We start from the raw sequence: 72089 nt of genomic DNA, 5'->3' as shown, positions 1-72089 counted from the left end.
GTATAAGTACGAGGTGACATCACCTATCGATCTTGGATGTATCTCGAGATCGAGGCGTGACACTACTAATGAAAACCCTTGGCCACAAGAAAAGCTTTATATCTTTTGACCGAGCCATCAAGATCACACTTAATATGGAAGACCTATTTATAGCTAATGGTGTTCTGCCCTGGATAAGAATGAATAAGGAACCATGTCTGATTACGCAAGAGAGCATTAATTTCTTTCCTTATGGCAAGCCGCTAGTGATGATGTTTGGAAGCCTGTGAAAAACACGTAGGTACATCAGTTTTAAGAAATGCTAAAAGAGTATGCGGAAGAAGATGCCACACAGTGCCCTCATTGTGGGTTTTAGGTTTGGTGATCCCGTTATGTAAATGAGTGATCATGGAATGGGTAAAAGTGGCAGCTAAGGAAGCAGCTACAAGTAGTTCATAGACAACTGGTGCACAGACTGAGGTAACATTTTGTGGAGGAAAGGGCACGAGCTCAGAAGGTCTGTTTGATGGCGAAGGCACAAGTATAGAGGAATATGCTAAAGGAGATAGCACGGGCCAAAAGGATAGGCTGAAAAGTGACAGGGTGCGACCCTGAAGTTGAAAATGGGATGCTAAGCACGAGATTTAAAGTAGAGGGGGTAGGCTGACGTGGGCAATTACTAACTTGGGCTTTGGAGCTGTGGAAGTAATCCTGAGCCTTGATGCTAGGCTTGTAAAGAGGGATGCCTAATGGCAGATAGAAAAACGCAAGCAATAAGGCAAACAGAAAAAAGGGCCTGGCCTAAAGGTGGAAACGCAGAGAGAGGGTAGTACACATATGTAGTAACCGGGGTGATGGTAAATTTGTATACTCCGAAATATGCGATAACTGCGAAATACTGTAAAATAAAGTATGATTCGTTAAAAATAATGTGACACGACATAGATAAACACAAAGGCGCCCAAATACCCAGAAATGAGAATATGTGGGAGGATGACCTGAAATAATTTAGTAAGGAGTGAACCAACTTAAGTTGAGTGGGGAAGGAGATTAATAAAACAAATGGCAGTAAGAGCGGCTTCAATGTATGAGGTAAGTCAACAGTGTGGAGAATAGAACAAATAAGAGTGGGAATGTGACGATGTTTCTAATCTACGAGGCCATTTTGTTGGGGTATGGGGGTAAGAATAGCATTGGTTGATGTCATTGGCATGACATAATAGAGAGAATGATTGATTGACATATTCAATACCATTGTTACTTTGGAGAACCATAATAGTGGCTTGAAACATGTTACGAATCATGGCAATAAAGTGTTTAAAGTGACGAAAATACCCCATATTTTTGTTTCATAGGAAAAATCCAAGAGTACTGAGATAAATCATCCCTAGAGAGTATATAATAACAAAAACCACTGGTAGATGTAACTAGAGACATCCGCACATCAGAATGACTAATAGAGAATAAGGAAGAAGCACAAATATTATTAGTATTAGAATTAAAGAGTGATTGAGTGGACAGTGCGTACAAAAAAAATTATTGACTTTGACAGTAGGACCTAAACTAGAATAAATACGAAACATGACCAAACATAATAGATGACAACCGTTGATGCTAAGTGGTGGAGGAGATGGTAACATTAGCTTAAGAAACTGAAGATACAGTGGAAAACAGAGAAGGGATAAAGCCCATCTTTACAGGGCCCTGAAAAAGTAGCACACTGGTAAGTAAATCACAGATTTGATCAAAGTGAGGAGCAAAGATAAAAGAAGACTAAATTATCTTGCGTAAAACGAGCAATATTATGAAGGGCAGGAAGAAAATTAGAGGAACCGAGAGAAAGAGGGATGTAACCAGTGTGAGTAATGATTAGAGTATCACCATTACCCAAATAGACGATAGGACTGGCATAGGGCTGCGTATGAAGAACCAAGGAAGATTGGCCGGTCATGTGGTGAGTAGCAGCCGGGAGAGTGGGCTGGGTCTTGCTGATGCCGCGGTGGGAAGGAAGGCCACATGGTTTTGTGGCTCGTAGGAGTGAACTGGGCCAGCAGCACAATTGGGCTGATAGGGGCAAAAGGCTGCTGCGCGTTGGGTTGATTGAAAGGGGTAGATTGCTGCCTATATGTGCAACCAGGGAGGGAAGATAAAGATGGTGCCATGAGATATTTAAGGAGGACGGGAAAGTTGGGTATTGTTTTTTTTTTTTTTTTTAAGGTCAAATGATAAATTTGTTAGATTAAATATTAAATTAGGAAGTCAACCAAATCCACGTCTTGGTGCAAAAGCAACACTCTATAGTAGAGGGCCACTTGCTAGGTTTTGGGTTTCAGTCTGTTTTTTTTTTTTTCTTTCTTTTTTTGGCTTGAAAATTATAGGCAGAGGACAAAAAGGAAGACTAAAGGAAAGATGATGGTGACCGTGAAAAAGAAAAGAACCCTAAACCTGGTATGAATGATAACAAGCTGTGATTTGTTGTGTGGTCTTGGTCTTCGTTGAATAGTGGTTCAACGAAAGAGAGAGAACAAGAAAAATTCTAGGACCTAAACGAAACTTAGACAAATGATATCATGCAGAATTATGGCTTCTTATATTGATGTGTGGAAAATATTACAATATATCTAGGGTTTGATTAATCCCTATTTAGGTAGAAATTCTACATTAACCACAATTGGAAATTACATTCCTATAATATATGCTACAATCACGAAAATGATTATGGATTAATCAAGTCTAGTCTAACAATATTATCGAGTCAAAAATTACAATATTGTTGAGTCAAGAGTTGAAAAATTGTGTTTGAGTGAACACAAGGTTGATTCCCCTGACCAAGAGATGTATTCGGATTATGCAATCATCGCTGAGAGGCTACCTTTAGACCCAAGTAATGAGGAGGTTTTTTATCTACATATGAACAACAGCAATGTTATCATATGCAACTTTCGTACAAGAAAGTGATCAAAGATAGCTGGAAGGTGTCTAGTTAGTAGTTTTTACTTCTTCTCATTTGTGCGCCCATGGTGACCAACGCCAGTTCCCAGCCTTCTACAAGATACCCATCATGAGTAGCGGAGCTACAGTGGGGGCATTAAGTACCCATGACCCCAACAACTCAATGTAATCGTCTTTGTTAATTTGCCTTGACCTCTATAACGAGTTAAATAAAAGCAATGTTTCGTAGGCGATTTTTAGCGTTTTGGTTAGTCTACTCCACTCCAAGCTCATCTTATCTCAGTAGTTCTCCCCTTCATAGCAGAACAACTATTTTCTCCTATATTTTCTTCTTTCTCTTCTCTCTTCTTCTCGAACGTAAATTATATCTCAATTGAACACAATACCTGAGTTAAATTCTTATGATTGATCTTAGCATGAACTCAATCTCCTTCTAAACTTTGTAAAATCTAAGAAAGAACACTCAACTTGTTACACTTTTATTAAGGCATATGTTAAAATCACTCTCCACATTTGATGACAAAAGATTTTTTCCGTTCTTCTTTATTGTTTGAACTCTTCGTTTTTCCTCATTAGTCTCTTGTGTAATATGATGTTCTAAAATAAGAGAACACATCATCGACGGTATAAATAAAAGTATGATCACTTTTTGGGAGTTTATATTATGACCTCATTATTATAAAATTCTGACTCCACCACTGCCCGTCAGCAAGCCCAATGTGAAGGACCTAGAAGCTAGCTAGCTAACATATCTATATGAAATATGTAGTACTAAACTTTTATTTGTTAAAGTTGGATTAGTACTTATATTTGATCATATGTGTTAGCTAGTTGTACATCACTTTTGTAATGATTTTCTGCAGAATGCTTGTTTCATTTTGTTGTGTTTTCTGTTAACTGTTTCTTCCATATTATTATGACGATATGTGCTTGCAAAAATGTGGTTTTAATTGTTCTGGATTTAGAAGTGAAGTATTTTATTTCTAATGTCGTTGCTTTCGAATACGAGCATGTTAAAACTGCCTTCCTACAAGCCATGGGCAGTGCTCAGTGGTTCATCTATGTGTTTGCTCATGGCCATATAGGAATGTGTGAATGCATCTACATTTTCATGATTCATGAACCAAATAATTGATCTTCAATTGCTACTCAAGGTTATTATAAAAGAAAAAATTTCATTGTTTTTTAAGAAAGTTGAGACTATATTGTAAAATTAATTGTTAATATGGGAAATATGTGAATTCTTCTTTTTTCGATGTGGATTCATACAATCATCACGTTCTTACGTGTGGCGAATTTTCGAGCCTAACAAGTGGACAACACAAATTGGGTGAAATAGAGTACGCGTGGTCGTTGGGTTTTACACATAGGACAATATGCTCTGATACCATGAATGAAGTTGAGATCACATCATAAATCAATTAGCAATATAGAGAATTGTCAAATTATTTGTAAGCACATGCAAGGTTCTTTTTTTTCCAATGTGAAATTCATACTCTCAACATTTTTAGTTAAAGAGCTCTATGTGGTGCAAACATCTACACGCAATTTTTCTGATCAATTCGACTGAAAACATGCTCTATTTAAATGTCAAGTAAATTCTAAACCTGCTGAACCTTAAGTTGTACATCATAGCTAACAAGTTACATAAGAAGAATCTCTTGAGCAGGCCAGTACAGTAGCAGAACTTGCTCAACGGTGTTTACTGCTGCAGCTTTGTCCTTACAAATATTACACAGATCTAGTATGGCAGGCCGCCAGTCTGTAGTCGGATCGGAGCAACAAGTAGTTCAACTCGAAACAAAATTGTGTCACATGCATTGAAGTTACTCCTCTCCTCCTTACACTTGGTTTGGTTTCGGCTTTTAGCTTTCGGCTTTCGGCTTTCGGCTTTTGGTTGGCCCACCGTTTTGACCCTTGTTCTACTTTTGTTTTGTTTCAGTCCTTACTTTTAACGAGGAAGCAGCGGGCCGACGCGGTTTGCATCCCTCCACTAAAGTCTTCTCACACACAATATTAAAGGTTTTTAAGTCAAAACCAACCAAATAATATTTACCCAAACTTCAAGTACCTAGCCATCCATATATGACTTCTTAAATTTTGTGGCACGCCCATTAGTGCTTTTGGTTATTATAAAAAAGAAAATGCTTTTGTATAAAAAATTTAAACGCGTTTTCTCGTTTCTGAGAACATTATATATTTACTCAACGACGCTCATTAATTATGATAACTACACACTTTTTCTCGATGCATCATTGTTTAATTATGTGTATATGGTTGCCCAAAAAAAAAATTAGTACTGCATGTTTTTCTTTCATAGGGATTCCATGACGCAGCTTGGAGAAATTTTTTAGTGTATCGGGAACATCATCCGATACATCAAGTGTCATAATAATATTGATTGAAATTTGTTTTCAAGTTTCAAATGTGCCTAAGTTATAAACAAGTTAATACAGGATTCCATTGCTCATCTCTCTTCAATATTACTTCATGGGCCACTGGATTTTAGCTGCCCAGACTCCAGAGAGCCGAACCAACTTGTGGCACAGGTGGGAACAGCTTGAACTCTAGAATTCATCCTTTTTTCCTAGTTAATAATTACGCACGTGTACTAGTTTTCTTATAGTGTTATCTTCCTCAATTTTTTTAATCAAATATTATAAATCAAATGATGAATTGGAAATAGGAAATGATATTATGTATAAAATAGTGTTATAGGTATCACATTTGGATAAGATTAGCTCTCACTTATACATGTGAGTCTGTAGTAGAGAGGCGATACAATGTGATATGTAAATGTGATATCTCCGACATATTAAAAAATTCTTACAGTTGCGGACCCAAGTCATTAGCATTGGAATTAGTGACAATCCTTCTTGGTGCCAATTTATGTGCAAACCAAACATGAGAAAATAAAATAAAATTAGTTTTAGTAACTTTTTTAGCATTACTAACCATGAAAATGAATATATCATCCCTAACTTCTATATGCACGAACTTTTCACAATTACGTAACGTTTTCTTGATTAAAGGAAACGTTTGCTTTGAAAATTGATGTACAACATCAATTTCTCTTATATGATAGTACTACTGAGTGATTTAGAAAATCAACTATTTAGATATTGCATAGAAACTAATAAATTTTACAACTGTTAAATTTTGCATAAAATTTGTACCATTGAGTATAGTGGAACGTAATATTATAACCAATCCGTACAACACAAAATGTATAGGTATTATAATTATATGGATTATATACATGCAAAGAAACAGTTGAAAATGGATGATTTAGACTTAAATAAAAAGCTACACCTTCGTGGAAAAATATCAATTGGTTGTGGTGGGTTGGACCGTGGTGTCAACATTCAACTTTTGAAGGAGACTAGTGCACAGAAATGCAATTGCAATTTTCTCTAATTAAACGGAAAGGCCTCCACCAGATGAACCCACGACCACACGATATCCATTTTCAAGAATTGTGTAGCGTGAGAATCAAAGATATAATTTAAAAATGGGTGTGTTATTTTCGGTCTTCGAATCGAATAAGTTGAAGAAAATTAAAAGATATAAATTAATAAGAGGTGTATGATAAGTAAAAATAATATGTGTGAATAGCATATCCTTCTAAAAATTCAAAATTTTTATACTCTAAAACACCGTAATTTTTTTATATTAAAAAGTAACCATGACACGATATTTTTAAAGGAATATTGGAAATAAATAATACAAATATGGACCCAAAGATTCAAAAAAATTGTCAACGTTCACCATTCGACCTTAATCAAATAATAGATGGTCATTTAGCTTTTTTGTTGTACTTTTTCTTTACCATTGAATTAAAATTGAACTGTAAGTGATTATAATTTTTTAAATCATAAATCGAAAAATAGGATTTTATATATATATATATATGTACACATACACTATATATTAAGAAAATCGTCGTTGTCAAAAAAATCTCCCACTTTTTCTAATTTTGCCCTCACTTTTAAGACACTCTTGACAAAAAAAGGAGGGCAAAATAGTAATTTTGTACCTTTTCACAAAATCACAATCATATCCTCATTTTTCCTATTTTACCCTCATTTTCGATACACAATATTTACATAAAGAGGGCAAAATGATAATTATGTAATATTAAGAAAAATATGCTCTTATTAAAAAATCTCATCATCATTGTCTCATACTCTTTTTTAAAAAAAATTAAAAACTAATCACACTCCTTAATCAAAAAAAAAAAAATTGTTCACACGCAAAATATATGCTCAATTTCTAATATATTATTAAGAATACTCTCTTTTTTATATACAAAGGGATCATCATATCATTTATAGTGTGTCATTGCCAACTCGGCCGACCCTTGATCTGTATATCTCACAATGGGGATAGGGATTTATTAATTTACTTTGTTTTGACCGTCAGCCCTCCAACTTTTGCAGCAAATTTATGGGCGGTCTATTTGAAACAACATGCTAGTTGCTGGCAAGCCTTGAATAACACGATAGTGACAGGTGGCTAATGAACACCTTCATCTTTAATCACCGCAAGCTTAACATAATGGGGTATGATCTTACACGTCATTTTATTTCTCAAACATACGTTTAATTTTCGACTGTCGAATCAGATAAATTAAAGAAGACCAACGAATAGAAATTATCAAGGAGTGTGTGGATAACACACACACCCCCTAACATAATTTGTACCACTTGTTATCTGCTACATTAGATTCAACAAATGTAAATGACGAGTTATCTTATCTTACAAAGAAAAAGAAAACTTAGATGCTTCAAACTCTGATATTGGTGTATGGTGTAAATATAGAAATGTTATTAGACCATCTCTAACCGAGGGCTGGCTAGATGGCTCGTTTTAGCCTTCTGGCCCTCCAAGAAATTAATATTTTAATGAACAATACAGAGCCATATTTGCTTCCATCTCCAACCAATGGCCAAATGGTCATAGGGCTCGTTTTAGCCCTGTCACAAAAAACTATCTCTAACCGAGAGTCGAAGGGTTATAGGGTCAAACATAATTTATTATTTAAAAACTACTACTTAAATTCAAATTCAACTTAAATTTAATGTTATTTAATGTTGTTTCATGTTACTTAATTTAATTTAATGTTGTCTAATGGCTTAGGAAGTTATAGAAAAAAAATAGAATTAAAAAAAATTAAAAATTTTGTAAAAATAAAATTGTAAAAAATAAAATTAAAAAACAACGGCTAGCTGACATCAGCTAGTTGTTGTACTCAAAATTTTTCATGCTATTTGTGTTGGTTATAACTGACAGCATTAAAAAAACTTCAACCAACCTTTTAGCCTTTTTAGATTATGTAGGACTCATGAGCCCTCTGGTCTAGCCCTCAGTTAGAGACGGTTTTCGGGCTATTTTCGGCCCTCTTGACCCTTCGATTGGAGATGGCCTTACATTTGAGCTTAATGCCTATTGATTAAAGATAGATACATTGTAGAGGAATTCTTATACAAAAATAGTTCGTGGTCAATTCATAGAATTTTCTACTTATAATTGAAATTTATTGTTTGTATTATTAATAACTAGCATAGGCACACACAAAGTGTGCGAGAAATTTTTTTATTTTTGTTTTCGAAATAGAAGGAGAGAGGAAGAGAGTGATAGAGAATGTGAGAGTAAGAAGTTTTATTTTTGATTTTTGATTTTTGATTTTTAATTAGAGATATGTTAGGATTACATGTAGGTGAGGCTTTGAAAAAAATAGCAAAATTTGGTTGTGTGAAATTACATTTTTGCCCCATATTTCTTATTCATGTTCTGTTTTAATTAGAGGGTTAAACTAGTAATTTAATAGAATTTTGGTTGACAATGAGTGTTTTATTAATTAGTAGAGATTATAATTATTATTAATAATTATTTCAGCAAAAGTACTCAATAAGATATGAGATCGTTTAGTTATCGAACTGTATAAAAAATATGATTTGAGTCCATGAAAGTATTACAAACAGTCTTTTTATTTGCTTCAATTGACTAACTAAACGACCTTAATTTTAATTGATTTTTTGTAAATATTACATTTACAGGTTGTTTTATAATATTAACAATTCTGATAATAAGCGCAAATCGGTCACGAACTGTTTTTGAGGAGGACTTCCTTCATAATTTTGTGAAGCCAAAGTACACTTTTGATATTGCATTTATGATGGGTTCACGAAAATGTATTCGAAAACCCATCTCATGGTGGAACTTGGTACACTGTTGATTAAATGGTATCGCATTTTTAATGGATTGAAAGGTTCACGAAAATGTATCGGAAAAAACCATGCAAATATTGGAACCTGGTACACCTTCTCATATTGGAAAAATGTGATTTTGATTTTGGTACAACATTGGTTGGAAAACCTACAAAACTATATTTAAATCATTTGAATTTTCCTTTTCCTTTCTGTTTTCAAAAAAAAAAATGATCAGCATGTGGCTTCGAAATGACAGTTCATTTTTCTAGGTCGGAAAAACTCACAGAAGCATTTCAGGCTCTTCCTAGACACCATCGTGTAATTCACCAGTGCTAGAAATCGAACTCAGGACGTGCCGTATAAAATATAGGTTTGATATCCTCTCACAACCCCTAAAACCATCCCATAATAGTTGGAAAGTTCTTTAGTTTCCATACAAATGGAAGCTTTTGGATCATTAATAATTTAAACAAAGTTGAGCAAGCCTTTAGCCAAGAAAATAAAGTCACAAAATTTGAGGCAATGCACATAAAAAATCTAGATAAAGACAAATGGAAACAAAGGTAGGATTATCCCAACAATCTTGAGAAAGTTCAACTTTCTCGAGAGATTTTTCAGTGTGATCAGAATATGGGGTGATACATCACGTGTTACTATACAAATAATAAAATATGTGTGTTAAAAAATTAATAACTTAAAAATAAAATTTCACATTATTTATATAAAAACACGTCGTGTACCATCCATATTATGATGAGATGAGAAATTTCTCAATTTTCTGGTTGTTGAAAGAGAAGGCCAGGGCATTGCCTCTGCATTTCAGCCGTGAAATCACATGATTGAGAGTCCTTATGTCAAGTTTACGTTCAAGACAAACCCTAATGCACCTCTCAACGGAAAAAATAAAACCCCGCCTACGTTTATGTCAATGTCCCATGTACAAACACCCCATGGTATCCCTCGTCACATCATACATCCATTCTTCATCTTCCCTTTTACTGGCTCCACCTCTTTTCAAATAATCTTGCCCTTGGATTGCCACATGCCTCGTCAATATCAAATAATCGAATCTCAACCACAAATAAATTTTCGGGGTGGCTGGACCTTACGTGAATTTCCATTCGAGCTGATTGTCACACATTTCACATTTTTTTTTGTTATAGTAAACTGCCGATTTTTCCCTTAAATTTTCACGTAGCTTTTTTTTTTAATTTTTAATTGAAAAAATTAATGACTTAAACTGATTTTTTGGCCAATTTTTCCTTCTTGTTAGTTTTTCAATCATTTCATCCAAATTTCTGTTAAATGAAAACATGTGCACAACATGTAAGGATAGTTTGGTCAATTTGTTCTTTAAAATAATTGAAAAGCTTAGATTTCAAAAATATCGACCTGTACAAATTTGTGTGATTCAATAGCTTTTGTGTATATAGTTCTAGCGAAGTGACGTTTTTGTTCTCAAATAAGAGTTATGCATTGTTCTAAAAATCCCCGTCTAGCGCCGCCTAGGCGCTAGGCGGCTGGTCACCATCCCGATTAATGCTTAAGCGTTTAAAAATTAAGAAATGGTACTAAGGCGCCTAGACCGCCTAGGCACCTGCCCAGGTTGCTATTCACTTGAACAGAAAATAGATAACTTTCATTTTGCATTTTATTTTTTAATAAATTGTAAGAGACTTGTTGAATACTTAAATGAACACACATGATGTAACATCCTACATCGCCCAGGGAAGTGGATCCTCTAAGCCTTATATGTACATGCCCACCTCTTCCTAGCACAAGGCTTTTTGGGAGCTCATTGGCTTCGGGTTTCATCAGAATTTCGAAGTTAAGTGAGTTTAGGCGAGAGCAATCCCATGATAGGTGACCTACTGGGAAGTTATCGTGTGAATTCCCAAAAACAAAACCATGAGAGGGTGGTCAGGACCCAAAGCAGACAATATTGTGTTACAGCAGAGTCGAGCCCAGGATGTGGTGGGGGCCTGGGCGGGGATGTGACAATTTGGTATCAGAGCCAATCCCTGGGCGAAAGTGTGACGACGAGGACGTCGAGCCCCTAATGGGGTGGATTGTAACATTCCACATCGCCCAGAGAAGTGGATCCTCTAAGCTTTATATGTACATGCTTACCTTTTCCTAGCACGAGGCCTTTTGGGAGCTCACTGGCTTCGGCTTTTATCGAAACTACGAAGTTAAGCGAGAGCAATCCCATGATGGGTGACCCACTGGGAAGTTCTCATGTGAGTTCCCAGAAACAAAATGATGAGAGGCGTGGTCGGAGCCCAAATCAGACAATATCATGCAACGGTGGAGTTAAGCCCGGGATGTGGTGGGTGCCCGAGCCAGATGTGACACATGATATGCATGTTCCTCACGTTTTCATTATGTTCCAATAACTCATAATATATATATATATATATATATATATATATATATGTCATTCTATTTTGTAGTTTATAGTGAAATCATATATATTTGAAGCATAAACGTACACATATTTACATGAAATATAATAAATTTAATTAAATCCACCTAATTTGTCTAGGCGCCCGCCTAGCCCCCTAGGCTCTAAGCCCTAACCAGCCACCCGATAAGCGCCTAGTATCTTTTAAAACCTTGCAGTCACGTTGTGTGTACGTGATAAAAATTAATGTTAATTTGTATGGAATCTATGGAAAAATAACAGCAAAGGGGAAATTGGCCAAACATATTATGTGCCTTCTACTTAATTACAACACATGCATTTTTATTTATATTTAAATAAAATTGGAGTGCTATAGATGAATAACTTGGGCTAGTTATATATAACAATATACTCAACATTTTAATAAACTATAATTTTCTTACATTTTTTTGGAGTTGATGTGAAGTATTTGAGTTTGCGAGTATGTAATAACTCATCAACATAGAGTCCTTATTGTTAAAACCAAAATGTTTCTTGCTTCTTCGGCATGTTTATAATTTATTGGCATGTGACTTTTAACATTAAGGAAAGCACTACAAACATACATGCATTAGCCAGCCATTAGAGATAAGATGTCTATTTTCCTAATGTCATCTTAAAAATTGACATGCTCCACTATTAATGTAGTGTTTTGTGTCCATACAATTTTTATTAAGGATCATTGTAAAAAAATAATCTTGTTAGATACACTTCTATTAAGTAATAACTTTTTTTTTAATAATAAGAGTAAACTTGATATAAGTCCAATTTTGTGAGTCGTTATTGGGTTTAATCCACTTTGTTAGGTTAGGTCCATTAAATGATTATCCACATCATTTTTTTTTCATTATCTTTTTGTCAAACTGTGATAAATATCATCCCTTACCATAAGTTTATATTTTAAGAAAAACTAACAAAAAATCCAAAAAAACTTCTCTTTGAACGAAAAGTTCTTTTTAAAGGTATAGTGAATAGTGCTAGTTAAAGGTAAAAATGTGGTTTTTCGTTAAAAGTAAACAGTACCAGAAATGTTTTGTTAAAACTCCCTATATTTTACTCAATTTGATGATTAAATATAAGAATTAAATATTGTTTCTCATTTTTCCTACTCCTAATTCGTATCTCAATTTTTTTTTCTACCTCCATCAAGTTTAATTAGGTTAACTAATCTATGTTGCAGGTACTATATATATATATATGTTAGCATATATGCTAGTATGGATTTATAAATGTATCGAAGATGAAATTTCTTTGAATTATTTTAAAGAGTGATAGATAGATTAAATTTTATTTACTTTCGTAGATAAATCTACCACAGGTTAAATGTGTTTTATCAACCTATATGATATATGATGACATATAAATCGTCTAGTAGCCATCTTTCATGGAAGTGATTAAATTTTCATATTTTAGTATTTAAATTAAATATTTGAGTAAAGATGAATAAATTAAAATTTTAATTAAAGTTAAAAAAAAAGGACTAAATCCAACAGCAGCTCAAACTTTTGGAACTGGATCCAAGTATCCCTAAAATTAGTTTAGTCCAAACGTTATGACTGTATAGAGGTTTTAGTCTAATATGCAAATAATTACCCTTCTCGAGTAATACTAAGTAGATTGAAATTGTAAACCACATTTACAAACTAAATGATATGTCACTAATAAAAAATAAGTACGTTAATGAATACTAAAGTAATAATTTAATCTTCAACTTCCATGTCATTTCGTTTTTTGCCTATAAATTTAGTATCAACATTACCCCAGGGCTGGCCCTGAGATTTTGGGGGTTTTGTGCGAGACTCCAAAGGAGGCCCTTAATAAGTATAGAATTTTGGTTGATATGTTTTCTTTTACATTTTAATTTTTATGATTATTTATAGATTGAGTTAAAGAAAAAATTTAGTGCTGTGGTTAGATATCTATTTGCTGTGTAAAAGAAAAAAAATTCGGTACTGTGTTTTTGGGTTCGAAACTCTTTATTTTAACATACCCTATAAAAAGCCCTTAGAGGGTCTAACATTTTGTTGCTATGTTTTCTTTTACATTTAATTATAATCACATATAATTGAGATGATGTAAGGAAAAAAAAATCTTAGTGTGGCGGTTAGGTTCCTATTTACATCCCCTATGTTTTTGGGTTTGAAACACCATGCTTTAAATTAAACAAAATTAAAACAGAATTCATTCTTTTAAATACCAAAACAATTAAAATAAAACACAAAAGAAATTAAAATAAAACATAAAATAAACACCATGCTTTTAAATACCCAAAAAATTAAAATAAAACATTAAATAAACACCATGCTTTTAAATACCCAAAAAATTAAAATAAAACACAAAAAAAGGCACCAGGTAGAGTCGAACCAAATTTTATGGACATGGATTATGGATAAGAAGCGAAAGACAATTGGGATATGAGAAGACTTTGGTATATCATTGCTAATTTAAAAACTTAGACTATATCTACAAGTAAAATAAAATTGTAATCGGAGACCTTGTGCAATGGTACCACTTGCACACTCTTAGGACCGTCTCTGCATTACCCTTCTATATCATACACCCAAGTGAAATTAATGAATAAATACAGATATATAAATGCAAGGGTGTTTTAGTAATCTGGGAGAAAAATCAGTGGGCCATGCAAATTAATTTTGCAAGAGAAGGGAAGGACTCACATTTTTAAAGCTGCTTAATTTCCCATTTCTTGATCTCTCTCTCTCCTTTTTGGTTTCACAAATTTCAGGTATAAGAGAGAGAGAGACAGAGAGAAGGAGTCAAGCAAGGAGAGCTCATCGATCCTAAAGACTCTCTCCTCTCTCGCTGCACTCTCTCTCTCTCCCCCCCTCTCTCTCTCTCTCTGTGCTTCTGCAGTAGTGAATACAAAAGCCACCGAAAGACTCTCCCCTTCACAAATCCGTCGCCATGATGTCCTTGAATAGAAGCTGTTTTCTGGTAATATAAAGCAAACCCATTTCTCAGATCACAATTTCATGCGTACCCACTTCACAAGATTCAATGACAAAAAGATAAAATCCATTCAAAATTCAGTTTATGGGTCTTCCTTTTTCTTCTTTCCCGCATTGAAATTTCAAATCTTTCTAACTTTCTGATTGCCAATTTCTTGGTGAATGAAATTTCCATGTCTGGGTTTTTTTTTTCTTGCAATTTTTCGTTTAATTTTTTATTTATAATTAATTAATTAATTTTATTGCTTTTGCAGGGGAAACCGGGCATTGCTGGGTCTTCAAGCCCGTTCTCTCAGAGCCAGAAGAGGCGGTCAGCGTCGCTAAAAGTGGTGGCTGTGGTCCCAAAAGTCCGGACAAGCGACCGAAACGGTAGCGTTGTGATGGAGAACCCTTTGCAGGAGGTGAAGGCCGAATCCGAGGTGGTTGAGCTGAAATCTACCGTCCATGGTGGGGTACAAGACGTGTACGGTGAGGATACTGCCACCGAGGACCAACTCGTCACGCCCTGGAGTGTCTCGGTTGCTAGGTGGGTGAGAGCAAAAATCGATTATGCTTACGATTGTTGTTGATATTATCGTTGTTTAATGTTATAGTGGTGTGGTTGTTTAAAATTATTTTAGTTTCGATGAAATCTATGTTCTTTTTATATTTGTGGAAGTCTATGTTATTTTAAGTGATATCTCTACATGATGTGTGTTGCTTGCTGAATTGTTTGAGCAGCTGCTTGATTGGTTAATTTGTGCCACTTAGTACAACAGTCCAATGGTGATCTTGTACTTGTAAGTTGGACAACCGTGGATAACGAGTTTGATACCAAATTAATATGGTTGTCCATTGTGTTGCTTAGCCTAAATCGCCCACCTCTTTGTGTAAATATGTCGTTGAAAAAAAAAAACAAATTAGTTAATGTGTGTGTGTATTTATATTGACTATGAATGAAGTTTCATAACTACCCGAACTGAGACCTCCATGAGAATCACTTCATAGTTGTATCTCTAACTAATAATGAATTTATATATGTGAGATATCACATATTTTGTAAATTGTTTTATTGGAACCTTTATGTTTATTATTTTTAATATATCGAATGAATTGCTGATTTGGTTCCTTTCATAATTAATGCATTCTGGGATTTTTGTGAATCCGTGTTGGATGTTACAAATGCGATTTTTCTGTGAGGAAAGTAATGGATAAATTAATTAAGCAATAATTTATTTTTTGGGTTCTTTTAGATTGTTGTTGATGGCTTTTTTATGTACTTGATAAATTTTTTGATTTAGTTCTTTTACTAGGTAACTGAATTCTGGGTATCAGATTAGCCATGTACGAAAAAGTAGTAGTGACACATAGAAACAAAATGTTATGAAGAATCTTTATCAAGCTGCCAGAAAGAAAGTCTAATGCAACCTTCTATGGTTGTGCTTCACTTGCCATATTGGGGGTGGGGCCGTGATTTACATGCAGCATGATAAAAAAGCTCCACTTCCACCTCATTCAGGCGGAATGTGTTGAATAATTTTCTGGTGAAAAGGACTTGTTTTGTTTGCTCATGATGTTTTCGTTCCTTAGTTTACGTTGCACGAATTTTCCCTTTGGGGTTTGTTTCAAAGAAATGAAAGGAATTAATTTTTTGTAATATGCAATTTTGTTCCCAACCTCTCAATGTAGTTCTGTGGTAAACTTTATATAGGTTAAACAGAAATTCTCTTTGCTATTTGTATTTTTGGTACCTTTGTATAAATCACTCTCTTGGCTTTCCTTGCAGTGGATATACATTGATACGATCTCCACACCACAACAAAGGTCTTGCTTTCACAGAGAAAGAGAGAGATGCCCACTACTTGCGTGGTCTTCTTCCCCCAGTTGTTATTTCTCAAGAACTTCAGGTCTTCTAATCAGCTTGTACAAGCTTTCAGAGTTTCACTGCTTTTTGTATACTTGTTTTATATGAAAATGATAATCATTTACACTTTACCACTAATCTACTTGACAGGTTAAGAAAATGATCAACAGTATCCGTCAGTATCAAGTTCCACTGCAGAAGTATATCGCTATGATGGATCTTCAGGTACCAATAATCATTTCAGTGAAATTTTGGTTTGAGACCCCAACCTTTTGCTGCTGAAATGGCGAGATTTAAACTTTCAATTACATATGCTTCCAGGGGAGAAATGAAAAGCTATTCTACAAGCTTCTTATTGAACATGTTGAGGAATTACTTCCGGTTGTCTATACTCCTACTGTCGGTGAAGCTTGCCAGAAATATGGAAGCATCTTTACGCAACCACAGGGTCTTTTCATAAGTTTGAAAGAAAAGTATGTTTCATTGCTATTTAATTTTTTCTCTACTTTGATGGCCACTTCCAAATTGGGTTGAAGCTTATTGCTATTCTTTTTTTCCTTGCAATCTTTAAGGGGCAAGATTCTTGAAGTATTGAGGAACTGGCCTGAGAAGAATATTCAAGTCATTGTTGTCACTGATGGAGAGCGGATCCTAGGGCTTGGGGATCTTGGCTGTCATGTAAACACCATTAAATTTGTGTTTTCTAGTTGTGGTGATAAAAGACAATATGAGATACCTTGCCTTCAAAGAGAATATTGCATGTTCTTGCTGTACTCCCTGTCCCTGTACGTAGTCAACTGATAACAATATGTGATATTTTCTCAGGGAATGGGTATTCCTGTGGGTAAACTTGCTCTATACACGGCACTTGGAGGAGTTCGTCCTTCTGCTGTAAGTATCTGTGATGACCAATGCTATTCTTTCTGGTGGCGCTGAGTTAAAAATCCATTGTATCTCAAAGTTACTGTAATGCATTTCTTTTGTTCAGAAATATGTTTAGAAGTTCTCGACATATGACCCATTTATCTTTAATATTGATTCTAATATGATTTCTTTGTCATGTTTTTCAGTGCTTGCCTGTAACCATTGATGTTGGTACAAACAATGAGAAGCTGTTGAATGACGAGTTCTACATAGGGCTGAGGCAAAAGAGGGCTACTGGGCAGGTTTATGATATGTTTGCTTTACATGTTTAGCGTTCGAATCATTTGAGATGAGTTCTGCCTTATCAATGTTGGGTTTTCTCTTCTCTCTTTAGGAATATGCCGAACTCCTACAAGAGTTCATGACTGCAGTCAAGCAGAATTACGGGGAGAAAGTTCTCGTTCAGGTATTTGGCAGACAAAGTCAGTTTTCAATTATTTGGTTATTGCGCTGAACTTAGTCATATATTTCGTTTTTACTCAAGTGTTCCTAAGTCCATTTATCTTGCTCTGTAGTTTGAAGACTTTGCAAACCACAATGCTTTTGAACTACTTGCAAAGTATGCCTCAACTCATCTTGTTTTTAATGACGACATTCAGGTAAGTTGCAAGAGATTTTTAATAATTGTATTTTTAGTAATTATTATGAGTAATTGAGGGAAGAACATCTCTAATGCTTGTGTAAGTAATTCATTCCAGGGGACAGCATCCGTGGTTCTGGCTGGGCTTCTTGCGGCTTTGAAGTTAGTAAAGGGATCTTTATCTGAACACAGATTTTTATTCCTTGGTGCTGGAGAGGTGAGTACTATCCTTAGTCGAGGGATCCTTTTCATTAATGTTAAAGAGTAGTAGAAAGGGCATCCCTCAACCAACACTCACATCTTTTTTATTTTTTTTTCATATATAGTTTCTTTCGTCCTTGTTCTCGAACCCTTACTGATATCCCATGTGCTAGGACTTTATGGTCTTGTCTCACTCACTTGTTTAATGGTTTCAGGCCGGCACTGGCATAGCAGAACTCATTGCCCTTGAAGTTTCCAAGCAGGTTATAAGCTACTTTTTGTTTCTTTTACTTTGTACTAAGAAAGATGCTCAGTATTAATTGTAAAGAGATGTATTAGAATAGTTTTTGATACATAGCACCTGAATTATTGCAGACAAATACCCCAGTGGAAGAGGCCCGCAAGAACATTTGGCTTGTGGACTCAAAGGTATGGGGAGCTGATCTAAATTCTTTCTGTCTGCAATGGAACTTTGTTTTCTTTCCATGAGTTTTCATTTGGTAAGAAATTCATTTGCAGGGATTGATTGTCAGTTCTCGGCTGGATTCACTCCAACACTTTAAAAAGCCCTGGGCTCATGAACATGAACCAGTCAGGGAACTTGTAAATGCTGTTAAGGTGTGAAATCTCTCTGTCTCTCTCTCTGTCCACTCTCTCTGTCCACTTTCTCTTTCCCTTTCCAAACACACAGAGATGCACATATGTTGACATTACACAAACAACATAATAGGGCATATAAAGCAGAAGTTTTTTTAGCGACTAAACTACTTTTTCCTATTTAATCAGTCAATCAAGCCAACGGTGTTGATTGGAACGTCAGGAGTAGGAAGAACATTCACTAAAGAAGTGGTTGAGGCTATGGCCTCCCTGAATGAGGTAACTCTTTTCCATAAATTGTTCTTTAGATTTTTATTGTGTTTGCCAGCATCCATACAAGGACTTCTTCTGTTCTTGTTGGTATGGATTTGAGAAATCGGTTTGTTTAATTGCCATGTTGAGAAATTGCATGTTACTTAATGGCCTTTGTGAAAAATTGCATTTCTTCTCTCTAGAAGATAAGGGCTGACCGTTTCTTTTTGTAAACTTGCAATAGAGACCTATTATTCTTGCTCTTTCCAACCCAACATCACAATCTGAATGTACTGCAGAAGAAGCATATACATGGACTGAGGTAATTCAACCTTTGCATGTTTTGCTTAATATTGTGTAATTCAGGGTACACGTGATGGTTAGAGACTGACATTTTGTTTCCTTTCTTGTATTTCAGGGTCGTGCCATGTATTGTAGTGGAAGCCCATTCCCACCGGTTGAATATAATGGGAAGGTTTACTATCCTGGCCAGGTATTAATTCTAGAGAAATCCGATTATGTCCAGAAATAGCATATATAACACCTTTTGGAGTGACTTTGGCATTTATTTTGTTGTCATTCAGTCAAACAATGCATACATCTTCCCTGGATTCGGTCTGGGTTTAATAATGTCTGGTACTATCCGTGTTCACGACGACATGCTTCTGGCAGCCTGTAAGTGCACAAAAGACAATAATGTAAAGGGTTTTAAATTTATTTAAGCTTTTAGACCTTATGCTATGTTTGTTCCTTGGAACAGCGGAAGCGTTGGCTTCAATGGTGACCCAGGAAGATTTTGACAAGGGACTCATATACCCTCCATTCACAAACATCAGAAAGATTTCGGCGCATATTGCTGCTAAAGTAGCTGCGAAATCATATGAACTTGGTTAGACTTTTTTCCTGGGATTTTTTGTGGTCAGGTTTTTATGCGACTTAACTGCCTGATATTGCTGCTAGTGCTACTAGGCCTAAATGTCTGGTATTTTTCATTTGGCTTTTCCAGGTTTGGCTACTCGCCTCCCCGAGCCAAGAGATCTGGAGAGGTATGCTGAAAGCTGTATGTACAGCCCTTCCTATCGAAGTTTCCGGTGAAGTGTTTGAAGTTATCTCGGCTGGTTGTACCGGGTTCAAGAACTAGAGTTGAAAAGGATCTCGATTATTTTGCGTGTTTGATTGTTTATTTGTTTCTGGTTTTTGCCTTCTCATTGGTTCTAATATTATGTAATCTATATGGTAGATGAGAAGAAGCATGGGTGCAGTGCAGGTAGTTGGGTTGGGTTAGGAGTCAAATTATAGTTTGAAAAATGTTGCAACTCTCAAATTTCACATGAAATAAACCTCAAGTTGCTCTTCAAACACACAACCAACAAAAAATGGTTTTGCACACTTTTGTTCATTTCTGCCCCTTTATTTTCTTTAGCTATGACCATTTTCAATTCATGGAATAAAATTTAAAATATAAGCTTTAAACCTCTCTAAACCATCTAGAACCATTGGGCTAAAATAAGCATTGAGGAGAAAATATGTCTTAAGGCTAAACTCCTTTTAGAAATTATGTCTGGTTTAAATTATTTTCGAGCCATCAAATTGTCATATTTCAAATCGATTTTTGTTTTTTTTACTTATAATTCAACAGCTGTGATCAAAATGAGATCAAATTTAACGATAAAAAAAGGATTTGACGGCCAAAAATTAAATCTAACGTCTGAAATAATTTTAAAAAATTTGTTAACTCAAATTTCACTTAAAACTTTATAAATACCTATGATTTTGTATGATTTTTAATTATTTATTAAAATGTTCATAAAAATAAATTAAGATAATCTACATAAATTTTATTTTCAAAAAGGTCACCGAAAAAAATAAGGTTAAATTAATTTAATAATCTTGGGCTAAAATTTTAAACCATAACTATTGGAGGAGAAAAGCAATTTGTGGGTTATGACTTAAATTTGTAAGTTTTATTCCCAAGAATTGGAGATGGTCTAAAGTCTATAAATAGGGAACTTTAACAAAAAGCTTCCAGTACAGTTCACTTTAACGAAAAACCACATTTTTACACTAAAAAGTCAATCATGATACTATGTGTTTTTTAAAAGAAATTAGTTTCCGTGTTTTTTTTTTTGAAGAAATTATTTTCTACCTTTTGCACCTAAGTTTGAATTCTTTTCCTTATAATTGAGAGTAGCTTAGTATATAATTGGTTTTGTCAAAATGAAAATGATAAGAGGGAGGATAAATAATTTCCGGAAGAGAGGATAATTACCAAAGAAATAATGCAAATTTCTGAGCCAGAGCCCACAAATTATTTAAGTGTAAGATTGTCAATGCACTTAGTATTTACTTGGAAAAGGCTCAAGTTATTCACACTTATTTTTACTTCTTACACATCCTTTAATTTTTGTTCATTGATCAATTCTTTTGATCCAACGGTAAAAAATTGAGAGCGTGTGTGAAAGATAAAAATAAATGTGGATAGCACCACACCTTAGAAAAACAATAAAAAATGTACAAAGATACTTTCTCGATTAGATATCATGCTCGCACTACAATAAATATAACCAAATGACTAATCGATATTAGATTTGTATATGTGTGAGTCGAAACTGAAACCCTTCTTTTTCAGCACGACCTCAAAAGTGAGCTGGTTTAATTTGTGATTTTTTTTTTCCCAAACAGACACCACCTGCAGATTGTCACAAGAAGAAAAGAAGGCATATATCCAAATCCCCGTTCACACAAAAAAGTTTCTTAATTCTCATTTTCTCTCCGTTTGTGAGAGCCTCTCTCTCCATCTGTGAGAGTCCTTCTCACCTTTGTGTGAATGCATCCCGTCTTTGAAGATTCACATCGCCGCCAGCTTTAGCTGTGGCTAGGGTCAGTGGCAATCTCATGGTTCTCCTCAGTTTTTTTTCTTTTTCTTTTCTTGTTGTTGTTTGCTTGCTTATCTTCCTTGTTTCCATCCGGTTCTTTTCCTCCTGCCATCATCACTATGCTGCCCTATTTTCCTTTTGATCCTACCCATCTTTAACCCCAATTCCACATCACCTGTTTCCTCCATATCCCACTCTATCATTTTCATCAATGGGTTCGATCATCTTTCCAACCATCTACAATTTCAATTGATTGCCGTCTATTTTTGTAGAATTTTTTAGGCCAACGGGCCGAGGGTCCACTTCAACAACAACGATATTGTCCCCACTTTACCACCTGCCCAATTCGTCATGTGTGGAGTTTTATTACTAAAGGTCTCGGTGTTAGTTAGAGTAGGGTAATTCTATTTAAATTGCTTTTCTCCTTTCCCTCTCACCGATGTGGGATAATGGGATTCCTACACGCCCCCGCATGTGAGACCCTATTTTATGGGTCACACGTGGAGATCCACACATCGGCAACCACATGGAGCAAAGTCGAGGCTCACCCAACATGCAGGACCAAATGGGGACCCACCCAATCACATGGCAGTACAAGCTCGTCCCCTGGCCGAGGGCCCAACAACACCGATACTGCCCCCACTTTACCACTTGCTCAATCCGTCAGGTGTGAGGTTTTATCACAAAAGTCCTCAATGTTAATTAGAGTAGGGTAATTATATTTAAATTGCTTTTCTTCTTTCCCTCTTACCGATGTGGGATAATAGGATTCCAACAATTTTCTTTGCAATTCGTCATGCAATCTTTGGAGGATGTGTAGAGCTTCAACTCTTGTGTTCGCACCACCACCTTTGTTGGCCCGTGTTGGTCTTTCGCCCTATTCGCCTTTGTTGGTGATGTTGGCCGTGGGATTTGTCTTTCCGCGATCTTCCTTTAGCTACAGAGTATGTAGCTTCTTTAATATGCGACGACGATCGTTGTTGTGGTAGTGTCGGAAGGATTCTACAACCTTTCTCTTAATCAGATTTGGGGTTTGTGTTGGTGTGTGATTGCAGGACATCGAATGGGGCGACTGATCGGGTTGCTCGTGGCGTGGAGCGAGAAGTATGCGGTGTCAATGATGGCTACAAGTACTGTAGCTGTGTTAGGGTTTTTCTATTTGGTTTTTTTTTGTTTTGGTATGCTGGGCTCCAAAACTGTCTTTGGGCTATTTTTATGGTCCATCTTCTTTTTGTACTTCTCTTCTATCTGCACCTTTTGTTTTGTAATTAATGGTGTTGGTAATAAATTTATTCTTTGACCAAAAAATAAAAAAAAATCCACGTTCACGCACACACACCCAAAAGCCACCTTCAGGGATTCCTGGAAGTTCATCTCTCCATCCAAATATACACCAACATAACTTACTTTATTTACTCTCTCTCTCTCTCTCTCTCTCTTCAAAGTCTTGCACAAAATTCGAAAACAATTAGTCTGCAAAGCTTGACTTTGCTTTCTTCCTTTCTTCCCTTCTTCCTTCCTCGTTCACCTCTCATCTCCGTGTCCGTACAAATCAACTTTAACTTCTTTGTCCTCGTATGATAATGTTACTGATTTCTAATTCGAAGCCGACCAATTAAATCTAGGATAAATTAATAAAATTATTTGAAAACTTTGAAATTTTAATTAAAAAGATAAAAATATGTTGTAAATGAATAATACTATGAGTGATTTTTTAGAGTAAAAATATGTTGAAATTTTTTTATTGTCTTCAATTCATTTGATCTGACATCCATAAATTGAGAATGATATGTCTAACACCATCTAAAAATATATGCATATTGTGGATGCAAATTTCTTCCTCCTTAATCTTGGACAAAATCGCACCTATAAAACAAAAACACATTTGGTCAAGGCTAAGAGCCTCACGTGCCCACCATGAATGGGGGGGCTTTGGGCGAAGAACCTTTTATGTCAAAGTTAGAATTTTGAGAGAAAAGTGTTTGGGGAATTTTTAAGTGTTTAGCAAGAGTCAAGAATTAGGTTTTTATAGGAAATGAGGTTGAATATATAGTGCATGGCCAGTCCTTTTGGGAGAGAAGGTGACTGGCCTTTTGTGTATTTTTTGGGTGTAATTGGTGGTTTAACTGACCATTAATAGATTAATTAGGTAATAAATCCATTAATTAGCCTATTAACATAATTTAAAAGAAATGTTTTGGAGATTACCTTGTGGAGATGATTTGATGAGGATGGATGAAATAGGTTTAAAAATAAATACCTATTTGGGCATTTTTAACTTGATTGTGAGATGTTTGTCCACTGCTCGTGCGTATGAGTTTTCAAGGGTAATTTTGTCATTTTTACTAAAAATCCACGTATCGCCTCTTAATTATATTTGGCTCCACACATATGTTTTAATATGAGTAACCACATGTGATTTTCTTTGAGTCACCTTCATCGACATGCCCACTTATATACTCTATCGACGATTAATATGTCGCATTGAAATCTTGTTTGTATTTAATAATAAAAAAAATCATGTAGTAGTATTTTGGGTATATACCTAAAAAAACGTTCTTTAAGTGTATAAGCATGACCGTATTAAAACTTTGTCAGAGCTCCAACTCGATCTAAAGAAAAAGAGTACAAACAATTCTAGGTGTATCCACAAAGAATTGTAGATCTACAAACCTTAATTAGCATATATTCTCTTTGTGGATTATAAAATTTAACATTGGTGTAGCCTTTACGGTAGGATAATGATTCAACCATTCAACTTTTATCCACGTGGCATATTTTGCATGGCCAAAGAATATTTACGTGGCCATTTCGTGTCCAAATTAATTTCCAAATCCTTGAAAGCAATGCTACATATAATTTGACCATGACACTAAATTCCTAAGCAATTGACTAAATAAGATAGAATTACACCAAAATAGCTCATCTTCTTCAATTCCATCGTTTTGGCAATTTGGTCAGATGGAAAACGTGTTGTTTTTTTTATCTTAAGTCAAGTAGCACCAAAATGTTTAATTAATTTAGGATTTAAGATTAACCTTTGTTTTTGTGGTTTATATCCAAAATGTTTAATAAATTTAGCAATAATGTGGTTTATATCCAAAATGTTTGATGGACCACTTAGTACTATGGTCTAATGATATTCATCTTCATTTGTAAGTGAGAGGTCTTATGTTCGATTCTCAACAAAGACAAATTTGAACCACACTTGTTATGAGACTAAGTCTACCCCCAGTCTCTTAGTGTAAATGATATTGTTTGTTAAAATAATAACAATCAAACATGAAAGATGTTATCCAAGTTGACCCTAAATATCTTAAGATGACATTATTGTCCCTTCTCCCTATCTATTTGGTAAGTTCAAAGCAAAATTTGTATTCCACTTTGTTTTATTCTACCCTAATTTCTTTTTTTATTTCTACACAAAATTTTGACAATCAAATTGAATAATTCGGATGAAAACAATAGACAAATCAAATAAGAATATGTAGGGTGAAAAATGGTAATTTGATTATCATTTTCGCTTATTCTAATGATAAAAAATTAACAACGAAAAATCGATTTTTTAGAATTCATAAGATTAGTAAATTTAATACAACGCGTTCTTATTTTGCGAGTAATATTTGTAACGTTCATTCTTATTTTGCAAATAATATATATGTTAGATTAAATTTAAAATTTAAAATTGAATACAATGCACCACTAGATCGCATTCTAAAATAATTTTGTGATTTTTATTTAATATCCAAAATGATACATGATTACCTTTATCTCTTCAAGGATATTCTAAGAACATATCAAAATCCGATTTTTTCTCACCAACAAAAAGTAAATAAAAAAGAACAAAAAATAAAACCAAAAAATACAATAAAAAGTAGAACATTATCCTGGACAGGGACAGAACCGTAGTTCAGAATCAATTATCCCGCACATTATAGGAGTAATTTTTCAGTTTGTCGGAAATAGATTCGATTCATAAAAAAAAATTATAATACAAATAATTAGATACTTAAAAGAAAATTTTCAACTATTTATTATAATACGTGTACAGATCTATGTTCTCGACGGTCTAAAAATCCCTCCAATTATAGAACCACCGCGTCCTTCTAATCCACCATTTTATTCAAATTCCCCAAAGTACCCCTATAATTTTCCCAAATAAATTCGTCTCTCCTCTCTTTTAACACACACAAACACAATATCTTCTTCCTCTATCTGCAGCTCGCTCCCTCGCTCGCTGATCCTTGGCCCGGCCCGACCCGACCTGAATCGCCATCGCCGAACCGGCCGAGTCGGGCACAATGACTCGGCGGTGCTCTCACTGTAGCAACAACGGGCACAACTCGCGCACATGCCCGACACGTGTAGGATCCTCCTCCTCGTCCCCCTCCTTATGCGGCGGCGGAGGCGTGAAGCTGTTCGGCGTGAGGCTCACCGATGGCTCGATCATTAAGAAGAGCGCCAGCATGGGGAATTTATCCTGTGCGGTGGCGCACTACCACTCCTCGTCGCCGAACCCGGACTCTCCGAGCTCCGACCCGCTCCATGACCCGGTTCACGTTCCCGACGGTTACTTATCCGACGACCCCGCCCACGCCTCCTCCTCCGTCAATCGCCGCGGCGATCGTAAAAAAGGTAATTTCCGTTTTCCGAACTTACTTCAATTTTTTGAAGCAAAAGGCGTTATATTTGATTGATGTTGTTGAATTTGTTTGTTATATTCGCATGCATGAAGTTGATTCTATTGTTTTTTTCGGAGTTAAGTCAAAATTTTGATGGAATATTTGAAATATTGAATGCAAATTGAAATTAATCTGACGGAATTAAATTATTTTATACGTATTTGTTTTGTGTTTATTATGTATAGCTTTACTCTAAATTATGCAAAAAATCTGTTCGTTTCTTGAGGAAGATGAGCCGTTCGTTTCATTGTTTCATCTATGTCGACTTGGTCTTTGTTTTTCTGGGTTTTGTTTTTTTATCCTTTTGCTTTTCATTGGTGTGGATTGTTTTCAAATAATGGGTTAATTTCAAGTCGTAATCTTGCTGGAACTCGTCGGTTCGTGGTTTCGCGGTTTCATTTGAAGTAATTTACATCGTTAGTGCACTATGCGTGTTTTTGTGCATGTATTGTTTAGAGTTTGTGTTTGTGTTTGTGTTTGTAATGCTTTCGAGCTTGGAGTTTGGTGGTCCTTCAACAACAGGAGCACATGCTTGCACTTTTACCATCCTCTTGGAGTTTGGTGGTCCTTCAATTTTAGGGTTTTGGATCATTCATAAATTCTGCCAAAGGCTGCGTTATAGTGCCTCGAATAATGCTCTGACAACAGTTAACATCCTCTTGGAATCTAGTAATTCTTGCCTGCCACCGGTAGTGTACAACTGGTGGTAGGGAAAGGATCCCAAAACACTGCCAAAGTCTTTATCTAATAAGAGCATAAGTTGTACTGGGAGTTCATGGGTGCAGTATGTGAATGTTGATGTCCTGTTTAGATAATAGTTGAAATATTTGGCCTTGAATGGAATTTAGATGAGGTAATGTTTATGGTCCTTGGTATGCATTTCGTGTTTGGTGATGGTATCGTGCTAAGACAGTTACTTTCGATGCCACATCAAAATATCCAAATGTTTGACTTTCATTACAGATTGCTCGTTTTTTTCCTTCTGCTGACTCATTTTCGCTAACACAGTTTCAAATGATTGGTAATACAATGCATGGTTGAAAAAATAATCAAAAGATTACAAGTACAGGGCCCTGTAAGCGGAGGAAGGCAGGGTATTTATTAATGTTTTCCTATGACTTATGCATGCTTAAAAACCTCAACTGTAAGAAACCGTATTGTTTTCACTCTTGTTGTTTCCAAAGCCTGCAAATGCCCATCTAATGTTTGTTACTGTTTCTGTTATCACATCAGGTCTTGAATTGACATGTTGTTGCTTGCATAAAATCATTGTAAAATGTACTATAATTGTCTCCAAGTCCACCATGTTTTGCAACCCAATCTTACTTTTTGATCAATTCTTGGGGTTTATAATCAATTTTTACTGGCTTTGGTTCTCAGGAACGCCTTGGACAGAAGAGGAGCATCGAATGTTTTTGATTGGTCTCCAGAAATTGGGAAAGGGAGACTGGCGTGGGATAGCACGGAGTTATGTGACCACTAGGACTCCCACCCAGGTGGCAAGCCATGCCCAGAAGTATTTTATTCGACAGAGTAATGCTACACGAAGAAAGAGGCGCTCCAGCCTTTTCGACATGGTTCCTGATATGGTATGTCTTACTCCATGATTTATTTTTCTTTTAAAATATTCTACTCACAAATGTGACCATGCTATCAGACACAGAATATGGTTTTCTATATTAGGCATCTTATGGTAAAGACGCGCTTCTCTTTCATTTAAAAGATGAATGTATTGCCAAAAGTTGATCGATCGCATGGGTTTAGCTTGTGTTTATCAATTCTAACTTCTGAGCTATCTGACCTATCACTATGTAATTTGGTCAAATAAATTGGTGTTAGGTTCTGTGATAAAGGTTTGATAATGATACAAAAACTTGCGATTGAATTGTTTGTTTGTTATTTGTTTACCAGGCTATGGATCCACCTCCCGTGCCAGAAGAACAAGTTTTTCTGCCTTCTTCTCGGGAAGGAGAATCTGAAGATGCAAACTCACTGCCTTCATTAAATCTTTCCCTCAGCTCCGAGACCAAACCCATGGAAACCACACATGAAGAAAAAGTAATAGAACTTGATCAGGAGCCTGCAATGGGGTCAAACGGTTTCCCGCCAATGGCTCCACCTTACATCCCAGCTTATACGTCGTACCCTTGGCCATATTGGGCACCAAGTGCAGGGCCCTTTAGAGAAATGGTTGGTGAGCCCTCTCATCAACCGGTCTTAAGGCCGATTCCTATCGTTCCTAAGGAGCCTGTCAATGTTGATGCGCTGGGCATGTCTCAGCTCAGTCTTGGAGAGACGGAGAGAGGACTTAAGGAGCCTTCACCTCTCTCCTTAAAACTACTCGGAGAGCCATCAAGGCAGTCAGCATTTCACCCGAATGCTCCAGCTAGTGAGCCGGACGTGAGCAAAGGCAAGAGCAGCGCGATCCAAGCAGTCTGAATCTGGGGGAAATGGAGCGGCATCTCCGTCTTCTATTCGGGCTGTTTTGTACTTTTTGTTTTGCACTAGTCTGAAGGCTTATAAATAACATAGGCTAGATAAATTTCGTTGGAGAAAAGTTAATTCTTTCTAATTGTAAACAGCTAGAAATTTGAAACTGAAGGGTCCTGGACTCCTGGTAACTTAGTGATGCCTTGTGTCGATGAAATCTGAATTTCTTGTAGTCTTAAGCATACAGTCTGATATAAAAGCATAAATGGTGGTGGCAAAACATGCTTCATGCTCCAGTTGACGGGACCTTTCGGCCGTTGGGACTCTTGCGTTCGACTGCGGATATGAGCCTCAGGCCTACCAACGTAGATTTCACCAAAAACTGACCGACTCCGTAAACTTCATAGAAAGTTACCATGGACTCTTTTAAACCCTAACTTTTCGGACTGACTCATATTCCCTTTTCATACCGTGACCTCAAATTCACAATTTGACCAACGGAAAAAAGTTATTTTGCAGTTCCAGATAAATGAAAACTGAAAGCAGTTACCGATCATTTATGTTTACGTTATTCCTCCAAAAATCATGTCCATTGAATGATAAGATGAGATCATACACTTTAAGCAACAAAATAAGTAGGGATCATATCAACGAAGCAAACATAATAACTAGTGATTATTTTGGGTTATACATCCTGGTGACGAAAATGCATGTACTAGTTTATACATGCACGAGCCGCTTCCTAGGTTTCTGCTTAAGCGCTCGTGTTGCTCCGAGCATTTTGCAGGTCAGCGACCGCACCTTGAGGAACGAAGTAAAAATGCTCGGATACGAGAAAGTTTTCTCAGGCGTACCCGATTGTACGTCCTCTTCACATTATGCGGTCATGTGTGGGACTATGATTTTTTGGATTCAACCACCTCCAATCGACTCCATTATCTCTTTGACGGAGATTATGGGCAATTCCGACTGGATTTCTCTTCTGTCCGCTGATGTGCTCGAATTTGATTCCAACATCACTCAAAATATCCGCTATATCCTCATTCCTGTCTTATTCATTATCGAGTAAACTGCCAAATACTTCCCCCTCCCCCACCCTTACCCCTTAACTAGTGCGAGGCTGCCGATTTACCTCTCCAGATGGTCCTGCAATAGTTACTTCTTTGATATTGTAGTCCTAAATCATTGCCTTTAGGTAGTCTCATTGCACTCCCATAAATTAAGGGGTGTAGTCAAACTAAGATTTTAAAGGATTTTAAAAGTGATAGATTTGATAGGATTTAGGAGGATTTAAAACTCCTACAAAATTCATATGGATTTTAAAGAATTTGAATGGATTTGGTTTGTAGGTTTTGGTGGATTTTCATATAATTTGTTTATTGAAAAAAAAAAGGACAAATCTTTTCCCCTTGCCTTATTGGACTCGATAGCCACTTTATCCTCTCCCTTTTCGGGTTCTCTTTCACACCATCACGGCTCCATCTCTCTATCAATTGATAGATGAAAATAACTATGGTGAGCTTTTGAGCATAACATCATCAGCAATCATCACCACTGACTGCCCTTTTAATAGAAAACTAGTATCAGACACTGTTACCTACACCCTTGCACACCTTGCAGCCAACCAAGCCCGACTCTAACTTCAATTTTCCATTATTAACCGAAATCCTATATATGATATATCCTTGAATGCTTCAAACTAATATTATGTAGTGACACACCCCGATCCTAGAATCAAGGCGTGCTGGCCGTCACGTGAGCGTGACGTAACCAAAAGTGCGATGCGGAAGCAAAAGATATGAGAAATACAAAGGAATAAAAATCAACTACTAGCAATAATATCCAACTAGCATGCTAAAGTAAGTTTAAGTGTAAAACACATAAATTTAGAGCATAATTACTAGGTGCAGTCAAGTAAGACTATAACTACGTTACAACACCCGCAGGTGAGTCCTACATTTATATAGTCTGTCAATACGCCGTGGGAATCCTCATGGGCCACCAATGCTGCTAACTAGAACCTGGAGGGGCGCAAAACAAAATTGAGTGGGTCAGTAAAACCAAAGCTTTTCGAAAACATTTCATCAAAACAATTCTAACCCCTCACTGTAAAACCTGTATACTTTCCCAGAAAATAACATAATAGTATATAAATCCTCATATATCTCAAATCATCAATCTTTATCAAATCCAGAAAATATGCCATGCTATAAATCTCAATAACAGAATATGGATGCATCAATATAACAGGTGACATAATGAATCAACCGGAGACCCTGCAGTTGGTCCTGTACGGTTAATTCTATAGATCAATATCCAACTCAGCCGGAGTCACCACAATGACCTGTACGGCGTTACTCTGCACATAAGTCGGAACTACCTGAAGTAGTCTGTATGACGAGAATGGTGTAATAATACGCTCTAGTGCTTCTCTCATCAATCATCTGCGCGCATAATCTAAGGTCACCTACCAGTCGGAACCACCTCTAGTGATCTGTACGACTAGCATGTCGGAACCCTCTCATGGTTTGTACGACATGCACCTACTTGGATCTAAGGTGAGCGTGCGGTGCGGTGAATAATATAAGCACTAACACCAGGGGTGCAGGTTATGAGCTCTCAACACAATTCACATCATCATTAATTCATATAAACCATATAAACTCACCTGATACTCGCCTGTGCGTCCACAGCACCAATTCACATATATATATGCATCAATTATCAATTCATATATCTCATAATATGCATGCATGGCATTTTAAAACATACTTTCATATAAATTCAATTTATGGGAAAATCAATAGCATATAGGTATAAATAGAAAACAACTGCCCACTCACTGATAAGTCGAAAGGTCGTAACCCCTGTGACGTCCCTGGATGCGTTCGTCCTCGGGATAGGTATCACCTATATGCGAAATAACTAAAACAACGTTATTTAAATCACATAACCGACAATTCGAAATAACTTCTCATACGATGCTCAATTTGGGTATATGAATATACCATAGTGACCTACTCGACGTCACGGACATCGACATATTTTCAGAAAAATTTTCTGAGGCCGCACGAGCCCCCACGCGCCGGGATGGGCATGGGTCCACGCGCCCCCACGCGCATCACCCCTAACCTCTAGTCGCCGGAAAACTGGAGATTTTTCAATCTCCTTGTTCTCCGTCATTTCTCAACCATTTTTCATGCATTTTATATCAAAATGAAGCCCTAAGCATGTAGATTCATGTTACACTACTTTAAGGCTCTAAAAACTACGAAATCTCACCGGAGAAATTCCAAGAAAACTGGCCAACTTCGAACTCAACTATCCCGACGTCCAAAACCTTCAAACTAAGTACTCCGAGCTTCCTTAGGATCTCACTAAGCTCACTATAAGCTTAGAATTCCCTGAAAATCAACACATCACGAATGCATGAACAGTACTCAAATCGGACCTCGGGTTTTCAACGTGATTTCTAAGGTTTCCCGTTCTAAAACTAGTACCAAACGACTCAGGAGGTTGAAAGGATGAAGAACTTTACCTTTTTGGCGTCGATTCGCGATGTTTAGAGGGAATTTGGCCTCGTCCGTACGTTTTCGAGAGGGAGAGAGTGAGACTGAAACGGAGAGGAGAGAGAGAGAGCACGGGGGAGAGAGAGGAAGGGTTGACCCGTGTGTATGTGTGTGGTCCATCCCAAAATAATCACCATCCATTTTTCTTAACTCCCTAACCACAAAAATACAACCTTTACCAATTTAAATAATTTTCCAAAAGCTTATGAAGTATGTATTTAGACCAATAATGTGTCACACACACATACCTTAGTAACCGCTAAGGGTAATCCCGTCATTTCACATCCTCGATAAATAAAATCCCGGGATGGGCTGTAACATGTAGAGTAGGGATCAAAGATGTTGAACACTACATTGGGTTCTAATTGTTGAGCATTGTCACACCCCGACCCGCGAATAAAAACTATTCATGAGTTAGGCCGTGAACCATATCTTAGCTATAGAAATAAATTCTACAACCAAGATATGGTGAAAAAATTTAAAATAAAATTGATTAATAACTAAAACACAATACATCACAACACAAAATTTTACATGATAAAACTTGAGTTTACCACATATAATTTATTGAATACGCAGCAGAAATAAAATAGTACATAAATTAATTCACAACAAAAAGTACCAACAAAATAATAATTGAAATGAGTAGCTCTTGCAAATACAAATACATAAAATGTATGCAACGAGATGCATGAATGTACTCACTCCCTTCTAATTTCGTCAACACATACCTAAGGCACCCAAGCCTGCACGTCCCATACCATGCTTATACCACTTGGCTCCGAATACCTTAGAATATGAATTAACTCCCGTTCATCCCTTAACCTAATTTTTGTAATTAAACTCTCAGTTTTCACTTTATTAAACAGATACTTCCTCCGACGCCCAATTGTATATTCAAGGCCTTCCCCTGACACTTGACATATACAAGATTTCATTATTTTATAATCAACCAATTTGTATACTTAAGCCCCGCACCCTACGTCTGACATATACAAGGTTCATTATTTTATATTCAAGCCCTTGAATATCCTCACAACGCAAACACTTTACACAACTCAACACAACTTTTTTTCTTGCTTTGCATGAATGTTTATGTATATGTCATGTTCATATAGATACCAATACTCACATTTTATCTAACAAGCCTGCAAGTTTCAACATAAATTAATTTGATTAGTAACAAGAGTAATATAATCATTTTATTAATAAAATAATAATCTTTAATGTAAATGATGAGCAATATGTTACCATTTCCTCTTTTTTTTTATTGTTTAAATTTCATTTCCTCCCTCTTGTTCTCTTTCTTCCTTCACCATTTCCGCTTCCTCTTCTTTAATATAGCTGATATTCTACATATGTAATAGGAGTCAGATTGCTAAAAAAACTTCCATGAAAGGGAGAGAAAGAAACTGGAGATGTTGGCCATGCAAAGAGGTTGGCATAAAAGGCTAGCTCAACCGAACATCAGCTGTTCGAACTGGGGTACAAGTCATAACATAGATTGGATTGTCGTGGTTTTTGGATATGTTATAGATGAGACGATAAGGAACAACTTTTGTGAAGGAAGTGTTTTGATCGGAGCTCTAAAAATTGGGGTTTTGGTGCTATAACATGGCTGTCCAATTTTCTGTGGGATTAGAGACTGAGTTGGTATTTTAAACATATTGGACGATCACACTGTTGGATTTTCCTAAAATTTGGATATATCATGGTAGAGAGACAGACAAACAACTCTCATGAAGAAAGTACTATGATATAATCTATGGATGATGGTATTTTGGGCTGTTAAATAGGCTGGACGAATTTTTAGTTTTTTTGGATATCTTTCTTTTGATAGATGAAAATGATGGTGAGTTTGGTGGAGATTTGTTGGGTAAGGTCTCATGTATTTTTTATGGGATTTGTCTCACACTTTTTGTACATCATTCTCAAGGGAAATAAATAGAGATTTTCAATAGTTTGGTGGAAGTGCTTCTCATGACAATGATCTCCCAATGTAAATGCATAAACAACACAAGATTTAAGTGGTTCGCCAAATCGACTACATCCACTCGGGTTTGCTTTCATTATTTCACTATATATACGAGGGACTTACAAATACAATGACAGATGACTTAAAGCCCTAAGAACATTTTAAAGAAATATAAGAAGGTAATATGAAAGGGAGAATTGCTTTCTTGTTGGAGTGGTTCCTTCTTCTTCTTTTTTCTTCTTTTTCCTCTCTCTTTTTCTCCATGTCTTCCGTTGGTTCTTGCTCCTTCCTTTATAAAGATTGCATGACATCTTCATCTCCAAAATATCTCCCAAGTGTGCCAATAGAAAGAAACCAAGTGTGGTGCCAATCATTAGACATAAAATGTGTTCCAATACCAAGGCAACAAGTGTTGTCCTAATGATTAAGAATGATAAGTGTTCAAGTGGCAAAGCAATAAGTGTCTAGTTAATTATTAACAAATGAATATCATGCAAGATGTTCCTTGTATCAAAGGCCACGTCCAAACTCTAAGGAATATGAATCCCACCCATTCTCACCTCATTGGAAGATTTGGAACAAAATTGAATAGAGAATATTGTAGCCAAATGATTAAGATTCCTCTTAGCCTTGTGAATCATCACTCTAAAACCACAAAATATTGCCAACTCATGCACTTAGACATACGTATAAGCCAAAGGCTTCCCACCTCCACATTTTGGAGTGATGAATAATCACCAATCATTAACTCCTAATGATTACAAACTTTCCACCTCAACCTATCTAGAGTAGTGACTAACCCCTCCTCTTTATTCTCTAATGGTTGCCAAAACACCACTTAGCCTTTGTGAGAAAAGTAAAGCCTAACTCATCATAATCTCCTTCTCCAATTCAAACTAAAAATATCTCTAATTACATATGAATTTGAAATACTACTAGCTAGTTTTTGAAATAATTCGTAGCAAAAGGGATTTTACATCGAAACTATTTTACATATTGAAAGTAGGTTCTTGCATAAAAGAAATCTAATAAAATCATTACATAAAAATAATTACCCACACACACACACACACACACACACACATATATATATAACCATTTTTTTTTAAATATGGGGATTACAAGCATCAACGTGATTCCCCTTTGACTCGAGAACTCATAAAAAAAACCCAGCTCAGACTGTGAAAATACAATATTGTGGAATGCTTACAAAAAGAGATTCTACCAAAGTATATGGTGGTACCTGTTTGTGGTTGGGTTTGGTAGAGATTTAAGGACTGCCCAGATGGAAAAAGATTTGAGGGCTGCCTAGATGGAAAAAGATTTGAGTTCTTGGTTATATATACTTCCTGCTCTCAAATTTCACAAAATCCACAACTTATGGAAATCCTCTAAAATATTAATTTTTTTTAATACACTTAGATTTGGATGGAATTTAAAATCTCTAATAAAATCTCAATGGACTACACCTAGATTTGCATGGATTCTAAAATCCTTTAAAATCTTTTAATTGACTATACTAGGATTTTAAAGTCTTTTAAAATCCTCTCAAATCCGAGATTGACTACACCCGCTAATATACAATCGTCTTGGTACTTTTTCAATATATTATGGTAGCAACAATCCACCGTTTTCAATCTTGATAAATTCGTACCTACAAAGCAATCAATACTTTTAATCAAATACCAAAGCCTCACATGCCCACGAGAGGGAGTTGGCCAATAAATCATTGATGCCTAAGTTAGTTTTTTTTTTCTAGAAAGAGTAAGTGTTTAAGGCTTATATGCTTAGCAAAAAACTTACCGAAATTTGGAGGTGATGAGGGTATTTATAAGAGGTAGTGGCATGCCATGCTAAAGGTTTTGTCCTATACATGGCAGCTTCCTATTGGCTAAGTTATGTGATGCGCAAAGGAAATGATATTTCCAATATATTAATAAGGAGATAATACCTTAATGGGAATATCCCTAATTGATTGAGAGCCCTGCCCATTTAATGAGAGCAATTTTGTCTTACTTGAGTAAAAGTTCACATATCGCCTCTAGGATTTTTGAGATTATTTTTTGTTCCACAAATGCCCCCACATATGTTAAAAATAATGAAATATTTTATTAATTGTTTAGTCATGGGACACAAGTTGGCAGCCACGTCATGTATGAGATTAAAATGAAATAGTAAGTAAATGTATGAAATTGAAATGTTTTAAAATTTTTTTATGAGGTTACAATTAATTTTGAGGAACGAAAATGTAATTTAACTTTATATTTACTATAGCGGATGCACCCGATACACTCGAGTTCAAAGCCCTAGAACATTTTCAATTATTTAAAAGTAAAATTAGTTTTGTTAGGCTATTTTCATTAGTTTTCTAAAGGGACACTTTGGATGTGGTCCCTAGCTATCAATATTCTTTGATTGAAACCTTGTTAGTTTTTAGTTTTTGATTGAAGTCCCTGACATTAATGTAATAATGTAAGTTACTATATTTTTTTAATTAAAAATTAAAAATTGAAATTTGTAATTATTTATATTAATGAGATTTTAAATAAAACCCATAATTTATGGGATTAAAAATAATAAAATATAAATTATACTCTCTATTATATTGTGTGTGTATATACATATATGTATGGGTACATTAACCAAAATTAACAAAAAAAATTATTGTACCAAAACATGGATACATTCTCAAATCAACGAAAAAGAATGTACCCATATAAGTTTAAACATGGATTAAAAAATTTGAATGGATTTTATATTAAAAAAAGGGTACATTTTACATATAACAAATTGATATATTTGAGAATGGGTACATTTAAGATTAAAAAAATTGAAAAATTATATGAATGGGTACATTTAAGATTAAAAAATTGAGAATCTTTTTATATATAAAAAAAAAACTAATAGGTACAAACTTAATTTAATTTAATTTTTTATTATTTTGGAAATGTTTGAATTGAAAATTAATTAGAAGTTTAATAGAGGTGTGAGTATTAAACCCTAAATTAATTACTAATTTTTATATTAAAAAATTATATAATAAACAAGTAAATTCATTATCACATTAATGCTAGGGACTTGAATCAAAATTTGAGAACTAATAAGGTCTTAGTCAATGAACAGTAAAAACTAGGGACCGGATACTAATTTTTCCGTTTTCTAAATATACTAGTTAACATGCTATCATACATCCCTCCTAACACATATATATTTTTTTAATTAATGCACTGTGAATAGCCTTGATGAGATGTCGCGTGTCTCATATTCAAACTTGGTAACATACGAGACACAAACACACAATAAACGTGAGACACTATGCGTTAATTTACGAAACACTATAATAAACATGATACTCTGGTCTCACCGAATATGGGATTCCAAATTTGGGGTAATAAATACCCTCTTATTATGGAAAAAATATCATCTTCAAAAATCATAATTTGAAAATTCGTTGCGATTAGCCCGTTAATTTTGTTAAAATTTGACGGATACGTCCACATAACTAAATTACTCAATAAAAATATAAACCCATGTTGGCGCACACCAAAATTATACAAATCATTGGGAGCGTTTACATGTAATTTAACTTTATATTTACTATAGCGGATGCACCCGATACACTCGAGTTCAAAGCCCTAGAACATTTTCAATTATTTAAAAGTAAAATTAGTTTTGTTAGGCTATTTTCATTAGTTTTCTAAATATACTAGTTAACATGCTATCATACATCCCTCCTAACACATATATATATTTTTAATTAATGCACTGTGAATAGCCTTGATGAGATGTCGCGTGTCTCATATTCAAACTTGGTAACATACGAGACACAAACACACAATAAACGTGAGACACTATGCGTTAATTTATGAAACACTATAATAAACATGATACTCTGGTCTCACCGAATATGGGATTCCAAATTTGGGGTAATAAATACCCTCTTATTATGGAAAAAATATCATCTTCAAAAAATCATAATTTGAAAATTCGTTGCGATTAGTCCGTTAATTTTGTTAAAATTTGACGGATACGTCCACATAACTAAATTACTCAATAAAAATATAAACCCATGTTGGCGCACACCAAAATTATACAAATCATTGGGAGCGTTTACAAAATAAAAAAAATAAAAAACAATTAAATGTTCCACATATTTGTAATTTTGTAAAATTTCAATAAAATTTGAAAAAAAAATGTTTAAAACCAACATGCAGCCAAATCATGAAATCCAAGATAAAAGCTTTCTTGTAGCCAAAAACAGAATAACAGAGTGACGTGGTGAAAGAATCCGAGAGCTCACCAAACACTCTGTGCGCCTCGTCGTATCATATATAAATACCCAGAGGAACAGCGTCTCCTTCCCTCCGATCTCCGATCTCTCTCTGGTCACTCAATTTAGGGTTTTCTGATCCTCTCTGCAACTGTAATTTAGGGTTTGGAGCGAAATCTTAGCTTCCTCTCGTTCGCATATAATCTCCCTCATTCAATTCAAATTTTCAATTTTCTAGGGTTCTGGTATTCGATTTTGTTTAGATATCTCAGCTATTCGATATGTAAGTGCGCATATATAGCTTACAATTGGGAATTTTGTTTTGGATTTTGATGATAAATTTGTTGCGTTAGGGTTTTGACCAGAGCGAATTTGGAAGGGACGTAGTAGAATTTGGCTTTTTGTGGTAAAGTAGATTGTTTGGTGCTCGAGAATTTGCTCAGCTATATGGCTTCATACCGGCCATTCCCACCCCAATCATCGTTCGCGCCACCACCAAATCAAAACCCTCTACCGCCAGCACCGCCGCTTCCGCAACAGCGAGGCAGTCAGTATAACCAGAATTGGGGATATAATGCTAGTAGTGGTGGTTCTGGTGGCAGCGATGGGGCTGTTCCGGCGGCTCCTTCTTCGTATCCACCAAATTACAATTACCAGCATAGTAGTTATGCCCCTCCAAGAACTCAACACCCTCGTCCACCACCACAATACAACTATCAAACACCGCCTCCACCACCACCCGAGTCTTCATACCCACCACCACCGCCCCCTCAAGCTCCTCCAGCGGGGCAAAGTAATATGCCATTACAGCCTCCACAAGCCCCCATGTACTACCAGAATTCTCAGTATTCACAGTATAGTCACCAGCCAATCCAGCCTTCGCAGCAGCCACTACCTCCGCCCCCACCACCTTTGTCCCCTAATTCTTCTGTACCACCGCCACCACCTCCCCCTGGTTCACCTCCACCACCCCCTCCTCAAAGTAAGGATAGTGGGGTAGATAGGGGATCCCATGACAAAGGGGCTTCCAGAGAGGCATCACTGTCCGGGAGGCGTGAACGTGGGCATTTGAATCATGGGGTTCCTGAAAAACAGCAGAAGCCCCCTGTTCCTTCAGTGCCAGCAAAAAAAGCAAATGGGCCCCCAGGGAGAGTGGAAACGGAGGAAGAGAGGAGATTAAGGAAGAAGAGAGAGTTTGAGAAACAAAGGCAAGAAGAGAAGCATAGGCAGCAGCTGAAGGATTCCCAAAACTCAGTTTTGCAGAAGACGCATATGTTGTCTTCTGGGAAGGGACATGGTTCCATTGTTGGGTCGCGAATGGGGGAAAGGAGAGCTACTCCATTTTTGAGTGGTGAGAGGACTGAAAATAGGCTAAAGAAGCCAACGACATTCGTATGCAAGTTGAAGTAAGTATGCTAACAATGGCTTACCTTTGTTTGAAGAACATAAATTTGCCCTTTCTAATTGAACTCAATCTTTTTCTGTTTTAATGGAAACCGACTTCAAACCTTGATATATCCATAACGATTTGATAATACGATGATAATTCATTCCTTGACAGTTTAAGTTGAACTGGTACTCAGTTGATTCTATATGTTTAGTGGAACATAATGATCTTTTAAGCAATATAACATGTTTTAAAATGTAAGCTTGTCTCAAACCACCGACGGTATGTGACAGTCAATCTCATATATCCTAGATGTCTGAACAACATTCTTTTAGTCTACTCCAAAGAAAAATAGAACAAAATAATTTTAGTTTGAATTGGTGCCCGCTCACCACTCTGTGTTTACTCCCATGATGACTCTAATTAAATTGTATTTTCTTTGAAGATTCCGGAATGAACTTCCAGATCCTAGTGCACAGCCAAAGCTTATGTCATTGAAGAAAGAGAAGGATCAGTAAGTCATCTCTTCTGTTGTTCAACCATCTAGACAATTATGCATTTAGCCGTGTTCACTGGTTCACGACTTTTGAGTGTGCAAGAATGAGTAACTGGCAGTTCATGAAATTTTAACTGTTAGAATATAAAATCCAGAAAAGATTGGTGTGGTGGGGGACACTAATTTACATGGCTCGGCTTAGTTTTAAATCTTTTGGGGAAACTAATAGTCTAGGTTGAGTTCATTTTTTCATGTTTTAACACCCACTCTATGGTTTAAGTATCATTGGGATTCTGGGATCCAGCATGTTTTTAAGTTATTGTTGAAGCTTGGACTATGGGAACCAATTCTTATGGTTCAGTTAATGACTTTATGACATATGATCGGCTGTTTAATTGTTATCCTTATTCCTTTGTTATCAAATTATTGAATTTCATGATCAAATTCAATTATTATTTTGTGGTAACTTTTACAATCTTCCCTCCCTCCCCCAGATATACAAAATACACAATAACATCGTTGGAGAAAACATACAAGCCCAAGCTTTTCGTTGAGCCAGATCTTGGGATTCCTCTTGACCTACTCGACCTCAGTGTATACAAGTATCATACTTAACCCTAAACTTTTTAAGATCAATAGTTTTGGTATTGCAAGACAATTCCGAACATATGTTTTTACTGGTTCAATCAGTCCTCCTCCTCCAAGTGTTAGACTACCCCTTGCTTTGGAAGATGAGGAATTATTGCGGGATGATGTAGCAGTGACACCTGTGAAAAAGGATGGCATCAGAAGAAAAGAGCGGCCTACTGATAAAGGGGTTGCATGGCTAGTTAAAACCCAATATATATCTCCTCTTAGCATGGAGTCTGCAAGACAGGTAGTCAAACAATGCTCTATTTTAGATGAGAAATATCTCTTTAAGTTATTGGTAAGCTATGTTATAATTATGTGCATTGCCATCTACAGTCTTTAACTGAAAAACAAGCAAAGGAACTGCGGGAAATGAAGGGTCGCAACATTTTGGAGAACCTCAATGACAGGTTGCTCTGCGCCCACCTACTCTTGTGATTGTGAAACTAATGTTTATTATTTATTAACTAATTATAATGAATCATTTTTCAGGGAAAGACAAATCAAGGAAATTGAGGCATCATTTGAGGCCTGCAAGTCACGACCTGTTCATGCAACCAACAAGAACTTATACGCTGAAGAGGTTCTACCTCTGTTGCCTGATTTTGACCGGTATGTAATATTTAATGTTCTATTTAAATAACATGATGATATATCCTTTATATGCTGATCTATATAAGTAAAGTTATTATATGTGGCGGCAATGGACTATGGTTAAGTCAAGCTGTGCTGTTTATTAACAGCTTGTTATTTTAGGCGCCAGACACTTTGAAATCAGAAGCATCTATGTTCATAAATGGGCGTACGTACATGCATATTCTAGATATTATTTCAATGATGACAAATCTGAGGATGAACAGTTGGGCTGGCGGCTGATTAATTAAATACCTAAAGCATTTACTTGAAGAAATTGTATTGCCTCTAGAATGTTCATATTTACTTTGGGCTGTTACTGATGATTCTTTTGTAACAGGTACGACGACCAATTTGTCCTTGCATCATTTGATGGTGCTCCTACTGCTGATTCAGAAATCTACAGCAAGTTGGACCAGTCGGTTCATGATGCCTACGAATCAAGAGTGAGTTGGGGTTATGATGCATGCAACCAGTTTTTTGTCGTAAATTTTGGATGTTCAAACCTTCCATTTTCAATGTCTTGGGCTTTGCAGTCTATAACACTGTTTAGAAGTGAAAGCCCCAAAATCAGTGAAGTATAATAGAATTAAAAAAAACTAATAGAAGACCAACATATTTGTATGAATTGAAGACCAACATATTTGTACGAATTGGTCTGGTTATAGCTCTGGCAGGCAAACAAGAAAAACTAATATATCCTGTATCCACTTCGTCTCCCACTAAAAAAATTACCCAGGTTTGCTCCAAACCATATTTCAAACAGTATTCCTTCACTTCCTGTTAATGTGTCTTGGGTGGTTGCTTATTCGTTTTGGTTGGGAAACAATTAATAATGCGTGTAAGTGCTATCGCACAACATAATGTCCCTAGCTTTAGATGAATTTGAATGTTTTCATATTTCTCCAAAGTTGTACTTCGAATATTTTCTTGTTTCTTCAGCATCCAATAATTGGCTAGTAATCTGTTATGATCTCATCCATTCCAGGCCATAATGAAAAGTTATAAGGTAACAGGTGTAGATCCAGCTAACCCTGAGAAATTTTTGGCTTACATGGTTCCTTCACCGAATGAGGTAGGCATGCTTGTTTTGAGAACATTAGCATTAACAGTTCATAGCTGCTCTCGGGGCTCATTTATGATTTACCATTTCAATGGTGGCAGCTGTCAAAAGATCCCTACGATGAATCTGAAGATGTTTCATATTCTTGGGTTCGCGAGTATCATTACGATGTATGTACCTTGCCCACAGTTTAAGAAGTTAATAAGTTTGACTTTTTGACTGTTTATTTAATAACAAGCCTATTCATGTCTCAACAGGTAAGAGGTGATGATGTACACGACCCCACAACGTACCTTGTTTCCTTTGATGATGATGAAGCACGCTATGCGGTATCCCCTCGAATCGAGAATTTAATCTTTAATTATGCATGCACGTATTTCTTGATCTTTGTTTTTGGAGAAGTCTTCAAAGGTATCATTGTTATAAATTTTCCATTACAATGCAGCCCCTTCCCACAAAGCTTGTTTTAAGAAAAAAGAGATCCAAAGAGGGAAAAACCAGTGATGAGGTTGAGCATTTTCCTGCACCTGCAAGAGTGACGGTTAGGCGGAGACCAACTGTTGCATCAATTGAACTAAAGGATGCAGGGGTATGAGAACCTATTTGTTGAAATTTAAATTTCTTTGGGGGTAATATAGGGTTTTGATAATCGAATGATTGTAATTGCATGACTTGCCGCTGTTTTCAGGATTATTTAAGGGGATCTGTATCAAAATTGAGAACAAGAGGCTATGATGTTGAAGATACCCTTGAAAGGCCACAAAAGATTGCACGACACCATGATATGGATGAATATAGTGGTGGCGACGATGATTTATCCGATTAATTTCTCCGTTGATGTAAATGTCGCTGACTGTCGTGAAGGCTAGCAACTTATCTGGGATCTGCCCAAATTGCGATCGGATGTCAATGCAAAGTAAAGGCAAGTTCGAACTCATTTGACAGCTTGTTTTTGGGACGCCCATTCGATCTTCAAAATATCTGCTGCACGTATCATTAGCCAGAAGACATTTTTTCTCAGATACCATGAAATGGTAAGATGAAAAAGAAACCTTGTAAAGAAGTTAGACGTGTTTTAGAACGTTTTGATTTGAATACAGTGCTCTCGAGTTCATCCAGAAAGAATAGGTTTTCCCTCCCACCAGTTCTAATCCATGTCTTTTACTTGATTAGGTAATATGGTATTCAGCAATAAATTGTGCGCCTGCTTGTTTTATTGAGTATTTGATTTTGTTATTAATATATTACATACTTTACAGAGGTATTTGTCGGTTCACCCTCTCGCTAGAGCTGCTAATTTTTCTTTTGAACTTTAATTTTAGCCGATTACTCTTTTGAGCTTTTATAATTAGTCAATTTCCTCTCTAAACTTTAACTTTAGCCGATTACCTCCCTAAACTTTTATAAATAGCCAATTTCCCCCTTACCATTAGATTTTTAAAAATTTCATCCTTTTTGCCCCCATATTGTTATTTATTGTCTGCGTGATCAAAATGAATGGACAATTAGATGAAATTTTTTAAAATCTAGCGTCAGGAGGGAGAATTGACTATTTATAAAAGTTCACGCGAGTAATCGGTTAAAATTAAAGTTCAAGGAGGAAATTGGCTAATATAAAAGTGTAGGGGATAATTGGCTTAAATTAAAGTTTACGGGGAAAATAGATAACTCTATATAAGTTCCAAGGGCAAATCGACAAATATGCCTTCTTTATCTCAAGTCAATTACTCGCCTACATTGCATTTTAAGCAACTTAGATTCAATCTTAAAATTCTATTGAATTTTGGGACGCGCATCTACTTTGCCATAACCGTCCAAACCAAAGCGTACTAAAGCGTATGTAACAGGGGCGGTCTATAGATTTATGAGGTTCGGGGCGATGTTAAAAAATGTGCCCTCATTTTATATAAGAAAATGATTTGTTTTCACACGTAGGACATTGATAAAATTATATTTAGAAAATCACTTCAAATTTAATAATTTAGAAACATGGAAAAACTAATTTATTTTGTATCGTGAGAAGGATGCAAAAAAACTCCAGGTTTACAAGTAGATAAATATGAGTTTTGTTTTCCATTTGAACTTTTAAAGTATTTTTGTATAATCTGAGGTGTTTTTTCTTATTTACTAACCTTAATATGGGATTAAAAAAATAATGATGTTTTTTAGTATTTAATTGATATGTATAAGATAATAAATGGGTACTGAATTAAACCTTTTTATGACACGTCATATGATTTGCAAATTTGGACTAAAAATTTGGTCAATGCATTACTCTTTGTTGAAGATTAGACTTGAATTGAAACAAATATTTTAAAATAACAACTTACATAGCTATTAGCTTCTAATTAAAAATAAATTAACAACCAAACAAAAATTTGTAAAAATTGAAAAGAATAAACATGCACTTAGCATTTCGAACTTAAGACCTTTCATTAATGTTAAACAATAAACCATTTATTCTAATTAAACTTCTTGATTATTTAGCCAAACGTTATATATTTATACTCTTATGAAAAAAAATTTGTAAAAATTGAAAGGTAAATAAGCACACATGGTGTTTTGAACTCAAGACCTCCTCATTAATTTCAAACAACAAAACCACTAGTTCTAGTTAAATTTCTTTGTCATTGAACCAAATTTTATAAATTTATACTCTTATGAAAAGATATATAAATATACCACCCTAATAATTTTGGTGCCTTCAATTATTTTGGGTCCCGGACGGTCGCCTTGCCAGCATTGGGCATGGTCTGTAACATTCTTTTTTGTCAAGGTTTCTGAGTATGAATTTTTGGCGAGTTTTGGGTCCAGAGGCCGGTAGAAGGTCCCAGGGGTCAGGAAAGAGATCCTCTACATATCCCTTCCACCAAATCCACCAATCCGGGTCCTTGAAATTTAATCTAACGGTTAAAAACAGGCGTCCTTTAAAAGTTATAATAACTTTAGCCGTTGGATCAAATTTCAAGGATCAGAATCATCATCTTTGCATGTTGGTGGAAGAGTTAAGCAAGCCGTAGCTAGGTCCAATTGGGAGGTCTATTTAGTACCTATTTATTCAAAATTTTAAATAGCATGTATACAAGCACATATTTTACAAAATTACAATTTTGCCCTTCTATTATTTTCTTTGACAATTATTACATCACATTAAATACTATGGCGTTTTTGGTCATTTAACATATTCACAACAATTTATATAAAAGTTTACCAAACACTCAGATATTGTTAATTTTTTTTTCTGTTAACAGCACTTTTACCAAAAAAAAAAAAAAAAAAAACCAAACACTCAACAACTTTATTTTACAGCCTTTTATTCTCACATCACAATAGAAGTAGTATTTTTTTTTTAAAAAAAAGCACAACAATAACAAACTAGTCCTAAATTTGCACTCTACGGACAATAAGAGCTCAACAACAACAACAACAACAACAAAGCCTTTTCCCACTAAGTGGGGTCGGCTATATGAATCCTAGAACGCCATTGCGCTCGGTTTTGTGTCATGTCCTCCGTTAGATCCAAGTACTCTAAGTCTTTTCTTAGAGTCTCTTCCAAAGTTTTCCTAGGTCTTCCTCTACCCCTTCGGCCCTGAACCTCTGTCCCGTAGTCACATCTTCGAACCGGAGCGTCAGTCGGCCTTCTTTGCACATGTCCAAATCACCGGAGCCGATTTTCTCTCATCTTTCCTACAATTTCGGCTACTCCTACTTTACCTCGGATATCCTCATTCCCAATCTTATCCTTTCTCGTGTGCCCACACATCCCACGAAGCATCCTCATCTCCGCTACACCCATTTTGTGTACGTGTTGATGCTTCACCACCCAACATTCTGTGCCATACAACATCGCTGGCCTTATTGCCGTCCTATAAAATTTTCCCTTGAGCTTCAGTGGCCTACGACGGTCACACAACACGCCGGATGCACTCTTTCCATCCAGCTCGTATTCTATGGTTGAGATCTCCATCTAATTCTCCGTTCTCTTGCAAGATAGATCCTAGGTAGCGAAAACGGTCGCTTTTTGTGATCTTCGCTAGATTGCTCCGATCATTAGTGTGGATAAGTATATAAATGGATAGAGATAGGAAAGCAAACACAAGATGTACGTGGTTCACCCAGATTGGCTACGTCCACGGAATAGAAGAGTTCTCATTAATTGTGAAGGGTTTACACAAGTACATAGGTTCAAGCTCTCCTTTAGTGAGTACAAGTGAATGATTTAGTACAAATGACATTAGGAAATATTGTGGGAGAATGATCTCGTAATCACGAAACTTCTAAGTATCGGAGTGTGGTGTCGTCTTGACTTGCCTTATCCGTCTCATTGGTAGATGTGGCATCTTCTCTGGAAGTACTCTTCCTCCATCCAGGGGTGGTATCTTTAACTGGTGGAGATGCACAAGGTAATGTATCAATTTCACTTGAAGCTTACTTGTAGTTTCAGGCTTGGTCAAGCGCGATACAAACCATGTAGTAGGAGTCCCCCAAGTCGCCGAGCTAGGGGGTCTGCTGAAAGAGGTGACAGACAAGGTAAGCAATCAGAGCTCCGACTGATTGTTCACCTTCTCCCCATCTTGCAGCAGCATGAAGGATAAAGAGAAGAAAAATGAGAAGAGATGATATGAGATACTTTTGCTTTTGAAGAAGTAACTTTCCACAGGCTTATTCTTGAACTGAGCTGGAGGGTTTTCTGGTTTCCTCCAGAGTATAAGGCCGACTGAAGAATTTGAGGGTCAAAACAAGTCCATCAAATCTAGAGTGCGTTCCACCCTGCTGATATGGGATACTTTTGCTTTTGACAGAGTAATGGATGTATCGGCAAGTAATGGATGTATCGGCACAATAAGAGCTCGCTAAAGCTAAAACATTCATGGAAGTGAATTGAGGGATTTAGTGCCCCTGCTATATTGAACAATGTAAAACATTCTACAGAAAACTAAGTTGCCTCTTCACGTAATCGCCTAGCTGCCAACACAAGTATGCTTGTTTTATGGTCTTCTGTAAGAAAAAATGTGAAAGAGTTTATAACCAAATATACATTTTTTGAGACCAATCCATACAGCGCTTGATGAATTAAGCATTCCAGTTACTGAAACCTGGAATCTTCATCTGCTGCCAGAAAATCCCAGCATCAATATCTCGAAAACCAATCCCTGTAGCCGCTTAAACATCCTCTTCTAGACCCCCTAGCCCAAAAATAACACTCTTCACGAGCGTAACGATGGAATTCAAGCTCGCAGCCTGCAATGCAAACACATTCCGAGCTTCAAAACCATCCCACACTAATTCAAACTAATGCAAGTACCAAAACTTATTAAATTCGAAGCGCTCCCAAATAACAAAAAGGATTAAAAGTTTCATTATTTAACAATAATTTCGATTGATTAAAGTTTGATTCCATAATTTTCCGAACAGTGAGGCGTGAACCTGCTGGGAAGGAGAGCGAGACGTCTCAATGTGATGAATCAATTCACTCGGTCCAACCATTGCTAGCGAATATTGAGGTTTCAGGGTTTTAGGAAGTGTTGAAGAAAGGGGAGGGTTTTGCTAAATTAAAAAGCCTACATTTATAATCTTCTCAACTTATTGTATGGTTTTACACGTTTAGTTCAGAAATAATTTTCTAAAACACATGTATGTCAAAAGTGCTTTTACTAAACATAATTAAAACATTATATTAAAAATCCATGTTTTTTTTTATAAAAGCACTTTTAACTCATTCTGCTTAACATCAGTCATGAAAACTTTTGGTTATTTGAAAGCTTTTTTCTAGCCAATTTTAAGCACTATTGTTCTCTATTTAACAAGCACATTTTTGTTCTGATTTAATCACCCATAGTTTAGATTAAATAGAATATCGCTCGAATAAATAAGCCTCAAGCTTATTTTTTGATTGTTGCTTCATAAACACAACCACTGAGAGAGAGAAGGGCAAACTCCAGTAGCAACCAAAGGGCTTACAACAACGATGAATTTCTAATTTTTAAACCATGAAGTCTGCAAAATTACATGTCCTTGCTGGTGGTTCGAGATACTGTGGGGATACAAAATTACATGTAACAAGCTCCTTGTGCTTCTATAAGATAGATACGAACCACCTTGTACAAGCAAATCATAATTTTCAAAAGATCATGAAACTATGCAACCAAAAGCCAACTGCTAATCTCCATCGACAACCTCATCCAATCGGTCAAGAAATCCCTTGTGAGTTACAGTGTCGTTAAATCGAACCCCATTCAAAGAAGCTGCTTCAAACTTTGTCCATAGCTCCCTCTTTAAAGTATTCTCACCAGGATGTTTGCCCGTTCGAACAACGCTTTCAGCTTCTTTCCAGATGGGAGTGCTTTCTATCAGCGAAAATCTGCCACCTGCAGTCTCTGTGACAAAAGAATAATACAAAGGATTTAAATCAAAACATGTCCAGTATGTTATCCGTGTGCTCACAAGTAAAATAGTACAAAGCAAACGATGAGTGGCGAAAATACCTTGAAGACAAGATGTCTTGATTGGGTGAGTGCCTCCTTGACAACCATTCTCTTTTGATACAGACAAATTAATTTGCTTATCTAGAAGACGCCCGGTAATTGGCAATTGTAAATCAGTAGCAGCGCTGCCCGGAGACTTTTCATCATGGGGATCAAGTAAAACACAAGTTTTAGGAGGCGATATGCACCATTCTGGTGATGATTCAACATGGTTCTTTCTAATTCCTGATTGGAACGGCAGTTGTAGCGCCAACAGCTCCGGATAACGGAAAGCGAGATCCCCAGAAGCTTCGTTGCCAGAGGAATCACTGGAATATGTGAATCCAACAGGAAAAGGGGTGGACTTATGAACCGCATGATGACCCTTGGGAGAAGACTCCGAAATGGGTTCAAGCACAACACATGATTTAGGAGGAGACATTTTTAGGCATGGAGTCATCACATTCACAACCATGGATCCCCCATGTTTCGGAAACATTGGCGGAGGAGAAACAAACTCAGGCTCAAGGCTGCTTCCTTCTTCAGTAGCAACCGAATCAGAAGGCTTACTTGGAGTTGACTTTGTTTCCATGAGGTCAAGCGAATTATCAGTTGCATCTCCGAAATTGGCCTTGAACTTGGGTATCCTATCGACGGTACATGAAGTAATTCTCTCAAAGACTGATGACCTAGAAGGGACCGGGGGTCTGGATGACAGAGACTTTGAAATGGGAAGAGGGGTTAGCTTAAACAGATGTCTCCCTCTTTCAATAGTGCACTCCGCGCGCCAGGACACAAGGGGGGAAGGAGAGATTAAGGAGTCTTGTGGACTCTCAATCTCTACCCTTTCGACTTCATCTGCAGCATACTCCGTTGGATCGGAGAGTGCCTTCTGAAACCTGGGCACCCATGGCTGCAAGCAATTGCATAAATTTGCATAAGGTGCGGATAATAACGAAATTCAAAGACTAATCATATGATGGGTATAAATTTCGCAGACCTTCAAAGACGAAAGCATTTCGGACAAGAAATTCACGAACGATTCGACTTCTTTTGTTGCTTTTCCTCGGCATTTAAATGCTTGCACAACCAATTCATCAATCTACCATTCAATTTCAACCCAAAATCACACATTCTGACAGATTCACAAAACCCTAAAGAAAATGAAATTTTCAAATAAAGACGAAAACTTCAACTTTCTGTAATTCCCAGTTCTGGTTGTTGAGATCGATGGAGGAATTGTGTTACCTGGTGAGTTAGGGCGGAGAGATCGGACTGAACGAGCAGGAGCCGATCGAGAGCGTCGTCGTTTTGGTGGTCCTTTTCTTCTTTATCATGTTCTTCGACCCTAAGCTTGTGCCCTTCCTTTTCCTTCTTCTTGGCGGTGGCGGAGAATTTAGAGAACCTTACTCCGCCGCCGCATCTGCCGCCATTGTTGTTCGATATCTCCCTCAGCGCTGTCCTCGCTGACCTCCCTTTCTCTTCGTTCCTCGGCATCTCTCTTCCGCTCTCTGTCTCTGTCACTCTCTCCTTTTGAATTTCATCAGTGGCGCTCAATTTTCATTCCCTTTTTTTGTTCTAGTTATTGGGTTCATCACTTTATTTGATCCGGACCCGGCCCATTACACCCCAGCCCACCACATAATTTAGGAAAACTGAAAATAGAGCCCACCACATAATTGAACTTCCACTATGAGTCCATATTTAGCTCTGTCGATAGATCAGATTTATTTCTAATTTTCTTTAATACATTGATATTTTTACATTATAAAGAGAGAGAGTTCGGTTAAGCCACACAATAGACAACTTAATTTGGTATCAAGTTATCCATTCACTGAGATTCGAACCTAAAACTTCTAACTTACAAATGAAGAAGAATACCTCTATATCGTAGTAGTAAGTGGCAGATTTATTTCTAAATTTAATTCAATATTTTTAGTCATGTTAGTTTTTTTTTTCTAGGTCACATTTTCAGGCTAATTCAATATTTTTAGTCATGTTAGTTTTTTTTTTCTAGGTCACATTTTCAGGCTAAAGGGCCTTTAATCTTTTGACTTGAGTAGGGGTAGGGATGATTCGGTATGAGATCCTAAACCAAAAATGGGATCCCGAATTTCAAATCGAAATTTTCGAGAAGCGTATTTGACACACCCCGACCCGAATCAGGGCATGTTGGCCTTCACGTGAGGGTGACATAACCATGTGCACAGTGCATAAGCAATAAAGATAAAAGAGAATACGAATAAATGTAAACCAACTCATAAGAGTACTAGTTAAGACAAGTGCTAGAATATGTGTGAATACACAATCAGAGCATGAGTAGCCTAAGTTCAGTCCAGAAAACAAGTACTAATTAAACGACACCCAAAGATGCCATACATTTGTGATAGTCTGTCAGAACCTCCAATCAATCATTGTGAGCCACCAACGAACAAGCTTATCTAAAACCTGGAGAAGCGCAAAACAAAAAGTGTGAGTGGGCAAAAACAAAGCTTTACAAAACCATTTCATTTATCAAATGCTCTAACCCCTCACCGTAAAACATGTATAACTTTCCCAGAAATGGAATATAAATATATATATATATATATATATATATATATATATATATAAATTCATGGATAAATAACATATTAGCCAGAACCCCTGCAAAGGTCTGTACGGCTGAATTCATAGCTCATTAGTCAATTTAGCCGGAGTCACCGCAAGTGACCTATATGGCACTACACTGCGCTACACTGCACATGAGTCAGAACCATTGCAAAGGTCTGTACGACAAGACTGGGTGTAATATAGTTATGCTCAATGCTATGTTCTTATGATAGCTGTGTGATAAATCACTAGTCACCTACGAGTCGGAACCACCTATGATGGTCTGTACGACAAGATTGTGCACCTAAATTGGATCTAATGTGAGCATATGGTGCGGGAGGTGACATTATAAATAGGCATGTACTATATCTTTGGCTAAATCACAATCACCCGGGGTGCAGGTTTATGTGCTCTCAATCACGTGTCACATTATCAATATCTCATATAACAAAACAATACTCACTTGGTACTTACCTGAGCGTCCACAACACCAATTCATATTATGCATCATATACTAATTCATATGCTGAATATAAATTTATATGCATGACATTTCAAAGCATACTTTCATTTAAACACATTTTCTGGGAAAATATCAAGTATATAAATATATACTGAAAACCAAAAGCCCACTCACTGATATGTTGAAGGGTCGTAGCCCCTGAGCCGCCCTTGACTGCGCTCGTCCTCAGGATGGGTCTCCCCTATATGCGAAACAACTAAATAAACGTTAATTAAAGCACATAGACAAAACTAGTTAATGACTTCTCATACATTGCTCAAATGGGATGTTTGAATATACCAACGTGATCTACATAACCTCACTCAAATTTCCACCAAATTTCATGAAACTTGAACCAAATTGAAGCTTAGGATGAATAGAACACAACCATACCTGTTTTGGGACCTAAAATCCATGGAAATTTGCCGAAGGACCTTCGATAATCCGGTCAAACTTCAAATGCATCGATCTCGACTTCCCGACGTCCAAATTATGTCATTTTTCTTCTTCGAGCTTCGTGGAGAGGTCCCTAAGCTTCCTATAAGCTTGAAATCCTCTAAAAATCATGCATTTACGACTGCATGAACATTACCTCAAAACTGAAATCTTGGGTTCTCGAGTTTTCTAAGCTTTCCCTTCTTATAAATGGTACGAATGAACTCAGGAGCCTACAATGAACTCAAAGGTCATATTCTCCTCGTCAATCCGTGCCTAAATGGAATGGTTCGAGAATTGTCCATACGCTTGTACAGACGTTGCAGAAAATCGAGAGAGGGATGAGAGATAGTGTACACAGGGAAAGGGATAGGTGTGTGTGTGGTCCTAGTTGGTTACTAACCCACAAAACAAAGTAACAAGCCTAAGTCTTTTTCCAAGAACTTAGGAAATATTAGAATTGTCCAACTTAAGTACATAACACACATAACACACTTTAACGTCCAAGGGTAAATTAGAAACTTCCACGTTTGAGACCAAACCCACCTTAAAAATTTTGTCCTCGAAATTCATACACAACAATATATCCACTAATAACCATAAAACAATCGCGGATACATCTCTCTCATCCGATCTTTTGTCTCCCATATAGCCTTCCCCACATAGTGATTTCTCCATAATACTTTCACCAAACGCACTGTCTTATTTCTCAGAACCTTATCTTTCCAATCCAAAATCGTCACATGCTCCTCGTCATAAGTCAAATCCAGATTAATTTCCAAAGATTGATGAGGAATCACATGTGAAGGATCTACAACATAATGACGAAGTATAGAGACATGAAAAACATCGTGCACTTTGGACAACTTTGGAGGCAACTCAAGTCTTTAAGCAACTTCACCGACTCGCTCGGTGATCATATATGGTCCAACGTACCTAGGACTCAGCTTGCCTTTCTTTCCAAACCGCACAACACCTTTCCATGGTGATAGCTTCAGAAATACCCAATCACCTACATTATACATCCGATCAGTGGCATGTCTGTCTGCTAGACACTTCTGTCGATCCTAGGCCTCTTTCAGGTTAGACTTAATCATCTGAATATTCTGGGTAGTCACCTCCATTATCTCAGGACCCACTAAAACTCTTTCACCAACCTCTGACCAACATAAGGGTGTGCGACAAGATTTACGATAAAGAGTCTCGAAAGGTGACATACCAATATTGGAATGAAAGTTGTTGTTGTAGGCAAATTCCATCAAATCCAAGCCAAGTGTCACCAAACTGCAACACCGAAGATCTCAGCATATCCTCTAAAGTCTGAATAGTCTTCTCAGACTGCCCATCTGTCTGAGGATGATATGCTGTACTATAAAGTAATCTTGTACCAAGAGCTTCCTGGAACGCTACCCAGAACTTAGAAGTGAATCTAGGATCACGATCCGAGATAATACTAATTGGAACTCTATGGTACTTCATGATCTTCGATACGAATAATTCAACTAATCGGCTTAAAGAATATTTCTCCCTCACAGGAATAAAATGTGCTGACTTAGTAAGCCGATCAACTATCACCCAAATGCCATCATAACCATTCTGTGTATGAGGAAGCTTGTACACAAAATCCATTGTAATATTTTCCCATTTCCAATGTGGAATAGGAAGTGGCTGCATCAACCCAAACGACTTCTTTCTTTTTGCTTTAACTTGCTGACAAATAACATACCTACTCACATACTCAAAAATTTCTCTTTTCATACCCGACCAATAATAAAATGTTTGAATGGTATGATACATCTTGGTACCTGTAGGATGCATTGCATATGCCGAAATATGCGCTTCATCAAGAATTTCTTTATTTAACTCTGCATTATTCGGCACATACATTTTTTTCTCTTGCATAAGCATGCCATCAATTTCTCGTATTCTGAAATCTTTCTTCTTGCCTCGATTTCTTGCTTGAATTATTTCCCGGGTCTCTTCATCATTCGTCTGAGCTTCAAGCACACAATCAATTAAAATTGGCCTAACTTGAAAATTCGCAAGTAAGGCTTCCTCTCGATCTTCCACTCCTAACTCCACTCCAGTGGACCTCAAATTTGCAAGAAGAGGAACATGACAATCATAGATGGCATTAAGTCTAGCTGGAGTCTTCCTACTAAATGCATCCGCCACTGCATTTGCACGACCAGGGTGATACTCAATCGTGCAATCATAATCGCTAAGCAACTCAATCCACCTTCGCTGCCGAAGATTAAGATCTCTTTGAGTAAAAAGATTATGAAGACTTTTATGATTCGTGAAGATCTTACATTTCTCGCCATGAAGATAATGTCTCCAAATCTTCAAAGCAAAGATGATAGTCGCTAACTCCAGATCATGAGTAGGGTAATTCTTCTCATAAGGTTTCAACTGTCTTCAAGCATAAGCAATCACCCTACCATGTTGCATCAATGCACAACCCAAACCATTCAAAGAAGCATCACTGTAGACCTCAAAATTACCACTATCATCTGGGAGTGCCAAAACAGGTGCATGAGTGAAATAATACTTCAACTGCTGAAAACTTTGCTCACAATTATCATCCCACTCAAACTTAACATTCTTCCTGGTCAATCTCGTCAATGGTAAATCAATAACTGAAAAATCCTTAACAAATCGTCTATAATAGACTGCTAGGCCAAGAAAACTCTGTACCTCAGTGACAGTTCGAGGTTACTCCCAATTCTCCACAATTGCCACTTTTTGAGAATCCACTCGAATACCTTGAGCTGATATAACATGTCCCAAAAATGCCACTTGATCTAACCATAATTGGCATTTCCTAAACTTAGCATATAACTGGTGTTCCCTCAAACTTTTCAACACCAATTTAAGATGTCTAGCATGCTTTGCTATAGACGTAGAGTATACCAGAATATCATCAATGAAGACAATGACAAACCTGTCCAAATATAGCTGGAATACTCGATTCATTAGATCCATGAAGGCTGCTGGTGCATTAGTTAACCCGAATGACATCACAAGAAATTCATAATGACCATATTTAGTCCTGAAAGCTGTTTTAGGGACATCTTCACTTTTAATCTTCAATTGGTAGTAACCAGACCTCAAGTCAATCTTAGAGAACACACATGCACCTCGGAGTTGATTAAACAAATCTTCTATACGTGGCAATGGATAACGGTTCTTAATTGTTACCGGATTCAATTGCCTAGAATCAATGCATAACCTCAAAGTTCCGTCTTTCTTCCTCACAAATAGAACTGGAGCTCCCCAGGGTGAAGTACTAGGCCGAATAAAACCTTTATCCACTAATTCCTGCAACTGAACTTTCAATTCCCTTAATTCAGCATGAGCCATTCTATATGGAGTCAAAGATATAGGATCTGTACCTGGAAGCAAATCAATAGTGAACTCTACGTCTCTATCTAGCAACAATCTAGGCAAATCATCAGGGAACACATCTGGAAAATGTCTGACCACACGTACATCCTCCACACTACTAGGAGCATTATCATTCAACACCACATGAGCCAAATATCCTTGACAACCTTTCGATAACAACCTTTTAGCTCTCATGGTAGAAATAACACCATGCCTTACCCCCACTAGGCTCTCTTACAAATGTAACTTTGAATAATCCAGGACGATGGAAAGTAACCATTTTCCCGTAGTAATCTATCTTGGCACGATTGTAGTGTAACCAATCAGTGCCTAAAATCACATCAAAATCAACAATGTCTAACGGAATAAGGTTAGCTGGCATAACAACCTAGGCATAGAAAACTCTAAATCATATCCTAAAAGTGTAGGACGAGGTTGTGTCACTTGAGTAAATGTATGAGAAATAACAGAATGCGTAGCACCACAATCAATTAATACTTTAGCAAAATGACCAAGAATATTTAACGTACACATGATTAAATCAGGATTGTTCTGAGCATCCTGCAGTGTCATATTGTGGATACGTCCTTGATTTTGTTGTCGTCCACCACGACCTCTGTTAGTATGAATACCTCGTCCTTGTCTTGGTTGACCCAATTGTCTGAAGATCCTGCACTGCTAGCAGCAATCTCTACCTGTTGGGGTTATCCCCCCTGGTACCACTGAGATCCACCTGCTAAATGTGGCTGATATGGCATAGAACCTTCCGGATACTGTGGGTAACCATTCTGATAATGAGGGTCATGCAAGTACTGATACTGCTTTGAAGTATAAGGAGCAGCGTTGCCCTGATAATGATAAGCACCTCCACGACCAGTTTGGGCATAACCACTAGGTCCTGAAACTTGATGGGTAGGCGCAGGTGGTGGTAAGGAAGGCTATTGGGGCCTCTGCTGATTCTAAGGGCAATGTGCAGCCCTATGCCCCATCTGTCCACAAGTATAGCATCAACCGCTGCCTCTCCTACACTCCCCAAAATGCCTATTATTATATATGCGGCATAAATGAGCACATGAACCACCCGAACCACTAAAATCTCTCTGCCTCTGAAATCTAGGGCCTCCAGAAAATCTACCACCTTTCCTCTGCACATTAGAGCTCAAGCCTCCACTAGCAAAGCTGGAACTGACACCACTTCTCTTAAAACTTTGGGTCTTACGAGGTCCCTGAGATGATTGACCTTTACTTTTATCATCTCGCCTCTGGTTCCCGTTTTTTTCTTCTTCATCTTCACTTTCATTGTGCATGTTCTCTGAGTCCTCAATCCATAGTAAAACCTCATAAAACTCTTGGTAAGTGGCATAGGAAGTCGATGTCGCTATAGAACACCATTTCTTCTTAGTACCCAACCTGAAACAACGGAGCATCTTAACCGGATTAGCAGCAACCTTCGGATGATAGCAAGACAAGTTAGTGAATCTCCTATAATACTCATTCGCTGTCATCTTCCCCTGCTTTAATTGAGTAAATTGTTGCTTTTTGCGATCAATATACTTATGGGGAATAAACCTTTTCTGAAATAACTGTTTAAACACTTCCCAGTCCGCAATTTCCTTTGGGGTCAGCTGATAAGATTCCTATCTCCACCAGGATGCAGGTTTCGGACCCAAAAACCAGGTAGTCATCTTGACCCATCTATCAGGAGGAAGATCCCCCTGACTCTGCATTACACGAAAAGTCTTATTAACATGATTGATCCATTTCTCAACTCCTTCGTGCCCTTCATTCCCCATAAAATGATTCAGCTTCAGATTATACACAGCATCAAGAGGTGTCATTTAAGGAGGATGAAGCGAAGACTGAATGTCATTAGCTATAACTTCCCCTAATTGAGCAATATCAGGGAAACTAGGCTCAACTGAGTAACGTGGCTTTCTAAGAGGCGACATAGTTTTGACAGAAAACATCATAATGATTAAGATATTCACGAACTATACAGGACTGCTAAACCTAGGCTCTGATACCAAACTGACACACCCCGACCCGAATCAGGGCATGCTGGCTGTCACGTGAAGGTGACATAGCCATGTGCATAGTGTAGAAGCAATAAAGATAAAAGAGAATACGAATAAATGAAAACCAACTCATAAGAGTACTAGTTAAGACAAGTGCTAGAATATGTGTGAATACACAATCATAGTGTGAGTAGCCTAAGTTCAATCCAAAAAACAAGTACTAATTAAACGACACCCAAAGATGCCATACATTTGTGATAATCTGTCAAAACCTCCAATCAATCCTCGTGAGCCACCAACGGACAAGCTTATCTAAAACCTGGAGGGGCGCAAAACAAAAAGTGTGAGTGGGCAAAAACAAAGCTTTACAAAACCATTTCATTTATCAAATGCTCTAACCCCTCGCCGTAAACATGTATAATTTTCCCAGAAATGGAATATAAAATATATATATATATATTCAAAACATGCTTCACATATCCATATTCATAAGTATGCCATGCCAAAATATAAAACAGAATAAGTAACTCAGGTGAAAATAAATTCATGGATAAATAACATATTAGCCGGAACCCCTGTAGAGGTCTGTACGACTGAATTCATAGCTCATTAGTCAATCTAGCCGAAGTCACCGCAAGTGACCTATACGGCACTACACTGCACATGAGTCGGAACCACTGCAAAGGTTTGAACGACAAGACTAGGTGTAATATAGTTATGCTCAATGCTGCTCTTATGATAGCTGTGCGATAAATCGCTAGTCGCCTACGAGTCGGAACCACCTATGATGGTCTGTACGACAAGATTGTGCACCTAAATTGGATCCAATGTGAGCATATGGTGCAGGAGGTGACATTATAAATAGGCCTGTACTATATCTCTAGCTAAATCACAATCACCTGGGGTGTAGGTTTATGAGCTCTCAATCACGTGTCACATTATCAATATCTCATATAACAAAACAATACTCACCTGGTACTTACCTGAGCGTCCACAGTACCAATTCATATTATGCATCATATACTAATTCATATGCTGAATATAAATTTATATGCATAACATTTCAAAGCATACTTTCATTTAAACACTTTTTCTGGGAAAATATCAAGTATATAAATATATACTGAAAACCAAAAGCCCACTCACTGATATGTCGAAGGGTCGTAGCCCCCGAGCCGCCCTTGACTGCTGATAGGAACATATTTATGCGACTTAGTTAGCTTGTTCTTGTGTATTTGTGTTGTTATTTCTTAGTTAATTATGTATTTTAAGCTATTTTCGTGTGTTTGTAGGTCATAATAACAAAGTTGGCAAGAAAGTACATTTTGGAGCATTTTAGAGCATTTTTGAGCCAAGATTGGATAGTGCAAGCATGGAGACATGAGGATGGACGTTTTTGAAGATTTGAAGGCTAGAAATCAACATGTGTGTGTGCAAGTGTGTTGACCTACAACTCCAAACATCCATCCACTACACCCATTACATCCACTCATTATCAAACATCCATCCACTATACCCATTACATCCACTCATTACCAAACATCCACCCACTACACCCATTACATCCACTCATTACCACAACACTTACCCACTACACCCATTACATCATTACCACAACATTCACCCACTACACCCATTACATCCATTCATTACCAAACACTCATCCACTACACCCATTACATCCACTCATTACCACAACACTCACCCACATCCACTCATTACCACAACACTCACCCATTACATCCACTCATTACCACAACACCCACCCACTACACCCATTACATCCACTCATTACAACTCCATTATGCATGAGTAGTGAAGGTTGTTTATCACAATCGCGTTAATTGAATTCTTGGCAATTGTATCATGCATTCATAGTTATAATTGCCTCGTCAACACTTATGATTTTCATTGAACGTAATGATCTCTGATTGTATCTCTATTATGCATTCATATAGGGGACTTTTAGAGAATGATTTGGGTTGTCGCATGCATTCATCCAATTCAATGAGTAAAGGAAAATCTGAGGGTTAATTTGTGCATCACGGTTAATCTGGGGTGTTGAGCATCATAGTTTATTGAAAGGCAATTGGAGATTGATTTGTATGCAAGTGTGTCATGTGTGGAGAAAGACCTTCTAGCTAGCCCATCATCCATCCAAAACAACCAATTTCGTGCAAATCTGTTTAGTTCTAGTTTCTGTTTTGTTTTACTTTATTTTCATCCAAAACCCAATCCCCCTTTACTTTAGTGTGTCTAATTAGTTAAAATCTGTTTTAGTTTGTGTTTTTAAGTGTTTTGAGTATATAGAGTCCAGTTAAGTGTTTTTAAATTTCTTTTTGTAAGTCAGTTTAGTTTAGATTAGCAATCCCTCCTAATCCCCGGTCCAGAACGATCCCTACTTATACATATACTACAATTGTCAAAAGAGGGTTTAATTTGAGTGCTTAACTTTCATCGCATCAACTGCGCTCGTCCTTAGGATAGGTTTTCCCTATATACGAAACAACTAAATAAACGTTAATTAAAGCACATAGACAAAACTAGTTAATAACTTCTCATACATTGCTCAAATGAGATGTTTGAATATACCAACGTGATCTACACAACCTCACGAACATCCCCATATTTTTAGAAAAATTTTCCGACCCCCACGCGCCGACACGCGTCGACCAAGGCAAGGCCAGACGCGCCCCCACGCGTAGGTAACCCCGACGGAAACCTAACTGCCGTTAGGAATATTCCATGGAATATTTCGTTAAAACCTTAACAGACGTTAACGGCGTTACCTTTTGCAGTTAGAATATTTCGTCAGATTTGACGGAATATGCTCCTTCGTCTTCCTCAGCTCGCCAGAGTCCAACGCCGGTGACCTCTGCGTTGCCGATTTCTGGAAAATAATAATACCTTCATTTATCACTCAATTTTCCACCAAATTTCATGAAACTTGAAGCAAATTGAAGCTTAGGACGAATAGAATACAACCATACCTGTTTTGGGACCTAAAATCCACGGAAATTTGCCGGTGGACCTTCGATAATCCGGTCAAACTTCAAATGCATCTATCTCAACTTCCCGACGTCCAAATTATGTCATTTTTCTTCTCTGAGCTTCGTGGAAGGGTCCCTAAGCTTCCTATAAGCTTGAAATCCTTTAAAAATTGTGCATTTATGACTGCATGAACAATACCTCAAAATTGGAATCTTGGGTTCTCGGGTTTTCTAAGCTTTCCCTTCCTATAAATGGTACGAATGGACTCAGGAGCCTACAATGAACTCAAAGGTTATATTCTCCTCGTCGATCCGTGCCTAAATGGAATGGTTCGACAATTGTCCGTACGCTTGTACGGACGTTGCAGAAAATCGAGATAGGGAGGATAGAGAGTGTACACAGGGAAATGGATAGGTGTGTGTGTGGTCCTAGTTGGTTACTAACCCACAAAACAAAGTAACAAGCCTAAGTCTTTTTCCAAGAACTTGGGAAATATTAGAATTGTCCAACTTAAGTACATAAAACACACAACACACTTTAACGTCCAAGGGTAAATTAGTAACTTCCACATTCGAGACCAATTAATATTACAACATTTCAGAACGGGCTGTGACTGTATTTGAAGACCGATTCCGAACCGAAATTTCGGTATTCTCAATTTTTGGGATTCACAAAATATTTATGGTATTTCGAGATGGTTCAGTATTCCCAAATTTCGTACAAATTGAAATACCAATCATTTATGCCAAGTCAAATTAACATGCAACCAAAAGAAAATAAGTAACAAACCAAAAAAAAAAATTGAAGTTATAAACCTAATATGTTCGAAAACTAACAGTACAATTTTTTGATTTCGTGTTGAAGAAATAGACATGTTTGGTTGAGAAGCAGCAATGCAGGGTGAGTGTGTGTGTGGGAGGTTCGTACTTACAAATGTGGCGATAAAGAGTTATGGTTATTACCTGTAAACCAAACTTACTAGAAGTTAGCAACAATTTAAATGTAATATATATATATATATATAATATTTATTTTCGGTTCAATATGGGATTACTAAAAATTTGAGGAGACAATACCGATTCCTGTACTGAAATTTCGATATTGGTTCGGTTTTTGGTTTGGGATCAGAATTTTATTGGTTTGGGATTGAGATTTTTTTTGTTTGGTTTGGGAATTTTCGGGATTTTTTTCCAACCCTAAGTAAAGGTCGTCTTGTTAGTGAAGCTTATGTAGGGTTCCTATCTCTTTGTGTATGTGAGTGTATATATCCTAGGTCACAATTTCACGAGCAGTGACTCTACTCTGAACTCTGAAGTCAGTTTCGTCTCCAACTTTGCTTGCTCATGAAGCTTACTTGCGGGTTTGCTAAATTTGACTGTGATTCTTTTTAACACATTCATTTTGGTCATTGGCCAGAGACACATTTTTCACAAATCTGAGCTAGAAGTGGCCTATAACTTTTTGGCTGAAGATGAACTAACTTGCGCTATGTTTAGCTCTCAACGTTAAACATAAGCCTTATACCGAAATTTTTCTTGTTTTTTTGGAAACACAATGTTATATTTTATTCAAAATTATTTTTAACTTTTGTATAAGAAAATTGGTGTGAAAAGCTAGTATAGTCAACTCGCTCAATGACAAAATATTTTTTTTCGCTTGTAAGTGAAATTTTTTAAATCTCATGACGATTACACTTAACGGTCGAACCTACAACAACATGATAACTCACTAACTTGAAATGTCAAAATTGAAGCTTCTGACCAAAAGACATGAGAAATGTCAAATTGAACCTAGACACAATTCCAGACTAAAAAGACCCACCCAACACAGCTCCATATTATTTCACTCCCTAATGGCAACTCCAGCCCTCTCTAAGAGGCTGGCCCAAAGCCTAAAAAAATAGGTTGGCATCTAAAAAAACCCCTTCCACCCTTAAAAATAGGCCATCCCAAAGTCCAAGCCAGTTTTTAAGTCGGCCCATAATGGGTTGAGGTAGAAACCGGCCTATTTGGCATCATGCTAATGCCAGCATGACATCAGCGGGCCACACAATTTTTTTTTTTGCATTAGGTGAGTAAAAAACACGTGCACGTGGGCGTGCATCCCCAACTAGATTACAATCATCGGGCCCGCATTACAGGTGCACTAAAGGGGCCGGGACATGGGCCACGTGGCTAAGCCTCGGCCATTGGATTTTCAACAATTAGTTTTCTGAACCGTTGGATTTCCAACGATAAAAAAAAAATTGAAATTCAAACCCAATGGCTAGTGATGTGGCAAAATATAGACCGTGTCCAATTCGGCCAATTTTTTTTTTTAAAAAAAAAGGAAAATGTCAAGAATTGTTACCATTGGCCACGTGTTCAATTTGGGGCTGTTGGATTTCAATGCAACAGTCCAGATTAATTAACTAATAAAAATTATTAAAAATTGTTTAGAATTTTTTAAATTTTTTTCTATAAATACCTAACCATTATCTTCCATCTTACACCACATTTCAATATTTTCAACATTTTTAATCAAAGCTTGGCGTGACAAGATTGGTTAAAAATCATATCTGAAATTAAAAATAAATTTATTTTTTATTATTTTATAAAAAAATTAATAATATTTTAATACAAATTGAATAGACTTTAGACCAACTTATTTTTTAAGAATAGAGATATATTTGGTTAATTACTATTTATTTGAGTCAATTACTATTCATTTGGATGAATTAAATGGATAAGCTAGCTCATTGTTTTAGAGGCGGACTTACTCTAACCCAGTTTACCAACTCACCCCGACACTGCAAGCCGGCTCGTCAACCCAATTGCCACCCCATACCAAAGAGGCACCATGGCTGGTACCTTGGTGGAAACCCCAATTTCACAGCAGAAGCTCAACGGCGGAAGCTAATTCCCGGTAGTTATATCTTCGCCTCTGGCATCACCAAAACCATCGAAGCCGAAAAGCCCTACCTGAACGCCCAGCTCCGAAAATTGGGGGCCGTACTCTTTAGGCCTTCGGCTTCGAGGAGCTTCCCTATGTGGGCGGAGCCGCTTCTCAAACCAACGTCGTGGGTCGGGTTTTTATCGCCAACGAGTCCCCGTCCGACCAGAAGATTCCATTCCACCACGAAATGGCTCAGGTATATTCTCATTGCACGGCGCCTGTGGTGTGGTGTTTTTATGACATGTCGTTTCAGGTGCCGGAGTACCCATCCAAGCTGTTTTTCTTCTGTGAAGTGGAGCCTGGAAGTGGGGGAGAAACTCTGATTGTTCTGAGCCACATTGTGTACGAGAGGATGAAAAAGCAGTACCCGGAGTTCGTCGACAAGTTGGAGGAGCACGGGTTGTTATATAACCGGGTTTTGGGCGAAGACGACGATCCTTCTTCTCCAATCTGCCGTGGCTGGAAGTCCACCTTCTTGACCAAAGACGAGCATAGCTGAGCAAAGGTATTGCTTCAAATTGTACAAACTCCACTTCACTTTAGCTGTACAATGGGTAATTTTTCAGTGCTCTTGCAACACTGACACCAAGTGTCATCCCAAGGTGCTGACACATTTTTCAGTGTGATCGTAACACTAACACCACGTTAGTAACGTAGTGTTACAAGCCCACCCAAAATGTATATATAAGACGTGTGCAATTATTAATATCTAAACTGCGTAAACTCTAGAAGGGTAAATCACATAAATTGAGTGAGTGTGCAACACCATCTCAACATGCCACCCAGGTAACATACATTCGTCCAATACGCAAATCAGATGAGCTCTCTACTAAAACTTTTGGCAGGGCTGCTAAGCTTGGCATGAAGTTGGAATGGTTGGATGATGGAGTGAAGTCAATCATGAGACCAATCCCTGCCATCAAATATAACAGCACAACGCAGCGCAAGATTTGGTTCAACAGCATGGTGGCAGCATATACCCGCTGGAAAGATGCAAGGAACGACCCTGTAAAGGCCGTCACTTTTGGAGATGGCAGCCCATTGCCTGCGGATATCATCCATGACTGCTTGAAAGTTCTTGAAGAGGAAAGCGTTGCCTTCCCTTGGAGCAGAGGCGATGTTTTAGTGCTCGATAACTTGGCTGTCCTTCACTCCCGGAAATCCTTCGCTCAACCTCGCAGAGTCCTAGCTTCGCTCTGCAAATAGTTTAGGTCTACAGGTTTCAGTTTCTCTTCGTAACTTTTACTGATATTTTTGTGGATGTTTCCTTGAATTCGAAGTATATACTAGACGCTTTCATCCACTCGAACGGCTGGATATTGAAGAGCAAATCGGACGTAGAAACGAGACACTGAATTTCAACGAAGAAGCTCAAGGCTTTCTAGAAATTGCAGATGAAAACTTGCTACGCCACATTATATGTAGGGGTATAACAGAAAATCCATGTTAAAAGTAAGATAAAAGTTTCAACTGTAGATAACTTATATAATTAAGCTACTGAAAGCTTTACTTGTAATACAAGGAAACAACCCTTCCTCAGCTCCTCCATCTAATTTTACATTAAATCAAAAAATTCCCACAAATGACAATACAAAGAATAAAACATTAAACGGGGAAAAAAGAGGACCGAACGAAGAAGCCACTACAAATACCACCAGCTTATGACTACGTATGTGCCGCTATACACACATAATGATACAGATAAACGAGGGGCAAAAGAATGAAATATTGTAAGGCATCGGGTTGAAAAGGAATTTGCGGTTTCACTATCTTCCCTGAACAAGGCCACTGAATACCTGGCTGTTCCCTGCAAGAGTAGCTTCCCACTCCACTGAGGATAGGAGGATCTGTGATAGAGAAATCACAACTCCTTTCATGTCAGGCCGTAGGATGGGGTCCTCATCTACACATTGCTTTGCTATCATGGCCACCTGTGTAATGAGTTATGCCAACAAGAAGAAATGTACGCGTTACTGATGAACATTGAAATACGACTTCAAAATTAACCTATCGTTTGTTTTGTATACTTTGACAATATAATTACTTGTGAGAGAGGTGTGAAGTATTAACAGCCACTTTCTGTAGCATGATAACTTGATTAACAAAGCTCAGGATGACTTAAAAACAATGTCACATTTCCATATTCAAGCTGATGGATCAATTCTAGTATAATTTACTTTCAACTTATGATTCTCTCACAGGTCGCGATCCCCATTCCTGCGGTCCATTGAAAGAATAAGCGCCACTTTATCACTCAGATTTTCATATAAATCAATTTAAATGTCAATTGTCATCAGAAAATTATAGCACTTTCTTGTACCAGAGAGGCACGGTCAGTAAAAGCAAGCAAAAATATTCATCAATCAATATGAGTTCAACAGGTGATTACTCTACCTTGAACAGGCAATCATGAGGATACAAGTCCATCATATTTGGATCAACGTAATCTTTCAAGTTTGACATGCTCGTGGAGTCTGGTGAAGTCCTTAGAGCTGTTTGCATCTGCATTCAACCAAAAATAGGGACGTGTCATACAAATAGAGCAAATAACAAGAATTCTTGCACTAGAAACATTTGCAACAGTAATAGAAAATATTTGGAAACTGTAAATCCCACAAAGGGATACGGAAAACCCAAAGGAGACTGAGTCACATGTCGATTTTTCTTAAGAGATGCAAAGTAAGTACAAAATGGAGGTGCAGTGGAATAACTAAAATCTAGCTTTTATTTCTCATTGAATGTTGTCAAGCGCATGGAGATTGCTTTGATTTTCCATAAGGGTAATATGCTAGGGAGACCAAATTTTTAAACCAAATTTGCAAACCAAATGATGTGCCACCAATACGAACAGGTAAAATCATATAAATTTGACTTACTCTTAAAAAATGTTACGCTCCAAAGGATCATTATATCGTTTATCTATTGAGAACAAAATTACGTCTCCTCAGCAGAACTTACAATTGACACCAGTGAACGTCTCTCAGAATTTTTTGTGGCTGTGCCTTCAGTTCGTATAACGGCCTCCTTCCCCGATATAAGCTCAAAAAGAACAACTCCAAAAGCATAAATATCACTTTTTGTAGTAGCACGACCGTCACTCAAGTATCTATGGAAGCAAGAGATATGAAATTAAAACTTGAACCTGTTGAAGACAGAGTAGTCAACTGCAAGTACGGTTACTTACTCTGGGGCCAGATAACCATATGTACCAACAACTTTGGTTACGGTAGCTTCTCCATCACTTGTTTTACCAAAAATTCTTGCCAACCCAAAGTCTGAAATCTAAAATACAAAGACAATAAGTGAAATGTATGAAATGTATAATGCACAACACAAATGGAATCACTACACTATCTTAGAACCTTTGCCCTGAAGGAACCATCAAGCAAGATGTTGCTTGTCTTGATATCGCGGTGGACATAATGAGTTTTAGTGTGCTCATGGATGTACTCGAGACCTCTAGCAGCATCAAGTGCAATCTGGACCCTCATGACCCAGGAAAGTGATGTATGACCTATAAGACAGTTTTAATCATACACAAAGATCAATAACATGTGCATGGCTCAACAACACAAAGTTCGCATAATTTTGGAAGATTATTAGCCAATTTTTAATACGCTTTAACCTGAATACGATTATGGGCCAAAGAAAGCAACAGGAAAGTAAAAAAACAAGACCTCCGGGCTAGCTTATGACATTTTAGTGTTACCATGCAACTTACCTTTGTTCTGAGGATCATGCAAATGGCTTTTAAGTGAACCTTTTTGGGCATATTCATATAGAAGGAAGAGCTCCTCGTCATTTGCTGTATAACCAATCAATTCTACCTTGAAATAATTAAATGCAAATAAAAGTCAGATTTCTAAAACATCCAAAGCAACAAGCTCCAAAACTACAATGAGACTTACCAGATTTGAATGATGAACCTTGCATAGAACTTTTATTTCTGCCAGAAACTCTTTAGTTTTTGTAGCGGTCATTCTTTTAATAGCAACTTCCTGGATAGAAGTCAAACCATTACCCACAAGGTGACAATTGTGTGACAAGGAAACTTACACTAGATGGTAAAAGAAAAAGTAAATTATGGGAAGCAAAGTAGAAATCTGCGAACCTGCTCACGGAGAAGGCCATAATACACGGAACCATATGTTCCATGGCCCAGAAGACGCGAATCAGAAAACCCATCTGTTGAGGAAAAAATATCTTCATATGTGAAAATGACAGGCTTCTCCACATCAAGTACATGACTGCCAATAGCTGCAACAAGTAACGGAGAGGATCAGTCCGACATTTTGGTATATAAAGATTGGATAAAGAAGCAGATTACACACGCACAACGTGCATTCTAAGTTCTCTTTTTTTCCTTATACAGAGAATACTCATCACTCATTTAGAAAGGCAGAACTTCGTAGTCAAACATGAGGAATAAATACAATTTGAGATAATATAGTTCAGACATTAAAACCTTTGGGGATAGTTGCCTGCTGACTGCTAGGATCTCCATTAGTTTGCTTCCAATCTGATGAGGTGCAACACATGTACCCACCCGAAGCACAACAAAAACTTGGCTTCCGAAGAACATGAAACCTAATTTGACCATCAGGATCTTTTGAACTACTTCTTTGTGCTTCAGTAAAGCAGCTTGATGACCTCAGGCAAACATATAAAACTATGCCTAATACGATCACAACAAGAATGATCCCTAAACTCCCTACAATCCATAAATATGGCAGATGCGCCTTATGATTCTCTTCATTTGCTGCAAACAAAAAGTAAACAACTTATTATAATGATTTAAAAGATGCAGTATTGTGCACTACGTCGTTCTTGAGTGGAAAAATCCAGGGAAATTAGAAAGGCAAGGGAAAGCTAAGAAGAAAGAGAAATAGGCGGGGATGCTTAAAAAACAGTTTGTTTCAAAGCATTAACAACTAATATTCTCATCGAACTAACAACATTGTCTGGAAACAAAATTTGCAACAGATTTTGTTGCCTCTGCTCCTCCGTGCCTAAAGTGTGTGCAAAAGATTAGAAATGCATCACAATTAAAAAATGAAAACGAATTTCATGCATACTTACACGGCCATCTTTCTTCGCCTTCTTGACAATAATTTTAAACATTAAAAGTAACAGATTTGGAATATAAATTAGCCAACATTTCTTCACAAGATCCCCATTGAGATATTGCATTGAGAATCTTAATTTGTTTCTGATCATCTTTCATTTTATTCAAGAAAGGCAGCATAAACTTGAATCTACGTCTCTAATGAAAAACACTTTATCATGTAAAACCCTTAATTGTTCTGCTACTGTGACGACTCCAATGTTTCCTCTACATTAAGGTCACCAAAATTTGACAATAAAAGAACTACTACCAAGGCAACCAGTTTTAGTTTTAATTTTGTGCATATTACATTAACAAAACTATCGGCTCGCCATTTCAAATTAAATTATCGTAATACCATACCTGAAACACTGGCATTGGATGGAGAAGGAACAGGAGCAGGAGAAATCGTCTCCAAAGGATACGGCTCACCAGGAACTAGAACCATGATAAAAAATCAAACAAATAAACTTACAACAATGGATTTAGCTCTAATCATAATGACCCAGGAACAGGAAGATCCATAAAAGAGATAGGAATACAAAAGAAAATTTAAACAAGTACTGATTCCCAATCGGCCAATTTCTATTGAGCATCATCCATTCGCCTAGCAAACCAATGAATTTTTCCTTTTCATACCATACTTACACTTGATTGTAAGTATTAGCAGCAAAATTTGGTAAGGGTACAATCATGGTGATTTGATCATTGCTCCAGTAAACATGACATGATATCTCATTTAAAATTATTAATAAACTGATAGACCTGCACTATGCTTCCTCAGTTTCACTCAGTAATTCATCTCTAAATTCTAATACAATGTTCCCACAGTTTACCACACAAGTTTAACTGAATTGCATTTTTGATAACTTTGAACTAATCTAACCCGAAAGCAGATTAAAATGGACAGCTTTCCCTCACAGTATACCAACAATTATACCCAATAAACACCTCCACTAAATTACACAAACAGAGTAAATCACAACTAAATCACATGAACCCAAAAAATAAAGCAAAAAAAGACTCACCTGAATTCAAAGGAATGTAATACAGATGGCCAACAGTCACATTATCAGGATCACTAATCCCATTCACCTTCTCAATGCTATCCATGCTAACCCCGAACCGGCTAGCCAGAGACTCAATGCTATCCCCATCCCTCATCACATAACTCATCAGATAGTTCCACAACCCACTCGAACACCCACACATCAGCCTCAACGACACAACTGCGCCGTACCCGGCCCGCCTAGTGGTATTAGGCAGAAAAGTCAGCCCACCATAGGCCTCCATAACCATGTCATAAACATTCCCATCTGCAGATTTCACAGTAAACGTTGTGTTGGTTAAGTAACTCTTGATCCCCTCCGCACAAGAACAGTTCTTCTTCACAAACACGTAGCCCCGCCCGTCGCCGCCCTCAACGGTCACATCTTCCGGCAATACGTCGAACAGGCTCTGAATCACCGGCAGAGTCTCATTGGGTTCCGGCTTAAAGGCCAAAAAGGAGGTGCACAGGCGAGTTGTGTCCGTACAGTTCATGGGGCTTGGGGAGAAAGCTATGGAAAGGGTAATTTGAAGGAGAAAAAGGTGTAAAAGTATTGGTATTGGATTCCATTGAAGCTTCATGGTCAAGAAAATTAGTTCAGAAAAAAAGGAAAAAGTTGAAGAATTGTGAAGTGGGTTGTGGAAAAAATGTTGGCTTGATCAATTGGTGGGGTGAGATCAAAGATTTGACAAATTGGGATCTGTTCAGCAGAATGATTGCAGTACATTGGTAGCAGAAAAAGAAAAACGGGGAAGAATTGGGAAGTGGGTTGTTCTAATTAGCTCAATTTATGGGTGTGGATTGTGGAAAAATGGTGTCATGATCAATTGGTGGAGGGAGATCAAAGATTTGACGAACTGGGTTTTGTTCAGCACAGCAGAGTGACAGCAAGAACTTCGATGGAGAAGCACAAAGTTAAGCTACATTGATTTGATGGGTTTGGGAAGAAATAGTAAGACTTGTGGAGTGAGATCATGACACTGACAAACAAAGTCCAACTGCTGCTGAAATTAGTGTGAGTTGGTGATAAAAATTTATAGCTAAAATCTAAAAATGGGATCTTAATTTAATTGTAATCTTTTGTATATTTTAAGTGGTGATTTGGATTTGGAGTGAGAGAAAGATTCGGCAGGTTTTGGAGGAAATAGGAAGAATTTAGCAGCAAGAGTTTGGAAATGGAGGAATAAATAGGGAGGGTGGGGACTTGGCAGGAAGGAAGGAAGAAGGGATTGCAAACAGAGCATTTGTGTTGAAAGCTCACTGATTGACAACTCTTTGGTTAAAATTTTGCATGCAACAGAATACGGTGTAAAAAAACAGAGTATACAGATTTGCAGAGAGCCACCCACCTGGGGATATTGTGGACCATTTGATTTTTCTGGGTTTTTGACTAAATTGCCCCTTTTATGGCTTCCTAATCTTTTCTTTTTCTCAATCAAAGAAAGGGAGGTAAAAAATATATTGGAAAATTGGAGCCTTTATTCACTTATTAAAAATAGAAGAGAGGTGATCTCAATAACTCATTATACTCAATTTTAGTTTGAAAATCCTATCTACTTTGACCAAGTTCAAATAAATTCAATAAAAACTTAGAAAAATTAGGCTAAAACTCTAGTTGTGTACATCAATTTGGTTGAGCTTGAATAACAAGTTATGA

At 37.0% G+C, this 72089-nt stretch overlaps 5 protein-coding genes and 1 pseudogene across 5 annotated transcripts; 4 read left to right on the top strand and 2 right to left on the bottom strand.

The window, feature by feature from the left end:
* Positions 1–14508: 14508 nt before the first annotated feature.
* LOC103417117 (NADP-dependent malic enzyme-like) lies at positions 14509–20276 on the top strand (the record flags this gene model as incomplete). Its single annotated transcript, NM_001328814.1, is given in 20 exon segments — positions 14509–14538; positions 14807–15078; positions 16318–16438; positions 16546–16620; positions 16717–16868; positions 16968–17073; positions 17221–17286; positions 17466–17561; positions 17654–17725; positions 17835–17918; positions 18018–18116; positions 18316–18363; positions 18476–18529; positions 18620–18718; positions 18887–18976; positions 19194–19271; positions 19368–19442; positions 19534–19624; positions 19710–19838; positions 19956–20276. Coding segments are annotated over 20 exon segments (1926 nt in total).
* Positions 20277–25956: 5680 nt separating this feature from the next.
* On the top strand, positions 25957–29217 carry LOC114822569 (transcription factor MYBS3). The gene is made up of 3 exons (XM_029097155.2): positions 25957–26460; positions 27888–28096; positions 28419–29217. Exons 1-3 carry the CDS (start codon positions 26127–26129, stop codon positions 28944–28946), a joined length of 1071 nt encoding a protein of 356 aa, XP_028952988.1. The 5' UTR covers positions 25957–26126; the 3' UTR covers positions 28947–29217.
* Positions 29218–38711: 9494 nt separating this feature from the next.
* LOC103431080 (protein PAF1 homolog) lies at positions 38712–44224 on the top strand. The gene is made up of 12 exons (XM_008369231.4): positions 38712–40157; positions 40584–40652; positions 41129–41236; positions 41325–41511; positions 41601–41674; positions 41757–41876; positions 42238–42343; positions 42886–42972; positions 43062–43130; positions 43218–43289; positions 43406–43549; positions 43649–44224. The coding sequence occupies exons 1-12, from the start codon at positions 39199–39201 to the stop codon at positions 43784–43786; spliced, it is 2133 nt and encodes a 710-aa protein (XP_008367453.1). The 5' UTR covers positions 38712–39198; the 3' UTR covers positions 43787–44224.
* Positions 44225–48917: 4693 nt separating this feature from the next.
* Positions 48918–50999, bottom strand: LOC103431081 (uncharacterized). Its single transcript, XM_008369232.4, has 4 exons — positions 50673–50999; positions 50425–50526; positions 49446–50337; positions 48918–49337 (listed from the first exon to the last, which is right to left on the bottom strand). Exons 1-4 carry the CDS (start codon positions 50919–50921, stop codon positions 49120–49122), a joined length of 1461 nt encoding a protein of 486 aa, XP_008367454.2. The 5' UTR covers positions 50922–50999; the 3' UTR covers positions 48918–49119.
* Positions 51000–64066: 13067 nt separating this feature from the next.
* LOC103449884 (clavaminate synthase-like protein At3g21360) lies at positions 64067–65583 on the top strand (annotated as a pseudogene).
* Positions 65584–65733: 150 nt separating this feature from the next.
* On the bottom strand, positions 65734–71759 carry LOC103449868 (lysM domain receptor-like kinase 3). The gene is made up of 11 exons (XM_008389189.4): positions 70413–71759; positions 69748–69822; positions 68746–69039; positions 68392–68537; positions 68189–68278; positions 68002–68107; positions 67643–67794; positions 67465–67562; positions 67239–67386; positions 66675–66782; positions 65734–66211 (listed from the first exon to the last, which is right to left on the bottom strand). The coding sequence occupies exons 1-11, from the start codon at positions 71011–71013 to the stop codon at positions 66047–66049; spliced, it is 1983 nt and encodes a 660-aa protein (XP_008387411.1). The 5' UTR covers positions 71014–71759; the 3' UTR covers positions 65734–66046.
* Between the last annotated feature and the right edge of the window lie 330 nt (positions 71760–72089).

Source organism: Malus domestica, chromosome 17 (genome assembly GCF_042453785.1).
Source record: "Malus domestica chromosome 17, GDT2T_hap1".
Classification (NCBI taxonomy): domain Eukaryota; kingdom Viridiplantae; phylum Streptophyta; class Magnoliopsida; order Rosales; family Rosaceae; genus Malus; species Malus domestica.
Note: the sequence above shows the minus strand (reverse complement) of the source record. Positions and strands in the feature narration are given on the sequence as shown.

Bases quoted from the DNA above. Each gene is read 5' to 3' on its own strand.
- LOC114822569 (XM_029097155.2), top strand. From the start codon at position 26,127: ATGACTCGGCGGTGCTCTCACTGTAGCAACAACGGGCACAACTCGCGC. The intron at 26,461-27,887 runs GTAATTTCCGTT...TTTGGTTCTCAG, and splicing joins CCGCGGCGATCGTAAAAAAG to GAACGCCTTGGACAGAAGAG. The intron at 28,097-28,418 runs GTATGTCTTACT...TTTGTTTACCAG, and splicing joins TCGACATGGTTCCTGATATG to GCTATGGATCCACCTCCCGT.
- LOC103431080 (XM_008369231.4), top strand. From the start codon at position 39,199: ATGGCTTCATACCGGCCATTCCCACCCCAATCATCGTTCGCGCCACCA. The intron at 41,237-41,324 runs GTATCATACTTA...TGGTTCAATCAG, and splicing joins CTCGACCTCAGTGTATACAA to TCCTCCTCCTCCAAGTGTTA. The intron at 41,512-41,600 runs GTAGTCAAACAA...TGCCATCTACAG, and splicing joins GCATGGAGTCTGCAAGACAG to TCTTTAACTGAAAAACAAGC.
- LOC103431081 (XM_008369232.4), bottom strand. From the start codon at position 50,921: ATGCCGAGGAACGAAGAGAAAGGGAGGTCAGCGAGGACAGCGCTGAGG. The intron at 50,527-50,672 runs GTAACACAATTC...ATTGAATGGTAG, and splicing joins TCTCCGCCCTAACTCACCAG to ATTGATGAATTGGTTGTGCA. The intron at 50,338-50,424 runs GTCTGCGAAATT...AATTGCTTGCAG, and splicing joins AAATGCTTTCGTCTTTGAAG to CCATGGGTGCCCAGGTTTCA.
- LOC103449868 (XM_008389189.4), bottom strand. From the start codon at position 71,013: ATGAAGCTTCAATGGAATCCAATACCAATACTTTTACACCTTTTTCTC. The intron at 69,823-70,412 runs GTGAGTCTTTTT...TCATGGTTCTAG, and splicing joins TTACATTCCTTTGAATTCAG to TTCCTGGTGAGCCGTATCCT. The intron at 67,563-67,642 runs GTTCTAAGATAG...TTTGTATTTTAG, and splicing joins ATGGTTCCTTCAGGGCAAAG to ATTTCAGACTTTGGGTTGGC.